The 72,089-nt window shown below is 37.3% G+C and overlaps 1 long non-coding RNA gene and 1 other non-coding gene across 2 annotated transcripts; both read right to left on the reverse strand.

Moving 5' to 3' along the window:
• Positions 1–2,215: 2,215 nt before the first annotated feature.
• On the reverse strand, positions 2,216–47,686 carry LOC112783717 (uncharacterized). The gene is made up of 2 exons (XR_003193548.3): positions 47,572–47,686; positions 2,216–2,665 (listed from the first exon to the last, which is right to left on the reverse strand). It is a non-coding gene; the product is annotated as an uncharacterized lncRNA (long non-coding RNA).
• Positions 47,687–58,716: 11,030 nt separating this feature from the next.
• Positions 58,717–58,824, reverse strand: LOC112787935 (small nucleolar RNA R71). Its single transcript, XR_003195321.1, has one exon. It is a non-coding gene; the product is annotated as a small nucleolar RNA R71 (small nucleolar RNA).
• Between the last annotated feature and the right edge of the window lie 13,265 nt (positions 58,825–72,089).

A 72,089-nucleotide genomic window follows, 5' to 3' on the forward strand; every position in this document is an offset into this window, starting at 1 on the left:
GTTGGATCTGACTTCTTTATTGAACCATCTATGAATTTTAATTTATTCTTTGATTTTAATGCTAACAGCATTGCTCTACTCCAGCTATGGTAATTATTTGTATTTAGAGTAATTGATATCAGAGGCGAACCAGGACTCTCACCAGGATGTATGAAGTAGGGACTTGCGGGATTTGAAATCGGAGTTTAACCAACTTTGGAGATTTGAGCTTGTAATGTGGACAATTGATTAAGAAAGCTTGCAATTTGATGCACATCCATGGATCCCAGTTGCGCTCTACTAGAGGATCGATTGAAACCCTTTGGATTTTCTTCAGCCATCAAGAAATCACTACTGTTGAATATCTCACTTGATTAGGAGAATTTCAAAGTAATTCCTCAACCTATTCAACTTAATGACTTTGTTTTATCACAAATTCAAATCTTTCTCTCATGAACTCGTCGATCGGAACACCACTACCTTTTCCACGCTCACCGCACCATGTTAAATGCGTGCGAGAAGGACAGTAGCTCTCATCGAACTCTGTGGAATGAGTTCTTGAGAGGAGAAGAATGTGAAAGTAGGATGAAAATAGAGAGGTTGGAGATTCAGAGAAGATGAAGAAGAGAGAGAGAAAAAATAAAGGGAAATAGTTTTGTAAAGTGAAACAGAAAGCTTGGAGTTTTCTATTAGTCATGAGGCTAATATTTATACATCAGGGAATGAATTCATCTGTAACAAACTTGTCAAGTGACCAAAAATATCTACAACTAATTACCACTTCGTTAGCTATCCCTAACTGCTTTGATTTACAAATTAATTATCTCTAACAAACTATTATTAACTTATTGGACTGAACCAATCAAGTCACAAACACTTTTATATAAAATGACATTTTTCTGCGATTAATTTTTTTTATATAAAAAATATTGGTATTTTTGTTAAAAATAAGATTATTTAGTGCAATTACAAGTGGGTGGATTTTGTAGGTAGAGAGTTAACATGCAGGATGTGTATTGCAACATGCAGGATGCGTGTTGAACATGTGTCATCATCCTCGCAACATGCAGAATTCGTGTTGGACACATGTCAATATCCAAGCAACACGTAGAGTTTATGTTAAATATTTTTTTATACATCCACAATACTGTATTACATTTCAAATATCAATATTCAAATAAAACACTATCTTCATCTCTATATTAAAAATAATTTCTGTTTTTCTGCTTCTATATAAAATGGAGGGCATGGCTGCTACTTGCTTGTTGCTTCACCATCAAGTACGTAGATGGTTGAGTCAGTGTCATGTTATCAAGACTCAAGTGGGCAGTGGCCAAGTGGGGGTATAAGTGCGTCAGACTAGAGCAGGTTTTCTTTTATATTTTTTTTTAAAATTGCATCTAGCAATGAGAATGTATATAAGTCTGAATGAGGTGCACCTCGTGCAAATTATTAGACGCACGAGACATGCTGGACACAAGATAAAAATGTTTAACGAGCGTTGTGTCTAAAATGGTCCCTGCAATCTAGCCAACAAGGTAACAACTGTTAACCCTTTCCCCTTCTATTCATCAACTACTCAACTAGATTCAATCCTTATCCACTAGTGATATCCTTGACAATGATTGTAACAATTCCGACAATAAAATTATGAATTTTGCTAAATTATATTTTAAGAGTATATGTTAAATATATCATAAAAAAATATTTTCTAAAAATTATTGTAATTTTTTTTATGTTTTCAATGTATTGAATATGAAAATATAAAAAAATTTCTATTATTATATTTTTAAAATGTATTATTAAAACACAAATTAGTTAAATCCTAAAATTATTATGTTGATTTCCAAACAAAAAATTAAGAAATTTAAATTACCAATGTATGTTATTCTTCAAGGAACTATTGACCGGTGTTTTCTAAAGCAGTAAACACCGTTTACACTTTACAGATTTGCTTTTGAAAGCAAGCTATTCACTGCTATATTGCTGTACATATAGAATGCAAGACTAATTATCTTTCTTAACTTTAAAAGGTTCAAAGATTTTAACATTAATGTGGTCTTAACACACTCAATTTTAACTTAAATTTCTTGATTAGTCATAATAGACAAGCTTTCTATATTACGATTTATAAAAAATTTTTTTTTATGTTCTTATATTTCGTACATCGTAATAATGCTAACATAATTTAATGATAGAAACAAAATTCGACCTTAACAAGTGCTCAAATGAAATCTTTAGTGAGAGAACAAGCTTGACTATACCTGATAATTTTCATCTAGTGATGATGAAAAAAGAGAAACAAGTTACAACTGAAGAACCAAAAGACATAATAACTTCATTTTGATTCATTGATATTTTTATATAATGATATACTTCTATATACCCGGTCACACAGGTAAAGTTTGTCACTAAAGGGTGTGTTTGGTGAACCAGTCAAAATAAGAAAAACTCACCCTTATTTGTTACCCCCCATCATAGTCTAGTATCTTTCAGTGAGTTGTGGGGCAAACAGAACCTCCATCATGTATGGCTTTTACTTTCTTCCAACATAAGATCCCAACTTAGACAAATCTGGGACCCAAAATGATAGCTCAGAAGATCCGGTTGCGAACATGAGACTTCCTGGTGCCCATTTTATCACCGGTGGTCCAGTATCAGCAGTTGCACTCCTCCAGCTACCAACCTATATGGTGCACGAAATTACAATCACACTTTTGTAATTCTGCACAACTAACCAACAAGTGCACTGGGTCGTCCAAGTAATCCCTTACGTGAGTAAGGGTCGATCCCACGGAGATTGTCGGCTTGAAGCAAGCTATGGTTATTTTGTAACTCTTCGTCAGGATATCAATAATAATTCTCAGTTTTAATTGGAATGAGTTAAAGAACAGGGATTAAATAATACTTTTATAAATAATGCTTTCCTACTGTCTTCTTCTTCATGCACGCAAGGCTCCTTCCATGGTAAGCTGTATGTTGGTGGATCACCGTTGTCAATGGCTACTATCCGTCCTCTCAGTGAAAATGGTCCAGCTACGGGTTTCGTAGGGCTAATCATCTGTCGGTTCTCACTAGTGTTGGAATAAGATCCATTGATCCTTTTGCACACTATCACTGCGCCCAACATTTGTGAGTTTGAAGCTCGTCACAGTCATCCCTTCCTGGATCCTACTCGGAATACCACAGACAAGGTTTAGACTTTTCAGATCTCAAGAATGCTGCCAATTGATTCTAGCTTATACCACGAAGACTCTGATCTCACAAATTTGAATGCTCTGTTGTCAGGAGAGGTAATCAAACTCGTGAACCAGGAACCAAAGAGATACACACTCAATCTAAGGTAGAACGAAAGTGGTTGTCAGGCACGCTGAAAGAACTGAAGATTGATGGTTTAGAAGTTATAGTAAACTTTCGTTGTAAGTATAGTTACTAAACCAAGCAATCAACCTTTCTTACAAAAGTTTTGGTTGTCACAAGTAACAAACCCCTTTAAAATTGATAACCGAGTATTTAAACCTCGGGTCGTCTTTTCAAGGAATTGCAGGGAGGTATGTTCTTATTATTGGTTATGAGTCTTGTAAATTGGGGGTTTTGAAAGTAAGGAAGCAGTATGTTGAATGATAATAAGAATAAAATAAATAACTATAAAATAGACTCTTGGCAAGGTATGAAAACTGGAAGTCCTATCCTGGTTATCCTTATCAATTGTAATGAGAATTGGATTTTTCTCCCACTTTGTTAACCTCTAACTATGAAGGTAAGTTAAGTGGATGAATTCATTCTGATTCCTCAAGTCCTAGTCTTTCCTTGGGAAAAGTTAGAGTTATTGGAACCCGAATTAATTCTGGAAGAATTCCAATTTTCAATCAACCATGAGTTTGATAACTTAAGTGTCTCCAATGACTCAACCAAAGCCAAAAGGGAAAAATTCAAATTATTTATATCATAAATAAAAGAGAGCAATCATAAATCTGAAATACCTCAAGTTGCACTAATAAAGATGTCAAATATAACATGGAAGAGTTCATAAATTAAATTGGGAAAATAAATAAAAGGAAAATTGAACCTGATAAAAAGAAACAATCCTGAAAGCAAAGAAATCCTAAATCCTAATCCTAAGAGAGAGGAGAGAACCTCTCTCTCTAAAAACTACATCTAATCCTAAAATTGTAAATTTGAAAGCTTGTTGATGAATGGATGTATTCCCTCACTTTATAGCCTCTAATCTGTGTTTCTGGACCGAGAACTGGGTTAGAAACAACCCAGAATTCGCTGGTTTTGAAATCTGCCACGCTGGTTTTTCGTCACTGCGACGCATTCGCATGGAGCACGCGTTCACGTCACCTATCGTCAGGGAAACTATGGCATATTATATATCAAATTGAAGCCGCGGACGTTAGCTTTCCAACGCAACTGGAACCGCATCATTTGGACCTCTGTAGATAAAGTTATAGCCGTTTGAGTGCGAAGAGGTCAGGTTGGACAACTTAGCAATTTCTCCAACTTCTTGTATTCCTTCCACTTTTGCATGCTTCCTTTCCATCCTCTGAGCCATTCCTGCCCTGTAATCTCTGAAATCACTTAACACACATATCAAGGCATCTATTGGTAATAAGAGAGGATTAAACATAGGGAACTTAAGGCCAAAGAAGCATGTTTTCAATCAAAGCACATAATTAGGAAGGTAAATGTGAAACCATGCAAATAGTATGAATAAGTGGGTAAAGAGTTGATAAAAACCACTCAATTGAGCATAAGATAAACCATAAAATAGTGGTTTATCAACCTCCCCACACTTAAACATTAGCATGTCCTCATGCTAAGTTCAAGAGAAGCTATAAAGATGAAGAGGAATGGTAGAATGTATGAAATGCAACCTATGAATGCAATTACATGCTAAATGCTTTTACTTACTTGGTTAAGAGTAAATAAGTTCTCCAAGAATAAACATGAACTGGATTTCACTAATTCAAATCATAAAAATGAAGTACAAATAGACTTGTAGAAGAAAATTGCTCATGAAAGCCGGGAACAAAGAATCGAGCATCGAACCCTCACTGGAAGTGTATGCACTCTAATCACTTAAGTGTTTTAGGTTCGATTCTCTCAATTCTTCACTAACCTTGCTTTCTAAGGCTTGCTCTTCATCTAACAATCAATATAAATTTAATACACAGATACACATATCAAGAGGTCTTTTAAGGGTTGTAATGGGGTTAGGGTCAAGGTAGGATTGTATTTGGCCAAGTGGACTAAAATCTGAATCCTTAATTAACTTAAACTTTCCACCTAACTTTAGACAATCCATGTAATCATAATACCACATCTAACTATCCATTAACCATGTTTTCCACATATTCATGCATTCTAATTTCAAGTACAGTACATATGCATTGCTTTCACCACTTACTTTGGGGCATTTTGTCCCCTTTTTGCTTAATTGCTCTTTTTTTTTCTTTTCTTTTTCTCACTTTTTTTATATATTTTTTTTCTTTTCTTTTCATTTTTTCAATGCATATGATTAAATTATTGGATGCATGAATCATGTCCTAAACATTTTTTTTCACATTTTCAGAAATTTCTAACATACTCAATTCTCAAACCAAATGTTTCCAAATTCAACTTTTCCCATACTTAATTCATGAGCACTCTCACTAGTCTAAGCTAACCAAGGATTCAAATTAAGGACATTATTGTTTTTCGTTTAGAGTTAATGATGTGCTAAAGTAAAGAACAAAGGGGTATAATAGGCTCAACATTGGTTTGCAAAGAATAATGAAAGGGTAAGGCCATATGGGTATGTAAGCTCAGTGAAACAAAGGCCTCAATCATGTAAGTGTATGCATACATCAAACCATGGAAATATAGAATTAAGCAAGACAAAGATCACAATTTTAGAGAGAAAAACACACACTAAAAATAAAATATTGGTTGGTAAAATACAACCAATTCAAATAGGCTCAAAAATCTCACAGGTTTTGTGTGTTCGAGCTCTAAACCATGTTCCAGTATAATATTTCTTCAAACAAGTGTAACATTAAATTTTATTCAAATTAGTGAAATGCTCTTAAAAGGTTTCTTGAAAAAGAAAATATTACTTCAACCAAGTGGTAAAATATGCACAAAATCAAATAATCATGCAATCAAACATGCAAATGCAATAACTAACAAGGAAAATAAAACAATGGTGTTGGAAAGAAGAAAATAGCTAACCCATGGAGATCGGTATCGACCTCCCCACACTTAAAGATTGCACCGTCCTCAGTGCATGCTGAGATGTGCAGGTGGACGGGTTGTTCCAACTGATGCTTTTCTTCAAGAATTGTGTAGATGGACTTGTTTGTCTCCCTTTTTAGAAGTTTTTCCCTTTTTCCGTCTTTGGTGGCCAGCCTGAAAGAAGAGAAAAAGAAGAACAGTAACCCAGAGATAAAGATAAGAAAATAAATGAAGTATGGGTGGGTTAATGCCAACTGATAAGGGTCTCATTTACATGGAAGCTTCAACATGTACGTGAGAAAACAATAGAAGCACATGGCATACCAGTGGTGCAAAATTTGCAACAAAGGGGAGGAGTGTGGGTAATGAAAATATCAATATAAGTTCATGTCAATGCAAATGAAGTGCAAATATCATAAAATATTGACATTGGCAGATAATTAATATCATTCCACAGTGTAAAACAAGTCAATAAAAATAGTTCAAGAAAAGATGCAACAGTTGAATAAGAACATTTAACACCAATGGTAAAATAATAAATTTAGAAAAGAAAAATAAAAATATACACAAAATTAAAATGCAATGAATGAAATATACAAATAAATTGAGTAAAATAGAATGAAGGTGAAAAGGAATGAGAAGTGAAAGAAATAAAGTGAGAAAGAAAGAAGAAAAGATAGAAGAAATTAGGATTAGAAAAGAAAAGAGAAGATAATTGGCGCTGATTTGGATGAGTTGTGCGGCACAGGCGACGCAGACGCGTAGGTGACGCGGTCGCGTGGTGCGCGATAAGGTCAGGTGACGCGGACACGTGGGTCACGCGATCGCGTGGCCTGATTTGTGCGATTGGCGCGAGTGCAGCCTCGCGTTCGCACAACTCTCTGTTCGAAACTCTTTTCGCCAAATTTTTGGGTGTCGCGGTCGTGTGGTGGACGCAATCGCGTGAATGGCCTTATTTTCAATATGACGCGGACGCGTGGGTGACGCGTTCGCGTGGGAGGACTTGGGCTTCTAGCACAAGTCCAGCCCTACTCTAGTACAACTTTCGGCCATGCACCCCTTTGACGTCGATCTGTTGGAGCACGCGTTCGCGTGGGCGACGCGGACGCGTGGGAGGCTATTTTCCAAATGACGCGGCCGCGTCGGTGATGCGATCGCGTGGATCAATTTGTGCCAAAGGCACGCCTCCATCCACGCTCTCGTGTGACTCTCTGTCCACTTTTCTTTTCTTCCTAATGCACTTGTGACGCGGACGCGTCAGCGACGCTGCCGCGTCGCGTGCGTGTTTTTTTTTATGCAATATGCAGATGCAAAATGCAATGATAATATGGATGCTATGAATAATTCCAGGTTCAATGAAAACAGAATAAAATAAAACTCAAAATCAAACAAAATGAAATAAAATCAAAATTGAAGAAAGGAACGATTATACCATGGTGGGTTGTCTCCCACCTAGCACTTTTAGTTAAAGTCCTTAAGTTGGACATTTGGGGATTCCTTTGTTATGGTGGCTTGTGCTTGAACTCATTCAGGAATCTCCACCAATGTTTGTGATTCCAATGGCCTCCGGGATCCCAAATCTTGTTTCTACACCCATCTTCAAGTTGATTATTATGATTCCATCCAGGTGGTTCATCTTTAGAATTCTCAGTGAAGCGTCCAAACAACTTCCTAGACCCATTCAATTGAGCTCTACACCAACCTTTGCGTTTAAACTTAAAGCTTCCAACCATAATGAACCTTGCAGGATAATTCTTACCACTGACCATCTTCCTCTTACTCTTAATGCCACAAAGAGCTCTAAGTTGACCATCCATCTCCAGTAGCCCATATTCAAGTGGAATTAGAAAGCTAAGGGATATGAATTTTTCCCACTTGAATGTTGTGAAGGATGATGGCAACTTAGGTGGAGGTATTTCTAACAAATTTGTAGGCTCCACTTCCTTGTGCTCTTCTCTGACAACTTCCACCTCTTTGCAATTTTCTTCAATATCAACACTTTCCTCTTGGTAGCTTTCTTCCCGTTCAATCTCTTCTTCATTGCTCACCAAGGGCATGAGAGGTTGTGCTTCTTTTTCTTGAATCTCCATCTCTTGATCGACCTCTTCCAAGTCCTTAACCATGACATGCCTTGGGGGTTGTACACCCTCCTCAACATCAAATGCAACCGTCTTGGAAGGAGGCTCTATGTCTTGACTTTTCCATGGAGGTACAGCATCTCTTAAGTCTGCAACCACTTCTTCCTTTTTAATAATTGCTGCTTTGTCCAGTTGTTTAAGTATAAAATCGTACTCATCCTCGATGATTTTCTTTCCATGACAACTCCTTTCAACTACTCTTTCATCTTTAAGGGTCTCTCCTACCTTTACCCATAGGGCCTCCTCTAGCTCCTTATGAAGTATGGATTCGCAAAGATGATTCCTTCTTTCCTGTTCCATATCAATAGCATAATTGGGATCATCTTGCTCTTGGATTGATGGATGTGGGTGCTCTTCCATGGAGGGTGGTGATGGGATGAAAAGATCATTATGTGGTTGAAAAGAAAGTGCACTATAGCTTGAGCGTTGAATATTAGAGGTAGAGGGTTGGTTCATGCAGGATATAAGATTTTGAAGTGTAGAGGTGAGACCAATGATGTTAGAGATGAGTGTATTGTTATCCAATGGAGGTTGGGGTGGATCTATGTATGGTTCATTCGGTTCATAGGGTGGTTGGTATGGTGGATGTGTGTTAGGGTCATATGGAGGTAAATGGTGTAAAGGGGCTTGTGAGTTTGGTGGTTCAAAGGTATGTTGGGAAGGTGGTTCATAAGCACAGGGTGGGACTTGTTGGTAATTACAAGGGGGTCCACCATATTTATCATCTTGGTATGCATTGTAGAGTGGTCCTTGCCCATGATATCTTGGAGGGTGTTGTTGCCTAAAGGGTTGATCAGATCCTCTTAGCTCCATCCATCCTTGATTGCTTAGACCTTGATGCATATTCCTGTTATAGCTTCCACTCCTTTCAACAGATTTAGAACCAAACTCAAAGCGAGAGGGGTGAGAATTCATGGTAGCTAATAAAAATTAAAAACGAAAATAAAAACAAATTTTAAATTAAAAGGTTATTAAAATTTTGAATTTTTAATTTTTGAAATTTGAATTTTGAAATTTGAAATTTAAATATTGAAATTTGATTTTTGAAAAAGATATGATTTTTTTGAAAAAGATTTAAATTTTGAAATTTGAATTTTGAAAATTGAAATTTGAAATTTGAAATTTGAGTTTTAACTTTTGAATTTTTGAATTTAATGAGGAAAGGGAAAAACAATAAAATGACACCAAACTGAAAATTTTTAGATCAAAACGAAGAAAACAACTAAGAACAACTTGAAGGTCAAGATGAACACGAAAAACAAATTTTTGAAAAATTTTTAATAACTAAATAAAAACCAATAACCTCTTAATTTATGAAAAAGAAAAAATAAAAACAAATAAACAAGCAAAAAGCAAATATTTACAATAACCAATAATAAGGCACACATTTGCAATTCCCTGGCAACGACGCCATTTTGAAAGAACTGAAGATTGATGGTTTAGAAGTTATAGTAAACTCTCATTGTAAGTATAGTTACTAAACCAAGCAATCAACCTTTCTTACAAAAGTTTTGGTTGTCACAAGTAACAAACCCCTTTAAAATTGATAACCGAGTATTTAAACATCGGGTCGTCTTCTCAAGGAATTGTAGGGAAGTATGTTCTTATTATTGGTTATGAGTCTTGTAAATTGGGGGTTTTGAAAGTAAGGAAGCAGTATGTTGAATGATAATAAGAATAAAATAAATAACTATAAAATAGACTCTTGGCAAGGTATGAAAACTGGAAGTCCTATCCTGGTTATCCTTATCAATTGTAATGAGAATTGGATTTTTCTCCCACTTTGTTAACCTCTAACTATGAAGGTAAGTTAAGTGGATGAATTAATTCTGATTCCTCAAGTCCTAGTCTTTCCTTGGGAAAAGTTAGAGTTATTGGAACCCGAATTAATTCTGGAAGAATTCCAATTTTCAATCAACCATGAGTTTGATAACTCAAGTGTCTCCAATGACTCAACCAAAGCCAAAAGGGAAAAATTCAAATTATTTATATCATAAATAAAAGAGAGCAATCATAAATCTGAAATACCTCAAGTTGCACTAATAAAGATATCAAATGTAACATGAAAGAGTTCATAAATTAAATTGGAAAAATAAATAAAAGGAAAATTGAACCTGATAAAAAGAAACAATCCTGAAAGCAAAGAAATCCTAAATCCTAATCCTAAGAGAGAGGAGAGAACCTCTCTCTATAAAAACTACATCTAATCCTAAAATTGTGAATTTGAAAGCTTGTTGATGAATGGATGTATTCCCCCACTTTATAGCCTCTAATCTGTGTTTTCTGGGCCGAGAACTGGGTCAGAAACAACCCAGAATTTGCTGGTTTCGAAATCTGCCACGCTGGTTTTTCGTCACTGCGACGCGTCCGCGTGGAGCACGCGTTCGTGTCGCCTATCCTCAGGGCAAATATGGCATATTATATATCAAATCGAATCCCCGGACGTTAGCTTTCCAACGCAACTGGAACCGCATCATTTGGATCTCTTTAGCTAAAGTTATAGCCGTTTGAGTGCGAAGAGGTCAGGCTGGACAGCTTAGCAATTTCTCCAACTTCTTGTATTCCTTCCACTTTTGCATGCTTCCTTTCCATCCTCTGAGCCATTCCTGCCCTGTAATCTCTGAAATCACTTAACACACATATCAAGGCATCTATTGGTAATAAGAGAGGATTAAACATAGGGAACTTAAGGCCAAAGAAGCATGTTTTCAATCAAAGCACATAATTAGGAAGGTAAATGTGAAACCATGCAAATAGTATGAATAAGTGGGTAAAGAGTTGATAAAAACCACTCAATTGAGCACAAGATAAACCATAAAATAGTGGTTTATCACATGCATTCATAGGTTGAGAATGGTGATGAGTGTCACAGATCATCACATTCATCATGTTGAAGTGCGAATGAATATCTTAGAATAGAAACAAGCGTGATTGAATGGAAAACAGTAGTAATTGCATTAATCCATCGAGACACAGCAGAGCTCCTCACCCCCAACCATGGAGTTTAGAGACTCATGCCATAAAAGATACAAAATTTAGATGTAAAAGTGTCATGAGGTACAAAATGAATCTCTAAAAGGGGTTTTTATAATCAACTAGTAACCAAGGTTTACAGAAAATGAGTAAGCTAAGATAGATAGTGCAGAAATCCACTTCTGGGGCCCACTTGGTGTGTGTTTGGACTGAGCATTGAAGATTTCACGTGCATAGGCTATTCCTGGCATTGAACTCCAGCTTTTGTGCCAGTTTGGGCGTTTAACTCCAACTTTTATGCCAGTTCTGGCGTTTAACGCCAGAAAAGAGTAAGGAACTGGCGTTTAAACGCCAGTTCGTGCTACCAAATCTCGGGCCAAGTATGGACTATTATATATTTCTGGAAAGCCCAAGATGTCTACTTTCTAAAGCAGTTGAGAGAGCATCAATTGGACTTCTATAGCTCTAGAAAATCCATTTCAAGTGCAGAGAGGTCAGAATCCAATAGCATCTGCAGTCCTTTCTCAGCCTCTGAATCAGATTTTTGCTCAGGTCCCTCAATTTCAGCCAGAAAATACCTGAAATTACAGAAAAACACACAAACTCATAGTAAAGTCCAGAAATGTGATTTTTGCATAAAAACTAATAAAAATATAATAAAAAGTAACTAAAACATACTAAAAACTACATGAAAATATCACCAAAAAGCGTATAAAATATCTGCTCATCACAACACCAAACTTAAACTGTTGCTTGTCCTCAAGCAACTAGACAAATAAAATAGGATAAAAAAGGGATCAAGTTGCAATAGAATCCCAGTGTTTTAAGTGTAGCTCAAATTCTAATAAGATGAGCGGGGCTAGTAGCTTTTTGCTTCTGAACAGTTTTGGCATCTCACTTTATCCCTTGAAGTTCAGAATGATTGGCATCTATAGGAACTCAAAATTCAGATAGTGTTATTGATTCTCCTAGTTTAATATGTTGATTCTTGAACACAGCTACTTTATGAGTCTTGGTTGTGACCCTAAGCATCTTGTTTTCCAGTCATACTACAGGATACATAAATGCCACAGACACATAACTGGGTGAACCTTTTCAGATTGTGACTCAGCTTTGCTAAAGTCTCCAGTTAGAGGTGTCCAGAGTTCTTAAGCACACTCTTTTGCTTTGGATCACGACTTTAAACACTCAGTCTCAAGCTTTTCACTTGGACCTGCATGCCACAAGCACATGGTTAGGGACAGCTTGATTCAGCTGCTTAGGCCAGAATTTTATGCCTTTAGGTCCTCCTATCCATTAATGCTCAAAGCCTTGGATCCTTTTTACCCTTGCCTTTTGGTTTAAAGGGCTATTGACTTTTTATGCTTGCTTTTTCTTTTTCTTTTAATTTTTTTGCCATTTTTTTCGTAAGCTTTGTTCTTCACTGCTTTTTCTTGCTTCAAGAATCAATTTCATGATTTTTCAGATTATCAATAACATTTCTCTTTTTTTATTATTCTTTCAAGAGCCAATAATTTTAACAGTCATAAACTTCACTATAAAAAATATGCACTGTTCAAGCATTCATTCAGGAAACAAAAAGTATTGCCACCACAATTAAATAATTTTGAATTCTACTCTTAAAAACTCGAAATAATTGCATCTTTACTCAAAGGATCTACTATTTTATTCATGTTTAATGATGAAGAGAAAAATAAATTATAGCTTACTTGGAGATAAAAATAAAATTAAAAATAAAGACCCTAATTACTAATATTCATATAATTCTTAAGATAGGTTTCTAATAATAAAAATTATCACAGAGTTAAGATTAGGACTCAACAACCTTTATTTTGGGAGATGGATGTTCCTTCAATCTGTGGGGTGTCTGGTCCCTCAAGGGAGAGCCTCTGGCGCTTTAGCTCCTGTAGCTCACGCCCTTGCTTTTCTTGCTCCTTAAGTAGTTTGCAGAGCATGCTATTTTGATTTTGCTGTTCTTTTTTAAGTTGATCCATAGCTTCTTTCAGCTTGGTGACAGATGCTTCTAGGCGGGTCCAGTAGTTAATCTGAGGAATTTCTGGGAGAAACTCTTGTGACCTCCTTTTGATGGAGTTATCTTGCACTTGTTGTCCTTCCATTGACTTCTTGGTGATTGGGTGCTCGAATGGGATGAACTCATCTACCCCCATCTTCACCCCAGCATCTTTACATAGCAGAGAGATTAAGCTTGGGTAAGCCAATTTGGATTCAGTGGAGTTCTTATTTGCAATTGTGTAGATCTCACAAGAAATCAGATGATGAATCTCCACTTCGTTTTCCAGCATAATGCAATGAATCATCACCACTCTTTTGACAGTAACCTCAGAGCGGTTGCTAGTGGGCAGTATAGAATGCCCAATGAAGTCCAACCAGCCCCTAGCAACTGGTTTGAGATCTCCTCTCTTGAGTTGGTTTGGGACACCTTTTGAGTTGGTTATTGGTGCACGAAATTACAATCACACTTTTGCAACTCCGCACAACTAACCAGCAAGTGCACTGGGTCGTCCAAGTAATACCTTACGTGAGTAAGGGTCGATCCCACGGAGATTGTCGGCTTGAAGCAAGCTATGGTTATCTTGTAACTCTTAGTCAGGATATCAATAATTCTCAGATTTAATTGTAAAAAGTAAAATAACATGAAATAAATACTTGTTATGCAGTAATGAAGAACAGGTTGAGGCTTTGGAGATGCTTTGTCTTCTGAATCTCTGCTTTCCTACTATCTTCTTCTTCATGCACGCAAGGCTCCTTCCATGGCAAGCTTTATGTTGGGCATCACCGTTGTTAATGGCTACTTCCCGTCCTCTCAGTGAAAATGTTCCAAATGCGCTGTCACCGCACAGCTAATCATCCGTCGGTTCTCGATCATGTCGGAATAGGATCCATTGATCCTTTTGCGTCTGTCACTACGCCCAACACTCGCGAGTTTGAAGCTCGTCACAGTCATCCCTTCCCAGATCCTACTCAGAATACCACAGACAAGGTTTAGACGTTCCGGATCTCAGGAATGGCCGCCAATAATTCTAGCTTATACCACGAAGATTCTGATCTGAATCATGAGGCTAAGAGATATGCATTCAATCTAAGGTAGAACGGAGGTGGTTGTCAGGCACGTGTTCATAGGTGAGAATGATGATGAGTGTCACGGATCATCACATTCATCAGGTTGAAGTGCGAATGAATATCTTAGAATAGAAGCAAGCGTGATAGAATGGAAAACAGTAGTAATTGCATTAATTCATGAAGAACAGCAGAGCTCGTCACCCCCAACAATGGGGTTCAGAGACTCATGCCGTAGAGAATACAATATGAAACGTGTAAAGTGTCATGAGGTACAAGATGAATCACTAAAAGTAGTTTTTTATAGTAAACTGGTGACCTAGGGTTACAAAAAATGAGTAAGCTAGGGTGTTTAGTGTAAAATCCACTTCCGGGGCCCACTTGGTGTGTGCTTGGGCTGAGCATTGAAGCTTTCATATGTAGAGACTTTTCTTGGAGTTAAACGCCAGCTTTTGTGCCAGTTTGGGCGTTTAACTCCAGCTTTTGTGCCAGTTCTGGAGTTAAACGCCAGAATTCTTGAGCTGACTTGGAACGCCTATTTGGGCTATCAAATCTCGGGAAAAGTATGGTATATTATATATTGCTGGAAAGCCCAGGATGTCTACTTTCCAAGGCACTTAAGAGCGTGCCAATTGGGCTTCTGTAGCTCCAGAAAATCCACTTCGAGTGTAGGGAGGTCAGAATCCAACAGCATCTGCAGTCCTTTTTCAGCCTCTGAATCAGATTTTTGCTCAGGTCCCTCAATTTCAGCCAGAAAATACCTGAAATCACAGAAAAACATACAAACTCATTGTAAAGTCCAGAAAATTAATTTTTATTTAAAAACTAATAAAAACATAATAAAAACTGACTAAAATATACTAAAAATATACTAAAAACAATGCCAAAAAGCGTATAAATTATCCGCTCATCACAACACCAAACTTAAATTGTTGCTTGTCCCCAAGCAACTAAAAATCAAATAGGATAAAAAGAAGAGAATATACAATGAATTCCAAAAACATCTATGAAGATCAGTATTAATTAGATGAGCGGGGCTTTTAGCTTTTTGCCTCTGAATAGTTTTGGCATCTCACTTTATCCTTTGAAGTTCAGAATGATTGGCTTCTATAGGAACTCAGAATCCAGATAGTGTTATTGATTCTCCTAGTTAAGTATGTTGATTCTTGAACACAGCTACTTTATGAGTCTTGGCCTTGACCCTAAGCATTTTGTTTTCCAGTATTACCACCGGATACATAAATGCCAGAGACACATAACTGGGTGAACCTTTTCAGATTGTGACTCAGCTTTGCTAGAGTCCCCAATTAGAGGTGTCCAGAGCTCTTAAGCACACTCTTTTTGCTTTTGGACCACGACTTTAACCGCTCAGTCTCAAGTTTTTTACTTGACACCTTCACGCCACAAGCACATGGTTAGGGACAGCTTGGTTCAGCCGCTTAGGCCAGGATTTTATTCCTGTAGGCCCTCCTATCCACTGATGTTCAAAGCCTTGGATCCTTTTTTATTTCACCATTGCCTTTTGGTTTAAAGGGCTATTAGCTTTTTCTTCTTGCTTTTTCTTTTTCTTTTTTTTTTCTCTTTCTCTTTTTTTTCTGCAAGCTTTTCACTGCTTTTTCTTGCTTAAAGAATCAATTTTATGATTTTTCAGATTATCAAATAACATTTCTCCTTTTCCATCATTCTTTTAAGAGCCAACAATTTTTACATTCATGAATCAACAAATTCGAAAATATACATTGTTCAAGCATTCATTCAGAAAAACAAAAGTATTGCCACCACATCAAAATAATTAATCTGTTTTAAAATTCGAAATTCATGCACTTCTTTTTATTTTTCAGTTAAAAACATTTTTCATTTAAGAGAGGTGATGGATTCATTTTCATAGCTTTAAGGCATAGACACTAAGACACTAGTGATCATGTAATAAAGACACAAACATAGATAAACATAAAGCATAAAAATTCGAAAAACAGAAGATAAAGAACAAGGAGATTAAAGAACAGGTCCACCTTAATGATGGCGGCTAGTTCTTCCTCTTGAAGATGTTATGGAGTGCTTGAGCTCCTCAATGTCTCTTCCTTGCCTTTGTTGCTCCTCTCTCATGACTCTTTGATCTTGTCTAATTTCATGAAGGAGGATGGAATGCTCTTGGTGCTCCACCTTTAGTTGTCCCCTATTGGAACTTAATTCTCCTAGGGAGGTGTTAATTTGCTCCCAATAGTTTTGTGGAGGAAAATGCATCCCTTGAGGCATCTCAGGAATTTCATGATGATGATTTTCCTCATGCTCTTGTTGAGGTCCATGAGTGGGCTCTCTTGTTTGCTCCATCCTTTTCTTAGTGATGGGCTTGTCCTCTTCAATGAGGAGTCTTGGCCACAACTTCATAGAAGTGGTCTTGATGGACCTTTGAGATGAATCTCTCCATCTCTCATGACTCGAAGGTGGAAGCAATTGCCTTTCCATTCTTCTTTCTAGAGGTTTCTCTGGCCTTAGGTGCCATAAATAGTTATGGAAAAACAGAAAAAGCTGAGCTTTTCCACACCAAACTTAAAAGGTTTGCTCGTCTTCGAGCAAAAGAATAAAGAAAGGAGGAGAAGAAGAAGAGATGGATGAAATAGAGGTGTGTGAGTTATTCGGCCAAGGGGGGTTTTAGGTGGTTATGATGTGGAAAAGGAAGGAGTGATGGTTTGAATTTGAGTGGGTGGGTGTAGGTGGTTTGTATGATGGTCTTGGAGGAGTAATGGAGGTGGTTGGTGGAGGTTATTTGGGGAAGAGTATTATGAAAAGGTGTGAAGAAGTAAGAGAATGAGTTGAGATTGGTGGGGATCCTGTGGGGTCCACAGATCCTGAGGTGTCAAGGATTTCCCATCCCTGCACCAATTAGGCTTGCAAAATGCCCTTTGCTGCCAATCCTGGCGTTAAACGCCAGGTTGCTGCCCATTTCTGCCGTTTAACGCCAGCTTCTTGCCCTTTTCTGGCGTTAAACGCTAGTCTGGTGCCCATTTATGGTGTTAAACGCCCAGAATGGTGCCAGACTGGGCGTTTAACGCCCATTCTGCTGCCTTTACTGGCGTTTAAACGCTAGTAGGCTTCTCCTCTAGGGTGTGCTATTTTTCATTCTGTTTTTCAGTTTGTTTTTGCTTTTTCAATTGTTTTTGTGATTTCACATGATCATCAACCTACAGAAAACATAAAATAACAATGGAAAATAGAAATTAACATAGATAAGTAAAATTGGGTTGCCTCACAACAAGCGCTTCTTTAATGTCAATAGCTTGACAGTGGGCTCTCATGGAGCCTCATAGATACTCAGAGCATGATGATGGCCTCTTAACACCAAACTTAGAGTTTGGTTGTGGCCTTCCAACACCAAACTTAGAGTTTGAATGTGGGGGGTTTTATTTGACTCTGTATTGAGAAAAGCCTTTCATGCTTCTTCCTTTTCCTGTCTGCAAACCATGGTGCTTTCTAAATGGCGAAGAGTTGCTCATCCAAAAAGGTTTCAGAGATCTCAGTAGGAGGGTGGGACGCCCCTGCTACTGGTTCTATCCGGGACAGGTGATCAGCTACCTGGTTCTCTGTCCCTTTTCTGTCTCTTATTTCTATATCAAACTCTTGCAGAAGCAACACCCATCTTATGAGCTTGGGTTTTGAATCCTGCTTTGTGAGTAGGTATTTAAGAGAAGCATGGTCAGTATACACAATCAATTTTGAACCTACTAAATAGGATCTAAACTTGTCAATGGCATAAACCACTGCAAGTAACTCTTTTTCTGTGGTTGTGTAATTCTTCTGTGCATTATTTAAAACACGGCTAGCATAGTAAATGACGTGCAGAAGCTTGTTATGCCTCTGTCCCAACACTGCACCAATGGCATGGTCACTGGCATCACACATTAGTTCGAATGGTAATGTCCAGTCAGGTGCAGAGATGACTGGTGCTGTGACCAGCTTGGCTTTCAGGGTTTCAAACGCCTGCAGACACTCTGTGTCAAACACAAATGGCGTGTCAGCAGCTAGCAGGTTGCTTAGAGGTTTTGCAATTTTTGAAAAATCCTTCATGAACCTCCTATAGAATCTTGCATGTCCTAGAAAGCTTCTGATTACCTTTACATTGGCAGGTGGTGGTAATTTTTCAATTACTTCCACTTTAGCTTGATCCACCTCTATTCCCTTGTTTAAAATTTTATGCCCAAGGACAATTTCTTCAGTCACCATGAAGTGACATTTTTCCCAGTTTAAAACTAGGTTGGTCTCTTGGCATCTTTTCAGAACAAGTGCTAAATGGTCAAGACAGGAGCTGAATGAGTCTCCAAATACTGAAAAGTCATCCATGAAGACTTCCAGAAATTTTTCCACCATATCAGAGAAAATAGAGAGCATGCATCTCTGAAAGGTCGCAGGTGCATTGCACAGACCAAAAGGCATCCTTCTGTAGGCAAATACTCCAGAAGGACATGTGAATGCTATTTTCTCTTGGTCCTGAGGATCCACTGTAATTTGGTTGTAACCTGAATAGCCATCCAAAAAGCAGTAATATTCATGACCTGCTAGTCTCTCTAGCATTTGGTCTATGAATGGTAAAGGAAAGTGATCCTTTCGGGTGGCTGTATTGAGCCTTCTGTAGTCAATACACATACGCCACCCTATAACTGTTCTTGTAGGAACCAGTTCATTCTTTTCATTATGAACCACTGTTATGCCTCCCTTTTTGGGGACAACGTGGACAGGGCTCACCCAGGGGCTATCAGAAATAGGATAAATAATCCCAGCCTCTAGTAACTTAGTGACCTCTTTCTACACCACTTCCTTCATGGCTGGATTTAGCCGCCTCTGTGGTTGAACCACTGGCTTAGCATCATCCTCCAATAGGATTTTGTGCATGCATCTCGCTGGGATAATGCCCTTAAGGTCACTTATGGACCACCCAAGAGCTGTCTTGTGTGTCCTTAGCACTTGAATTAGTGCTTTCTCTTCCTGTGGATTTAAAGCAGAGCTTATGATCACTGGAAAAGTGTCACCCTCTCCCAGAAATGCATATTTCAGGGATGGTGGTAGTGGTTTGAGCTCGGGTTTAGGAGGTTTCTCCTCTTCTTGAGGGATTTTCAGAGGTTCTTTTATTTCCTCTGATTCCTCCAGATCAGGCTGAACATCTTTAAAGATGTCCTCTAGCTCTGATTCAAGACTTTCAATCATATTGACCTCTTCCACCAGGGAGTCAATAATATCAACGCTCATGCAGTCATTTGACGTGTCTGGATGTTGCCTAGCTTTGACAACATTTAACTTGAACTCATCCTCATTGACTCTCAGGGTCACTTTCCCTTTTTGGACATCAATGAGAGTTCGTCCAGTTGCTAGGAAAGGCCTTCCTAGAATCAGAGTTGCACTCTTGTGCTCCTCTATTTCCAGCACTACAAAGTCAGTGGGAAAGGCAAATGGCCCAACCTTGACAATCATGTCTTCAATTATGCCTGATGGGTATTTAATGGAGCCATCAGCAAGTTGAAGACATATCCGGGTTGGTTTGACCTCTTCAGTCAAGCCAAGCTTTCTGATGGTGGATGCAGGTATTAGATTGATACTTACTCCAAGGTCATGTAGAGCTATCTTAGTACAAGCACCCTCTATTGTGCATGGTATCATAAAGCTCCCTGGATCTTGAAGCTTCTCTGGTAAGCTTTTCAGAATGACTGCACTGCATTCTTCAGTGAGAAACACTTTTTCAGTTTCTCTCCAATCCTTCTTATGACTTAAAATCTCTTTCATGAACTTAGCATAAGAGGGTATTTGCTCAAGTGCCTCTGCAAATGGGATCTTTATCTCAAGAGTCCTGAGATAGTCTGCAAAGCGGGAAAATTATTTATCCTATTTCGCTTGGCGGAGTTTCTGAGGATAAGGCATCTTGGCTTTATATTCTTCAACCTTAGTTGCTGCAGGTTTATTCCTTACAGAGGTGGTTGGAGAAGCCTTCTTAGAGGGGTTACTATCAGCACTTGCAGGTGTCTGATCCCTCATTGGCGTTTGAACGCCATGATTGGGTGCTGGATGGGCGTTTAACGCCAGCTTCCCACCCTTTTCTGGCGTTTGAACGCCAGAACTGGGCAGGGAATGGGCGTTTAACGCCAACTTTTCTCCCTTTTCTGGCATTTGAACACCAGAAGTGGGCATCCACTGGGCGTTTAACGCCAATCTTTCACCCTTTTCTGGCGTTTGAAAGCCAGAATTATTCCTCTCTGGGCTCTTGCTGTCCTTAGAGGGATTTTGGGTAGTGGTTTGGTCATCCTCTGTCAGTTGTTCCTTTCTTGGCTTTCTGCTACTTTGAGCTGATTTATTCAATGTCTTCCCGCTCCTTAATTGGACAGCTTGGCATTCTTCTGTTATCTGTTTAGATAGTTGCTGTCTTGTCTGATTCAATTGTGCTTCCATATTCTTGTTAGCATTTTTAGTGTCTTGGAGCATCTCTTTAAATTCTGCTAATTGTTTTGTCACAAGGAGTAATTGCTGATTAAGTTCAACAATCTGTTCTTGAGGATTAGGATCAGTAGTTACTACCCTAGCCTCTTCTTTTATAAAGGATTCACTGCTTGAGTACAGATGCTGATTTCTAGCAACCGTAACTATGAGTTCTTGAGCTTCTTCAATCGTCTTCCTCATGTGTATAGATCCATGGTGCACAAAATTGTAATGTCAATATTCACATTACTCTCTTACAACTTCGCACAACTAACCAGCAAGTGCACTGGGTCATCCAAGTAATACCTTACGTGAGTAAGGGTCGATCCCACGGAGATTGTTGGCTTGAAGCAAGCTATGGTTATCTCGTAACTCTTAGTCAGGATATAATATCAATAATAATTTTTAATTTGAATTGTAAAAAGTAAAAAGGGCAGAACAGAAATTATACTTGTATGCAGTAATGGAGAATATGTTGGAGTTTTGGAGATGCTTTGTCTTCTGAAATTCTACTTTCCTCTGTTTTCTGATTCACGCACGCACGTTCTCCTATGGCAAGCTGTGTGTTGGTGGATCACCGTTGTCAATGGCTACCATCCATCCTTCCAGTGAAAAGGGTCCAGGTGCGCTGTCACCGCACGGCTAATCATCTGCAGGTTCTCAATCGTACCGGAATAGGATTTACTATCATTTTGCGTCTGTCACTACACCCAGCACTCGCGAGTTTGAAGCTCGTCACAGTCATTCAATCCCTGAATCCTACTCAGAATACCACAGACAAGGTTTAGACTTTCCGGATTCTCTTGAATGCTACCATCAATCTAGCTTATACCACGAAGATTCTGATTTAGAGATCCAAGAGATATTCATTCATTCTACGGTAGAACGGAAGTGGTTATCAGGCACGCGTTCGTGGGGGAATGATGATGATTGTCACGTTCATCACATTCATGTTGAAGTGCGAATGGATATCTTAGATAGGAACACGCATGTTTGAATGGAAAACAGAAATACTTGCATTAATTCATCGAGACACAGCAGAGCTCCTCACCCCCAACAATGGAGTTTAGAGACTCATGCCGTCAAAGAGTACAAAATTCAGATCTAAAATGTCATGAGATACAAAATAAATCTCTAAAAGTTGTTTAAATACTAAACTAGTAACCTAGGTTTACAGAAAATGAGTAAACTATGATAGAGAGTGCAGAAATCCACTTCTAGGGCCCACTTGGTGTGTGCTGGGGCTGAGACTAAAGCTTCTCACGTGCCTGGGCTGTTTTGGGCGTTCAACGCCAGGCTGTAACCTGTTTCTGGCGTTGAACTCCAACTTATAACGTGTTTCTGGCGCTGGACGCCAGACTGCAACATGGAACTGGCGTTGAACGCCAGTTTACGTCATCTATCCTTGAGCAAAGTATGGACTATTATATATTGCTGAAAAGCCCTGGATGTCTACTTTCCAACGCAATTGGAAGCGCATCAATTGGACTCCTGTAGCTCCAGAAATTTCTTTTCGTGTGCAGAGAGATCAGGATCCAACAGCATCAGCAGTCCTTTTTCAGCCTGAATCAGATTTTTGCTTAGCTCCCTCAATTTCAGCCAGAAAATACCTGAAATTATAGAAAAACACACAAACTCATAGTAAAGTCCAGAAATATAAATTTTTCCTAGAAACTAATGAAAATAAACTAAAAACTAACTGAAACATACTAAAAACTATATGAAATTAACCCCAAAAAGCGTATAAAATATCCGCTCATCACAACACCAAACTTAAACTGTTGCTTGTCCTCAAGCAACTAGATAAATAAAATCTAATATACATGATTCAAGAAACAATAATATCTCAGAGTTTTTGAGTGAAGCTTAGATTCTAATTAAATGAGCAGGGCTAGTAGCTTTTTGCTTCCGAACAGTTTTGGCATCTCACTTTATCCATTGAAGCTCAGAATGATTGGCATCTATAGGAACTTAAAATTCAGATAGTGTTATTGATTCTCCTAGTTCAGTATGTTGATTCTTGAACACAACTACTTTTATGAGTCTTGGCCGTGGCCCTAAGCACTTTGTTTTCCAGTATTACCACCGGATACATAAATGCCACAGACACATAATTGGGTGAACCTTTTCAGATTGTGACTCAGCTTTGCTAAAGCCCCCAATTAGAGGTGTCCAGGGTTCTTAAGCACACTCTTCTCTTTGCTTTGGACCTTGACTTTAACCGCTCAGTCTCAAGTTTTCACTTGACACCTTTACGCCACAAGCACATGGTTAGGGACAGATTGGTTTAGCCGCTTAGACCAGGATTTGATTTCCTTAGGTCCTCCTATCCACTGATGCTCAAAGCCTTGGATCCTTTTTATTACCCTTGCCTTTTGGTTTTAAGGGTTATTGGCTTTTTCTGCTTGCTTTCTCTTTTTTTTTTTTTTTTGCAAGCTTTGTATTCACTGCTTTTTCTTGCTTCAAGAATTATTTTTATGATTTTTCAGATTACCAATAACATGTCTCATATTTATCATTCTTTCAAGAGCCAACATATTTAACATTCAAGAACATCAAATTCCAAAGACATATGCACTGTTCAAGCATTCATTCAGAAGGCAGAAAGCATTGCCACCACATGTAAACAATTAGAATTTGTTTTATTAAAAACTCGAAAAATATTGCCTCCTTATTCTAAAGAAAATCTTCTATTTTATTCATGTTTAATGATGATGAGAAAAATAAATTATAGCTTAATTGGGGATAAAATCAAAATATAAATACTAATTACCACTATATGACTCCTAAGGTAAAACTCAAATAATAATAATAAAAAAAAGTTATCATAGGGTTAAGGTTAAGATTAGAACTCAACAACCTTGACTTTGGGAAGCGGATGCCTCTTTAGTCTGTGGGGTGCTTGGCCCTTCAAGAGATAGTTTCTGATGCTTTAGTTCTCTTAATTCACGGCCTTGCACCTCTTGTTCTCTGAGCAGTTTGCAAAGCATGCTGTTTTGATTTTGCTGTTCTTCCTTCAATTGGTTCATGGTTTCTTGCAACTTAGTGACAGATGCCTCAAGATGCTCCCAGTATTCAAATTGAGGGAGTTCTGGTAGGAATTCTTGCGCCCTCCTCTTGATGGGGTCATCCTGCATTTGTTGTTTTTCCATTGTGATTTTAGTGATTGGTTGCTCCACTGAGATATACTCTGTTATTCCCATCTTTACTCCAGCGTCTTTGCAGAGCATAGAGATTAGGCTTGGATAAGCCAACCTGGCATCCTTGGAGTTCATGTTGGCAAGTATGTAGAATTCAGATGGGATTAGTTGATGAACTTCTACTTCTTTTCCCAACATAATGCAATGGATCATCACTGCTCTTCTAATATTGACTTCAGAACGGTTGCTGGTGGGCAATATAGAACGCCCAATGAAGTCCAGCCATCCTCTGGCGACTGGTTTGAGATCTTCTCTCTTGAGTTGATTTGGGGCACCCCTCGTGCTGGTGGTCCACCTGGCTCCAGGGACGCATATATCCTCTAGAATATTATCCAGGCCCTTGTTTGTTCTCATCATTCTCCTATTGAAGGAGTCTGGGTCATCTTTCAGCTGAGGTAGCTTAAAGATCTCCCTGATTTTGTCAGGGTAGATGTGAACAATCTTTCCTCTGACCACAGTCCTATAGTCATAGAGGGCAGCTCCAGATATTCTCTGCCTGTCTGTTTGCCACAGATTAGCGTAGAATTCCTGAACCATATTCCTTCCCACTTTCGTTTCAGGATTAGCTAGGACTTCCCAGTTCCTGTTTCGAATCTACTCTTGGATCTCCGGATATTCATCTTCTTTCAGATCGAACTTGACTTCCGGGATCACAGATCTTAGACCCATTATTTTGTAGTAATGGTCTGAATGTTCTTTGGTTAAGAACCTCCCTTGATTCCAAAGTGGTTTTGGAACACTCTCTTTCTTGCCTCTTGGAGTAGGTTGTTTTCCTTTAGGAGCCATGATCTTAGTGGGTATGGTTTAGTGATCACGAATAAACACACCAAACTTAGAGGATTGCTTGTCCTCAAGCAAAAGAAAAGAAAGGAGAGGGATAGAAGGAGAGTTAGTGTTGAATGGTGGATAAGAGGAAGGAGGCCGAATGTGTTTTTAAAAGGGAGGGGGGTGGGTTTTCGAAAATAGGGAGAAAGATAAGATAGAAGATATAATTTAAAAAGAGATAAGTATGATAAGAAAAGATATAATTTAAAATTGAAAAGATATGAAAGATATTTGAAAAAGATAAATTTGGATTTTTGAAAAAGATAATATGGATATTTGAAAAAGATATTGATTAGTTGAAAAGATTTTTGAATGAAAAGAGATAGATTTGTTTTGAAAATTTTGAAAAAGAGTTGAATTGGATAAAAAAAAAAGATTTGTGCTTATGGATTAAGATACATTTGATATTTTTAAATTAGGGTTTTTAGAAATTAGGGATTTTAGAAATTAGGGTTTGTAACATGTTTATGCAAGAAGTCATGAATTGAAACATGAAAATTAAAATTAAAATGAAAAATATGAAGTGAAAATGAAATTACCTCCTCCCCACCATCCTGGCGTTTGAACGCCCAAACCCTGCATGTTTTGGGCATTCAACGCCCAACTGCTGCTTCTCCTGGGCGTTCAACGCCCAGCTGTTGCTTCTTTCTGGCGTTGAACGCCAGGAACTCCTTTGTCACTGGGCATTTTTCTGAACGCCCAGGATGCTGTAAATCTGGCGTTAAACGCCCAGAAGGAGCTTCTTTCTGGCGTTTAACGCCCAGATGGCTATCCTTACTGGCGTTCAACGCCCAGTGGATGCTTCTTTTGGGCGTTGAACGCCCAAAACAAACTTTTACTGGCATTTTCTTGCCAGTGAGCTCTTTTTCTCTGTTTTGTGTGCAGAATCCTTTTGTAACCCTGTAAACTTATACAATTGACTTTTTACCTTAGTGTCAATGAACTTTATATAAACAAATAAAATCAAGAATAGGGCAAAATGCTTAGAGGAAGTGATGCCCCATGGCTGGGTTGCCTCCCAGCAAGCGCTTCTTTATTGTCTTTAGCTGGACCTTGCTGAGTTTTTAATCTAGCCTCAGCCTTGAGCATTCTTGCTCAACATTGCCTTCAAGATAGTGCTTGATTCTTTGTCCATTAACAATGAACTTCTTATCAGAATCAATATCTTGAAGCTCCACATAACCATATGGTGATACACTTGTAATCACATATGGTCCCCTCCACCGGGACTTCAGTTTCCTGGGAAATAGCCTGAGCCTAGAGTTAAACAACAGAACCTTTTGTCCTGGTTCAAAGATTCTAGACGACAACTTTCTGTCATGCCACCTTTTTTATTTCTCTTTGTAAAGCTTGGCATTTTCGAAAGTAGTAAATCTGAATTCCTCAAGCTCATTCAGCTGGAGCAATCTTTTCTCTCCAGCTAATTTGGCATCAAAGTTAAGGAATATGGTTGCCCAGTAGGCCTTATGTTCCAGTTCCACGGGCAGGTGACAAGCCTTACCATACACAAGTTGGTAAGGAGAGGTCCCTATGGGGGTCTTGAATGCTGTTCTGTAAGCCCACAGAGCATCATCCAAGCTTCGTGCCCAATCCTTTCTATGGGTACTTACAGTCCGTTCCAGAATTCTTTTTAGTTCTCTGTTAGAGACTTCAGCTTGCCCATTTGTCTATGGATGATATGGAGTCGCCACCTTATGGCGAATCCCATACCGGACCATGGCAGAGTAAAGCTGTTTGTTGCAGAAGTGAGTGCCCACATCACTGATTAGTACCCTAGGGACACCAAACCTGCTGAATATATGTTTCTGGAGGAACTTCAGTACTGTTTTAGTATCATTGGTAGGTGTGGCAATGGCCTCTACCCACTTTGATACATAGTCAACCGCCACCAGAATATAAGTGTTTGAGTATGATGGTGGGAAAGGCCCCATGAAATCAATTCCCCATACATCAAACAACTCAATCTCCAAGATTCCTTGTTGAGGCATGGCGTAACTGAGAGGTAAATTACCAGCTCTCTGGCAACTGTCACAATTACGTACAAACTCTCGGGAATCTCTGTAAAGTGTAGGCCAGTAGAAACCACATTAGAGGACCTTGGTGGCTGTTTGCTCACCTCCGAAATGACCTCCATATTGTGACCCATGGCAATGCCATAAGATCCTTTGTGCTTCTTCCTTAGGCACACACCTACGGATTATGCCGTCTGCACATCTCTTAAAGAGATAGGGTTCATCCCACAAGTAGTACTTTGCATCAGTAATTAATTTTTTCTTTTGTTGCCTGCTGTACTCTTTGGGAATGAACTTTGCAGCTTTGTAGTTTGCAATGTCTGCAAACCATGGTAATTCCTGAATGGCGAACAAATGCTCATCCGGAAAGGTTTCAGAGATCTCAATAGAGGGGGAGGACGCCCCTTCCACTGGTTCTATCCGGGACAGATGGTCAGCCACTTGGTTCTCTGTCCCTTTTCTGTCTCTTATTTCTATATCAAACTCTTGCAGAAGCAACACCCATCTTATGAGTCTGGGTTTTGAATCCTGCTTTGTGAGTAGATATTTAAGAGCAGCATGATCTGTGTACACAATCACTTTTGATCCTACTAAGTATGATCTAAACTTGTCAATGGCATAAACCACTGCAAGCAATTCTTTTTCTGTGGTTGTGTAATTTTTCTGGGCATCATTCAAAACACGGCTAGCATAATAAATGACATGCAGAAGCTTGTCATACCTCTGCCCCAGTACTGCACCAATGGCGTGATCACTGGCATCACACATTAATTAGAATGGTAATGTCCAGTCTGGTGCAGAGATAACTGGTGCTGTGACCAGTTTAGCTTTCAGAGTTTTAAACGCTTGCAGGCACTCTGTGTCAAACACAAATGGCGTGTCAGCAGCTAGCAGATTGCTTAGAGGTTTTGCAATTTTTAAAAAATCCTTTATAAACCTTCTATAGAATCCTGCATGCCCCAGAAAGCTTCTGATTGCCTTAACATTGGCAGGTGGTGGTAATTTTTCAATTACCTCTATTTTAGCTTGATCTACCTCTATTCCCTTGTTTGAAATTTTATGCCCAAGGACAATCCCTTCAGTCACCATAAAGTGACATTTTTCCCAGTTTAAAACCAGGTTGGTCTCTTGGCATCTTTTCAAAACCAGTGTCAGGTGATCAAGACAGGAGCTGAATGAGTCTCCATATACTGAGAAGTCATCCATGAAGACTTCCAGAAATTTTTCCACCATATCAGAGAAAATAGAGAGCATGCATCTCTGAAAGGTTGCAAGCGCATTACACAGCCCAAAAGGCATCCTTCTGTAAGCAAATACTCCAGATGGACATGTGATTGCTATTTTCTCTTGATCCTGGGGATCTACTGTAATTTGGTTGTAGCCTGAATAGCCATCCAAAAAGCAGTAATAATTATGACCTGCTAGTCTTTCTAGCATCTGGTCTATGAATGGTAAAGGAAAATGATCCTTTCTGGTGGCTGTATTGAGCCTTCTGTAATCAATACACATGCGCCACCCTGTAACTGTTCTTGTAGGAACCGGTTCATTTTTTTCATTATGAACCACTGTCATGCCTCCCTTTTTGGGGACAACTTGGACAGGGCTCACCCAGGGGCTATCAGAAATAGGATAAATAATCACAGCCTCCAGTAATTTGGTGACCTCTTTCTGTACCACTTCCTTCATGGCTGGATTTAGCCGCCTCTGTGGTTGAACCACTGGCTTAGCATTGTCCTCCAATAAGATCTTGTGCATGCATCTAGCTGGGCTTATGCCCTTAAGGTCACTTATGGACCACCCAAGAGCTGTCTTGTGTGTCCTTAGCACTTGAATTAGTGCTTCCTCTTCCTGTGGATTTAAAGCAGAGCTTATGATCACTGGAAAAGTATCACCTTCTCCCATAAGTGCATATTTCAGGGATGGTGGTAATGGTTTGAGCTCGGGTTTAGGAGGTTTTTCCTCTCCCTGAGGAAATTTCAGAGGCTCTTTCAATTCCTCTGAATCCTCTAGGTCAGGCGGAACATCTTTAAAGATGTTTTCCAGCTCTGATTCGAGACTCTCAGCCATGTTGATCTCCTCCACCAGAGAGTCAATGAGATCAACTTTCATGCAGTCTTTTGGTGTGTCTGGATGCTGCATGGAATTGACAGCATTCAACTTAAACTCATCCTCATTGACTCTCAGGGTTATTTCCCCCTGTTGGACATCAATGAGAGTTCGTCCAGTTGCTAGGAAAGGTCTTCCTAGAATGAGAGTAGCACTCTTGTGCTCCTCCATCTCCAGCACTACAAAGTCAGTGGGAAAGGCGAATGGCCCAACCCTGACAATCATGTCCTCAATCACGCCTGATGGGTATTTAATGGAGCCATCAGCAAGTTGGAGACATATCCGGGTTGGTTTAACTTCTTCAGTTAAACCAAGCTTTCTGATAGTGGATGCAGGTATTAGGTTGATGCTTTCCCCAAGATCGCATAAAGCTGTCTTGGTGCAATTTCCCTCTAATGTGCATAGTATCAGAAAGCTTCCGGGATCTTTAAGCTTTTCAGGAAAGCTTTTCAGAATGACTGCACTGCATTCTTCAATGAGGAGAACTCTTTCAGTTTCTCTCCAATCCTTCTTATGACTCAAGATCTCTTTCATGAACTTGGCGTAAGAAGTTATTTGCTCAAGTGCTTCTGCAAACGGAATCTTTATTTCAAGAGTCCTGAGATAATCTGCAAAGCGAGCAAGTTGCTTATCCTGCTCCTCTTGGCGGAGTTTTTGAGGATAAGGTATCTTGGCTTTATATTCCTCAACCTTGGTTGCTGTAGGTTTATTTCCTACAGAAGTGGTTGAAGAAGCCTTTTTAGAGGGGTTGTCATCAGTACTTGTGTGTGTCTGATCCCTCACTGGCATTTGATTGCCAGGGTTGGAAGCTGGAGTGACGTTAGATGCAAACTCCTCAGCTGTTCCTGGCGTATGAACGCCAGAATTGTGCTTCCTTTGGGCGTTCAACGCCAGTTCCTTGCTTGTTTTTGGCGTTGAACGCCAGTCCTGAGCATGGTCTGGGCGTTCAGCGCCAACCTTCCATCCAATCTCTGGCGTTTTAGCACCAGAATTATTTCTCTCTGGAGTCTTACTGTCCTCAGATGGATTTTGGGTAGTTTGCTCATTTCTTGGCTTCCTGCTACCTTGAGGTGGGGTATTTAATGTCTTCCCACTTCTTAATTGAACTGCTTGGCATTCTTCTATTATTTGTTTTGACAGCTGCTGCTTTGTTTGCTTTAATTGTACTTCCATATTTATATTAGCCATCCTTGTCTCTTGTAGTCTATCCTTGAATTCGGCTAACTGCTTTGTTAGAAAATCCAATTGCTGATTGAATTCAGTAGCTTGTTCAGCAGGACTGGGTTCAGTAGTTACTGTTTTAGCCTCTTCTTTCATGAAAGATTCGCTGCTTAGGTACATATGCTGATTTTTGGCAACTGTATCAATGAGCTCTTGAGCTTCTTCAATTGTCTTTCTCATGTGGATAGATCCACCAGCTGAGTAATCTAGAGACATCTGAGCTCTTTCTGCAAGTCCATAATAGAAGATGTCTAACTGAACCCACTCTAAAAACATTTCAGAGGGGCATTTTATTAGCATCTCTCTGTATCTCTCCCAGGCATCATAAAGATATTCATTATCTCCTTGTTTAAAGCCTTAGATGTCAAGCCTTAGCTGTGTCATCCGTTTTGGAGGAAAGTATTGATTCAGGAATTTCTCTGTCAGCTGTTTCCATGTCTTTATGCTAGCCTTAGGTTGGTTATTTAACCACCTCTTGGCTTGGTCTTTTACAGCAAATGGAAACAGTAATAATCTGTAAACATCCTGATCTACTTCCTTATCATGTACTGTGTCAGCAATTTGTAAAAACTGTGCTAGAAACTCTGTAGGTTCTTCTTGTGGAAGACCGGAATACTGGCAGCTTTGCTGCACCATGATAATGAGCTGAGGATTCAACTCAAAGCTACTGACTCCAATGGAGGGTATGCAGATACTACTCCCATATGAAGCAGTAGAGGGGTTAGCATATGACCCCAGAGTCCTTCTGGACTGTTCATTTCCACTTAGATCCATGATGGAGAAAGGGAGATGATGTAATATAAAAAATTATTTTTATTTATTTATTTATTTATTTATTTATTTCGAAAATAAAATAAATTAAAATAAAATAAATAAAAATGGGTGAAGATTTTCGAAAAAATAAGGAGAGAGAAAGTGGTTAGGAAGTTTTGAAAAGGATATGATGATTTTTGAAAAAGGTTTTAAATTTTGAAATAAAAATCTGAATTTTAAAGGTAAATTTTGAAAATTTGCTTTAAAATAGAGAGAAAAGATATTTTTGAATTTAAAGAGGAGAGAGAAAAACAATAAGATAGCACAAGATTTAAAATTTTTAGATCTAATGCTCCTTGTTTTCGAAAATTTTGGAGGGAAAACACCGAGGAACACCAAACTTAAAAATTTTAAGATAAAGACACAAGGAAAACTCAAGAACACTTTGAAGATTCACAAGAACACAAAAACATGAAGAAAGAACACCAAACTTAAAATTTTTAGAAAACCAAAATAAGATTTTCGAAAACCAAAGAAAAATCAACAAGAAAACACCAAACTTAAAGTTTGGCACAAGATTTAATGTAAAAATTATTTTTGAAAAAGAATTTTAAAAAGAAGGTACCCAATTACCAAGAACACAGACCAACGCTCTAGCCAAATGGGCAGTAAATGTAACACTTGTTTTAAAAAAAATATTTTTAATAACTAAGAAAAAATATTATTTTTATTTTTTTAAAAATAATATAAAAGACTTTGACCCAAAAGACAAAATTTTCCTAATCTAAGCAACAGGATTCACCGTCAGTTGTTCAAACTCAAACAATCCCCGGCAATGGCGCCAAAAACTTGGTGCACAAAATTATAATGTCAATGTTCACATTACTCTCTTACAACTTCACACAAGTAACCAGCAAGTGCACTGGGTCGTCCAAGTAATACCTTACGTGAGTAAGGGTCGATCCCACGGAGATTGTTGGCTTGAAGCAAGCTATGGTTATCTCGTAACTCTTAGTCAGGATATAATATTAATAATAATTTTTAATTTGAACCGTAAAAAGTAAAAAGGGCAGAACACAAATTATACTTGTATGCAATAATGGAGAATAAGTTGGAGTTTGGGAGATGCTTTGTCTTCTGAAATTCTGCTTTCCTCTGTTTTCTGATTCACGCACGCACGTCCTCCTATGGCAAGCTATGTGTTGGTGGATCACCATTGTCAATGGCTACCATCCATCCTTCCAGTGAAAAGGGTCCAGGTGCACTGTCACCGCACGGCTAATCATCTGCAGGTTCTCAATCGTACCGGAATAGGATTTACTATCCTTTTGCGTCTGTCACTACGCCCAGCACTCGCGAGTTTGAAGCTCGTCACAGTCATTCAATCCCTGAATCCTACTCAGAATACCACAGACAAGGTTTAGACTTTCCGGATTCTCTTGAATGCTGCCATCAATCTAGCTTATACCACGAAGATTCTGATTTAGAGATCCAAGAGATATTCATTCATTCTATGGTGGAATGGAAGTGGTTGTCAGGCACGCGTTCGTGGGGGAATGATGATGATTGTCACGTTCATCACATTCATGTTGAAGTGCGAATGGATATCTTAGATAGGAACACGCATGTTTGAATGGAAAACAGAAATACTTGCATTAATTCATCGAGACACAGCAGAGCTCCTCACCCCCCAAAAATGGAGTTTAGAGACTCATGCCGTCAAAGAGTACAAAATTCAGATCTAAAATGTCATGAAATACAAAATAAATCTCTAAAAGTTGTTTAAATACTAAACTAGTAACCTAGGTTTACAGAAAATGAGTAAACTATGATAGAGAGTGCAGAAATCCACTTCTGGGGCCCACATGGTGTGTGCTGGGGCTGAGACTAAAGCTTCTCACGTACCTGGGCTGTTTTGGGCGTTCAATGCCAGGCTGTAACTTGTTTCTGGCGTTGAACTCCAACTTGTAACGTGTTTCTGGCGCCGGACGCCAGACTGCAACATGGAATTGGCGTTGAACGCCAGTTTACGTCATCTATCCTTGAGCAAAGTATGGAATATTATATATTTCTAGAAAGCCCTGGATGTCTACTTTCCAACGCAATTAGAAGCGCATCAATTGGACTCCTGTAGCTCCAGAAATTCTATTCCGAGTGCAGAGAGGTCAGGATCCAACAGCATCAGCAGTCCTTTTTCAGCCTGAATCAGATTTTTGCTCAGCTCCCTCAATTTCAGCCAGAAAATACCTGAAATTACAGAAAAACACACAAACTCATAGTAAAGTCCAGAAATATGAATTTTTCCTAGAAACTAATGAAAATAAACTAAAAACTAACTGAAACATACTAAAAACTATATGAAATTAACCCCAAAAAGCGTATAAAATATCCGCTCATCAATGCACCAACTGAGTGATCTAGAGACATCTGAGCTTTTTCTGTAAACCCATAGTAGAAGATGTCTAACTGTACCCACTCTGAAAACATTTCAGAGGGGCATTTTCTCAGCATCCCTCTGTACCTCTCCCAGACATTATAAAGGGATTCATTATCCTCTTGTCTAAAGCCTTGGATGTCCAGCCTTAGCTGTGTCATCCTTTTTGGAGGGTAAAATTGATTCAGGAATTTGTCTGTTAATTGTCTCCATGTTTTTATGCTTGCTGTGGGTTGGTTATTTAACCACCTCTTAGCTTGATCTTTTACAGCAAATGGAAACAGTAATAATCTGTAGACATCCTGATCTACTTCTTTATCACGTACTGTGTCAACAACTTGTGAGAACTGTGCCAGAAACTCAGTAGGTTCTTCCTGTGAAAGACCGAAATACTGGCAATTTTGCTGCACCATGATAATGAGCTGAGGATTTAGCTCAAAGCTGCTTGCTTTGATGGGAGGTATACAGATGCTACTCCCATATGCAGCTGTAATGGGGTTAGCATATGACCCCAGAGTCCTTCTGGACTGTTCACTTCCACTTATGTCCATGATGGAGAAAAAGAAAATTGATATGAATTATTTTTTTTATTTAAAAGTAACCGAAAATAATAAGTAAAATAAATGGAAAATAAAATAAAATTTTGAAAATAAAAAGAAAAGAAAATAAAATAAAAGAAAATTGAAAACTAAATTAATTAATTAATTAAAAGATTTTGAAATTAGCAATTAAAAAGATATGATTGAAAATTATTTTGAAAAAGATATGATTTAGAAGATATGATTGCAAATTAAAAAAAAAAGATATGATTGAGAATTATTTTGAAAAAGATATGATTGAGAAGATATGATTGCAAATTAAAAAAAAAGATATGATTGAAAAGATATGATTGAAGAAATTAAAAAGATTTGATTTTTGAAAAAGATTTGAAAAGATCAATTTTTTTAAATTAGAATATTGACATGACAAAAAAAAGATATGATTTTGAAAATCTTTGACTAAATTAATGCAAAATTTCGAAATTTATGAGTAAAATAAGAAAAGGATTTTTTTTTATTTTTGAATTTTAATGCGGAAAGAGAAAATAACAAAATGACACTAAACCTAGAAATTTTAGATCAAAACATAGAGAACAAACAAGAAAACTTTGAATGTCAAGATGAACACCAAGAATACTTTGAAGATCAAGATGAGCACTAAGAACAAATTTTTGAAAAATTTTTAAGTAAATAAAAGCACAAAAACACACCAAACTTAAAATTTTTAGAGAATCAAACAAAAATTTTCGAAAAATTAAAGGAAAACACAAAGAAGACACCAAACTTAGAATTTTTAAAAATCAAGAAAGAACTGAGGACATGCAATTTCGAAAAATTAAAAGAAAATAAAAGCATGCAATTGACACCAAACTTAAAATATAAAACTAAACTCAAATAAAAGACTCTAAACCAACAAAAATAATTTATTCCTAATCTAAGCAACAAGATAAACCGTCAGTTGTCCAAACTCGAACAATCCCCGACAACGGCGCCAAAAACTTGGTGCATGAAATTACAATCACACTTTTGCAACTCCGCACAACTAACCAGCAAGTGCACTGGGTCGTCCAAGTAATACCTTACGTGAGTAAGGGTCGATCCCACGGAGATTGTCGACTTGAAGCAAGCTATGATTATCTTGTAACTCTTAGTCAGGATATCAATAATTCTCATATTTAATTGTAAAAAGTAAAAGAACATGAAATAAATACTTGTTATGCAGTAATGAAGAACAGGTTGAGGCTTTGGAGATGCTTTGTCTTCTGAATCTCTGCTTTCCTACTATCTTCTTCTTCATGCACGCAAGGCTCCTTCCATGGCAAGCTTTATGTTGGGCATCACCGTTGTCAATGGCTACTTCCCGTCCTCTCAGTGAAAATGTTCCAAATGCGCTGTCACCGCACGGCTAATCATCTGTCGGTTCTCGATCATGTCGGAATAGGATCCATTGATCCTTTTGCGTCTGTCACTACGTCCAACACTCACGAGTTTGAAGCTCGTCACAGTTATCCCATCCCAGATCCTACTCAGAATACCACAGACAAGGTTTAGACGTTCCGGATCTCAGGAATGGCCGCCAATAATTCTAGCTTATACCACGAAGACTCTGATCTGAATCATGAGGCTAAGAGATATGCATTCAATCTAAGGTAGAACGGAGGTAGTTGTCAGGCACGCGTTCATAGGTAAGAATGATGATGAGTGTCACGGATCATCACATTCATCAGGTTGAAGTGCGAATGAATATCTTAGAATAGAAGCAAGCGTGATAGAATGGAAAACAGTAGTAATTGTATTAATTCATGAAGAACAGCAGAGCTCCTCACCCCCAACAATGGAGTTTAGAGACTCATGCCGTAGAAAATACAATATGAAACGTGTAAAGTGTCATGAGGTACAAGATGAATCACTAAAAGTAGTTTTTTATAGTAAACTGGTGACCTAGGGTTACAAAAAATGAGTAAGCTAGGGTGTTTAGTGTAAAAATCTACTTCCGGGGCCCACTTGGTATGTTCTTGGGCTGAGCATTGAAGCTTTCATGTGTAGAGACTTTTCTTGGAGTTAAACACCAGATTTTGTGCCAGTTTGGGCGTTTAACTCCAGCTTTTGTGCCAGTTCTGGAGTTAAACGCCAGAATTCTTGAGCTGACTTGGAACGCCTGTTTGGGCCATCAAATCTCAGAAAAAGTATGGACTATTGTATATTGATGGAAAGCCCAGGTTGTCTACTTTTCAACGCACTTAAGAGCGCACCAATTGGACTTTTGTAGCTCCAGAAAATCCATTTCGAGTGTAGAGAGGTCAGAATCCAACAGCATCTGCAGTCCTTTTTCAGTCTCTGAATCAGATTTTTGTTCAGGTCCCTCAATTTCAGCCAGAAAATACCTGAAATCATAGAAAAATACACAAACTCATAGTAAAGTCCAGAAAATTGATTTTTATTTAAAAACTAATAAAAACATAATAAAAACTGACTAAAATATACTAAAAACATACTAAAAACAATGCCAAAAAGCGTATAAATTATCCGCTCATCAGTTATCCTCTTAGTTCCAGGGAGGCATATGTCCTCTAGAACTTGGTCCAACCGCTTATCTACTCTCACCATTCTCCTATTAAAGGATTCTAGATCATCTTACAGTTGAGCTAGCATGAAGACCTCTCTTATTTTGTCAAGGTGGAAGTAAATAATCCTCCCTCTGACCATAGTTCGAAAGGTATGGAAGGCAGTTCCAGTCATTCTCTACTTATCTATCAGCCACAGATTTGAGTGGAATTCCTAAACCATATTTCTTCCCACCTTTGTCTCAGGATTAGCTAGAATTTCCCAGCCTCTGTTTCGAATCTGCTCTTGGATCTCCGGATATTCGTCTTTTTTCAGATCAAATTTAACTTCCGAGATCACTGACCTCAGACCCATTATTTTGTGGTAATGGTCTGCATGTTCCTTGGTTAAGAACCTCTCTTGATTCCAAAGTGGCTTTGGAGTATTCTCTTTCTTGCCTCTTGAAGTGGTTTATTTTCCCTTAGGAGCCATGATCTTAATGAGTCTTAGCTCGGTGATCACGGAAAAACACACCAAACTTAGAGGTTTGCTTGTCCTCAAGCAAAAGAAAGGAAAGGAGAGGAATAGGAGGAGAGTCAAATTCGAGTTGTGGAGGAGAGGGATGGCCGAACATGTATTTAAAAGTGGAGGGGTGGGGTTTCGAAAATTTTGAAAAAGATATGATAGAAAGATATGACTGGTAAAAAAAATAAATCATGATATGAAAAAGATGAGATTTTAAAATTCAAAAGATATGAAAAAAGAAAAGAAGTTAAATCTGAAAATTTGTTGATGCATTTAAGAATTAAGAGAATACATGATGAGTTGGAAAAGATTTGGAAAGGAATTGAAAAGATAAATGAGTTTTTGAAAAAGATTTGGATAGGATTTGAAAGAAATTGAAAAGGGATTTACAAGATTATTAAATTTTTGAAAATTGAGTGTGAGTGATGAAAATTTGTAACATGTTTATGCAGAAAATTATGAATTAAAACATGAAAGTTTGAAAAAAATTTGAAGTGGAAACAAAATCTCCTCCCCCTACCTTTTCTGGCGTTAAACGCCCAGAATGGTATCCATTCTAGCGTTTAACGCCCATATGTTGGACAATGTGGGCGTTTAACGCCCAGCCAGGTACCCTGGCTGGCGTTAAACGCCAGAAATCCTTTGTCACTGGGCATTTTTCTGAACACCCAGGATGCTGCAATTCTGGCGTTAAACGCCCAGAATGGTACCCATTCTGGCGTTTAAACGCCCAGAATACCCCTTACTGGCGTTTTCGTGCCAGTGAGCTCCTTTTCTCCACTTTATGCTCTGAATCCTTCAGTAACTCCGTGAACTCTTGCAATTGATAATTAACCTTGAAGATGATTTGTATCAAAATCCTATAATTATTATTTAAATAACAAATAAACTTTGCTAATGGCTGGGTTGCCTCCCAGCAAGCGCTTCTTTATTGTCTTTAGCTGGACTTTACTGAGCTTTAATCTAGTCTCAGTTTTGAGCATTCTTGCTCAACATTGCTTTCAAGATAATACTTTACTCTCTGTCCATTAACAATGAACTTTTTGTTAGAGTCAATATCCTGAAGCTCTACATATCCATATGGTGACACACTTGTAATCACATATGGTCCCCTCCACCGGGATTTTAATTTCCCAGGGAATAATCTGAGCCTAGAGTTAAACAGCAGAACCTTCTGTCCTGGCTCAAAGACTCTGGATGACAGTTCCTTGTCATGCCATCTTTTTGCTTTCTCCTTGTAAATTTTTGCATTTTCAAAAGCATTGAGTCTGAATTCCTCTAGCTCATTCAATTGGAGCAATCTTTTCTCTCCAGCTAACTTGGCATCAAGGTTTAGGAATCTGGTTGCCCAGTAGGCCTTGTATTCTAGTTCCACTGGCAGGTGACAAGCTTTTCCATACACAAGCTGGTATGGAGAGGTCCCTATAGGAGTTTTGAATGCAGTTTTGTATGCCCATAGAGCATCATCCAGACTCCTTGCCCAATCCTTTCTACGGGTACTTACAGTCCATTCCAGGATTCATTTTAGTTCTCTATTTGAGACTTCAGCCTGCCCATTTGTCTGTCGATGATATGGAGTTGCCACTTTGTGGTTAATTCCATATCGGATCAGAGCAGAGTCAAGCTGTTCATTGCAGAAATGAGTCCCTCCATCACTGATTAGTATTCTAGGGACACCAAATTTGCTGAAGATATGCTTCTGAAGGAACTTCAGCACTGTCTTAGTATTTTTAGTGGGTGTGGCAATTGCCTCTACCCATTTAGATACATAGTCTACTGCCACCAGAATGTAAGTGTTTGAGTATGATGGTGGGAAAGGCCCCATGAAGTCAATACCCCATACATCAAACAACTCAATCTCTAAGATCCCTTGCTGAGGCATGGCGTAACCATGAGGCAGATTACCAGCTCTCTGGCAACTGTCACAGTTACGTACAAACTCTCGGGAGTCTCTATAGAGGGTAGGCCAGTAGAAGCCACATTGGAGAACTTTTGTGGCTGTTCGCTCACCTCCGAAATGTCCTCCATATTGTGATCCATGACAATGCCATAGGATCTTCTGTGCCTCTTCTCTAGGCACGCATCTGCGGATCATTCCGTCTGCACATCTCTTAAAGAGATATGGTTCATCCCACAAGTAGTACCTTGCATCAGAAATTAATTTTTTTGTTTGCTGTCTACTGTACTCTTTGGGTATAAATCTCACAGCCTTATAGTTTACAATGTCTACAAACCATGGTATTTCCTGAATGGCAAAGAGTTGCTCATCCGAAAAGGTTTCAGAGATCTCAGTTAGGGGAAGAGGTGCCCCTGCTACTGGTTCTATCCGGGACAGGTGATCAGCTACTTGGTTCTCTATTCCTTTTCTGTCTCTTATTTCTATATCAAACTCTTGTTGAAGCAACACCCATCTTATGAGCCTGGGTTTTAAATCCTGCTTTGTGAGTAGATATTTGAGAGCAGCATGGTCAGTGTACACAATCACTTTTGATCCTACTAGATAGGATCTAAACTTGTCAATGGCATAAACCACTATAAGCAGCTCTTTTTCTGTGGTTGTGTAATTCTTCTGTGCGTCATTTAGAACACGGCTGGCATAGTAAATGGCGTGCAGGAGCTTGTTATGCCTTTGTCCCAATACTGCACCAATATCATGGTCACTGGCATCACACATTAGTTCGAATGGTAATGTCCAGTCTGGTGTAGAAATAACTGGTGCTGTGACCAGCTTAGCTTTCAGAGTTTTAAACGCCTACAGACACTCCGTGTCAAAGACAAATGGCGTGTCAGCAGCTAACAGATTGCTTAGAGGTTTTGTGATTTTTGAAAAATCCTTTATAAACCTCCTATAGAATCCTGCATGCCCCAGAAAGCTTCTGATTGCTTTAACATTGGCAGGTGGTGGTAATTTTTCAATTACCTCTACCTTAGCTTGATCCACCTCTATTCCCTTCTTTGAAATTTTGTGCCCAAGGACAATTCCTTCAGTCACCATGAAGTGACATTTTTCCCAGTTTAAAACCAGGATAGTCTCTTGGCACCTTTTCAGAACAAGTGCTAGATGATCAAGACAGGAGCTGAATGAGTCTCCAAATATTGAGAAGTCATCCATGAAGACTTCCAGAAATTTTTCCACCATATCAGAGAAAATAGAGAGCATGCATCTCTGAAAGGTTGCAGGTGCATTGCACAGACCAAAAGGCATCCTTCTGTAGGCAAATACTCCATATGGACATGTGAATGCTGTTTTCTCTTGATCCTGAGGATCTACTACAATTTGGTTATAACCTGAATAGCCATCCAAAAAGCAGTAATAGTCATGACCTGCTAGTCTTTCTAGCATCTGGTCTATGAATGGTAGAGGAAAATGATCCTTTCTGGTGGCTGTATTGAGCCTTCTGTAGTCAATACACATACGCCACCCTGTAACTATTCTTGTAGGAACCAGTTCATTTTTTTCATTATGAATCACTGTCATACCTCCCTTCTTTGGGACGACTTGGACAAGGCTCACCCAGGGGCTATCAGAAATAAGATAAATAATCTCAGCCTCTAGTAATTTAGTAACCTCTTTCTGCACCACTTCCTTCATGGCCGGATTTAACCGCCTCTGTGGTTGAACCACTGGTTTAGCATCATCCTCCAATAGGATCTTGTGCATGCATCTGGTGGGGCTAATGCCCTTAAGGTCACTTATGGACCACCCAAGAGCTGTCTTGTGTGTCTTTAGCACCTGAATTAGTGCTCTCTCTTCCTGTGGATTTAAGGCAGAGCTTATGATCACTGGAAAAGTGTCACCTTCTCCCAGAAATGCATATTTCAGGGATGGTGGTAGTGGTTTGAGCTCGGGTTTAGGAGGCTTATCCTCTTCCTGAGGAGTTTTCAGAGGTTCTTTTGTTCTCTCTGGTTCCTCCAGATCAGGCTGAACATCTTTAAAAATGTCCTCTAGCTCTGATTCGAGACTCTCAGTCATATTGACCTCTTCCACTAAGGAGTCAATAACATCTATGCTCAGGCAGTCTTTTGGTGTGTCTGGATGCTGCATAGCTTTGATAGCATTCAACTTAAACTCATCCTCATTGACTCTCAGAGTTATCTCTCCTCTTTGGACATCAATGGGGGTTCGTCCAGTTGCTAGAAAAGGTCTTCCTAGAATGAGAGTTGCACTCTTGTGCTCCTCCATTTCCAGCACTACAAAGTCAGTGGGGAAGAAAAATGGCCCAACCTTGACAATCATGTCCTCAATTATTCCTGATGGATATTTAATGGAGCCATCAGCATGTTGGAGGTATATTCGGGTTAGTTTGACTTCTTCAGTCAAGCCAAGTTTTCGGATAATGGATGCAGGTATTAGGTTGATACTTGCTCCGAGATCACATAGAGCTGTCTTGGTCCAAGTACCCTCTAATGTGCATGGTATCATAAAGCTTCCGGGATCTTTAAGCTTCTCTGGTAAACTTTTCAGAATGACTGCACTGCATTCTTCAGTGAGGAAAACTTTTTCAGTTTCTCTCCAATCCTTCTTATGACTTAAGATCTCTTTCATGAACTTAGCATAAGAGGGTATTTGCTTAAGTGCCTCTGCAAATGGGATCTTTATTTCAAGAGTCCTGAGATAGTCTGCAAAGCGGACAAATTATTTATCCTATTCCGCTTGGCAGAGTTTCTGAGGATAAGGCATCTTGGCTTTGTATTCCTCAACCTTAGTTGCTGCAGGTTTATTTCCTACAGAGGTGGTTAGAGAAGCTTTCTTAGGAGGGTTACAATCAGCACTTGCAGGTGTCTGATCCCTCATTGGCGTTTGAACGCCAGGATTAGGGGTTGGATGGGCGTTTAACACCAAAATTTCACCCTTTTCTGGCGTTTGAACGCTAGAAGTGGGCATCCATTGGGCGTTTAACGCCAATTTTTCACCTTTTTCTGGCGTTTGAACGCCAGAATTATTTCTCTCTGGGCTCTTACTATCCTCAGAGGGATTTTGGGTAGTAGTTTGGTCATCCTCTGTCAGTTGTTCCTTTCTTGGCTTTCTGCTACCTTAAGTTGAATTATTCAATGTCTTCCCACTCCTTAGTTGAACAGCTTTGCACTCTTCTGTTATCTGTTTAGATAACTGCTGTCTTGTCTGATTCAATTGTGCTTCCATATTCTTGTTAGTATATTTAGTGTCTTGGAGCATCTCTTTAAATTCTGCTAACTATTTTGTCATAAAAAGTAATTGCTGATTAAGTTCAGCAGCTTGTTCTTGAGGACTAGGATCAGTAGATACTGCCCTAGCCTCTTCTTTCATGGAGGACTCACTGTTTGAGTACAGATGTTGATTTCTATCAACTGTATCAATGAGCTCTTAAACCTCTTCAATTGTCTTTCTCATCTGTATAGATCCACCAGCTGAGTGGTCTAGAGACATCTGGGCTTTTTCTGTAAGCCCGTAGTAAAAGATGTCTAATTACACCCATTCTGAGAACATTTCAGAGGGGCATTTCCTTAGCATTCCCCTGTACCTTTCCCAGGCGTTATAAAGGGATTCATCATCCTCTTGTTTAAAGCCTTGGATGTCCAGCCTTAGTTGTGTCATCCTTTTTGGAGGGAAATATTGATTCAGAAATTTGTCGGATAACTGTTTCTAAGTTTTTATGCTTGCTGTGGGTTGGTTATTTAACCACCTCTTAGCTTAATCTTTTACAGCGAATGGAAACAGTAATAATCTGTAGACATCCTGATCTACTTCCTTGTCACGTACTGTGTCAGTAATTTGCAAGAACTGTGCCAGAAACTCAGTAGGTTCTTCCTGTGGAAGACTGGAATACTGGCAATTTTGCTGCACCATGACGATGAGCTGAGGATTTAGCTCAAAACTGCTTGCTTTGATGGGAGGTATACAGATGCTACTCCCATATGCAGCCATAATGGGGTTAGCATATGACCCCAGAGTCCTTCTGGACTGTTCATTTCCACTTAGGTCCATGATGAAAAAAAAGGGAATTGATGTGAATTGCAGATAAAATATATTTTTATTTTTATTTTATTTAATTAAAAACAAACCGAATTAAAAAAGAAATAAGATAAAATAAAATAATTAGAAATTAAAATATAAATTTCAAAAACTAAAAGAAAAAGGAAAAATAAATTCTAAAACTAGAATAATTACTTAACTAAGAAGATTTGAAAAACTTTGGATATGATTTTTGAAAGGGATTTTGAATTTAATGAGGAAAGAGAAAAACAATAAAATGACACCAAACTTAGAATTTTTAGATCAAAACAAAGAAAACAAACAGGAAAACTTTGAATATCAAGATGAACACCAAAAGCAACTTTTGAAAATTTTTTAAGAAAACTAAAACAATAAAAGGACACCAAACTTAAAAATTTTTATACTTTGAACACTAATAATTCGAAAAAAATTGAAAGAAAAATAAACTTATGCAATTGACACCAAACTTAAAATATAAAACTAAACTCAAACGGAAGACTCTAAACCAAAAAGAAAATTTTTTTCCTAATCTAAGCAACAAAATAAACCGTCAGTTGTCCAAACTCGAACAATCTCCGGCAACGGCGCCAAAAACTTGGTGCACAAAATTACAATCACACTTTTGTAATTCCACACAACTAACCAGCAAGTGCACTGGGTCGTCCAAGTAATACCTTACGTGAGTAAGGGTTGATCCCACGGAGATTGTCGGCTTGAAGCAAGCTATGGTTAGTTTGTAACTCTTAGTCAGGATATCAATAATAATTCTCAGTTTTAATTGGAATGAGTAAAAGAACAGGGATTAAATAATACTTGTTATACAGTAATGGAGAACAGGTTGAGGTTTTGGAGATACTCTGTCTTCTGAATCTCTGCTTTCCTACTGTCTTCTTCTTCACGCACGCAAGGCTCCTTCCATGGTAAGCTGTATGTTGGTGGATCACCGTTGTCAATGGCTACCATCCGTCTTCTTAGTGAAAATGGCCCAGCTACGGGTTTCGTAGGGCTAATCATCTGTCGATTCTCACTAGTGTTGGAATAAGATCCATTGATCCTTTTGCACACTATCACTGCGCCTAACATTTGTGAGTTTGAAGCTCGTCACAGTCATCCCTTCCCGGATCCTACTCAGAATATCACAGACAAGGTTTAGACTTTTCGGATCTCAAGAATGCTTCCAATTGATTCTAGCTTATACCACGAAGACTCTGATCTCACAGATTTGAATGCTCTGTTGTCAGGAGAGGCAATCAAACTCGTGAACCAGGAACTAAAGAGATACACACTCAATCTAAGGTAGAACGGAAGTGATTTTCAGGCACGCGTTCATAGGTTGAGAATAGTGATGAGTGTCACGGATCATCACATTCATCATGTTGAAGTGTGAATGAATATCTTAGAATAGAAACAAGCGTGATTGAAGGGAAAACAGTAGTAATTGCATTAATCCATCGAGACACAGCAGAGCTCCTCACCCCCAACCATGGAGTTTAGAGACTCATGCTGTAAAAGATACAAAATTTAGATGTAAAAGTGTCATGAGGTACAAAATGAATCTCTAAAAGGGGTTTTTATAATCAACTAGTAACCTAGGTTTACAGAAAATGAGTAAGCTAAGATAGATAGTGCAGAAATCCACTTCCGGGGCCCACTTGGTGTGTGTTTGGGCTGAGCATTGAAGATTTCACGTGCATAGGCTATTCCTGGCATTGAACTCCAGCTTTTGTGCCAGTTTGGGCGTTTAACTCCAACTTTTATGCCAGTTCGCACTACCAAATCTCGGGCCAAGTATGGACTATTATATATTTCTAGAAAGCCCAAGATGTCTACTTTCCAAAGCAGTTAAGAGAGCGTCGATTGGACTTCTGTAACTCCAGAAAATCCATTTCAAGTGCAGGGAGGTCAGAATCCAACAGCATCTGCAATCCTTTCTCAGCCTCTGAATCAGATTTTTGCTCAGGTCCCTCAATTTCAGCCAGAAAATACCTGAAATTACAGAAAAACACACAAACTCATAGTAAAGTCCAGAAATGTGATTTTTGCATAAAAACTAATAAAAATATAATAAAAAGTAACTAAAACATACTAAAAACTACATGAAAATATCACCAAAAAGCGTATAAAATATCCGCTCATCACAACACCAAACTTAAACTGTTGCTTGTCCTTAAGCAAATAGACAAATAAAATAGGATAAAAAAGGGATCAAGTTGCAATAGAATCCCAGTGTTTTAAGTGAAGCTCAAATTCTAATCAGATGAGCGGGGCTAGTAGCTTTTTGCTTCTGAACAGTTTTGGCATCTCACTTTATCCCTTGAAGTTCAGAATGATTGGCATCTATAGGAACTCAAAATTCAGATAGTGTTATTGATTCTCCTAGTTTAATATGATGATTCTTGAACACAACTACTTTATGAGTCTTGGCTGTGACCCTAAGCATCTTGTTTTCCAGTAATACTACAGGATACATAAATGCCACAGACACAACTGGGTGAACCTTTTCAGATTGTGACTCAGCTTTGCTAAAGTCCCCAGTTAGAGGTGTCCAGAGTTCTTAAGCACACTCTTTTGCTTTGGATCACGACTTTAACCACTCAGTCTCAAGCTTTTCACTTGGACCTGCATACCACAAGCACATGGTTAGGGACAACTTGATTCAGCCACTTAGGCCAGGATTTTATGCCTTTATGTCCTCCTATCCATTAATGCCCAAAGCCTTGGATCCTTTTTACCCTTGCCTTTTGGTTTAAAGGGCTATTGGCTTTTTCTGCTTGCTTTTTCTTTTTCTTTTATTTTTTTCACCATTTTTTTTCGCAAGCTTTGTTCTTCACTGCTTTTTCTTGCTTCAAAAATCAATTTCATGATTTTTCAGATTATCAATAATATTTCTCTTTTTTCATCATTCTTTCAAGAGCCAACAATTTTAACAGTCATAAACTTCACTATAAAAAATATGCACTGTTCAAGCATTCATTCAGGAAACAAAAAGTATTGCCACTACAATTAAATAATTTTGAATTCTACTCTTAAAAACTCAAAATAATTGAATCTTTACTCAAAGGATCTACTATTTTATTCATGTTTAATGATGAAGAGAAAAATAAATTATAGCTTACTTGGAGATAAAAATAAAATTAAAAATAAAGACCCTAATTACTAATATTCATATAATTCTTAAGATAGGTTTCTAATAATAAAAGTTATCACAGAGTTAAGATTAGGACTCAACAACCTTTATTTTAGGAGATGGATGTTCCTTCAATCTGTGGGGTGTCTGGTCCCTCAAGGGAGAGCCTCTGGCGCTTTAGCTCCTGTAGCTCACGCCCTTGCTTTTCTTGCTCCTTAAGCAATTTGCAGAGCATGCTATTTTGAGTCCATTTCGAGTGCAGGGAGGTCAGAATCCAACAGCATCTGCAGTCCTTTCTCAGCCTCTGAATCAGATTTTTGCTCAGGTCCCTCAATTTCAGCCAGAAAATACCTGAAATTACAGAAAAACACACAAACTCATAGTAAAGTCCAGAAATGTGATTTTTGCATAAAAACTAATAAAAATATAATAAAATGTAACTAAAACATACTAAAAACTACATGAAAATATCACCAAAAAGCGTATAAAATATCCGCTCATTACTATACAAGCAGGGTATAACTATAAACGTTGAAGTTCGGTTGGAATTACATATAGCATTGGAGAGATTTACATTTAACTGTCATTCAATAAGATTCTGATGCCAAACACTATTTTAGGTGTGAGTTTGTATATAAGTGATTGATTTGACTGCAAATATTACATTTTAGTTTTTGTAATGAAAAAAATATTTAAATTAAATTTTATATGTGATTTCAATATTTGGTGTTTTCTAGGAAATAAATCGAAGGAGAAAAAGATGACAAAGAGCAATTATTAGTTAATTAATTTAAGAGAGCTATCTTCCACTTAAATATTTGTTGCGGCTATCATAGCACATTCCATAAGGTTCTTAGCAAAAAAGAAAAGGAAAGAGAAAACTAAAAGTATGGCTGGACACGGATCGAATAGGATATCGAGTAAATCCGCGTAATTAAAAAAAAATCGTTTTAAGGCCCTGTTTGGCTTTTTCACAAAAAATGTCCAGAAAATCCATTTTTTCACCTGTTTAAGCCTATTTACTCCTAAATATTATCAATAAAAATTCTCTTGAATAGCAAAAAAAATAATAATAACACAAGATCTAAGTTTAATTATTCTAAGTTGAAGTACGACATAAAAAATAAAAAAACAATATATCATAAACTATGCTATTTATATGAGACATGCGGATATGCGGATCGGATCTGCGAATATCACTGCCGAATTCGCAATCCGATCCTACCATAGTGCAAATAGGATCCGATCCGATCCGATACGATTGCTCTGCGGATCGGATAATATCCACAAATTTGGATCGGATGCGGATAATTACCGCTGATATGCTGATATTATCCGATCCATGTGCAGCCCTAACTGAAAGAACATGCTTTATCATGTAAAGTTGAACATATATGACGCAATTAAGCATATGATTTTAGATTAACTATCTGTACACTAGTTAAATCCTGTAGCTAATCTTTACCTCTTTACCACTTCGAACACTTCATGCATAAATGCTGCCATCCCTAGAACCTGTAAAGGTCCAGTAGAATGTAAATTTAGCATAATAACCATCATTCAGCATAAGCAGTAAGCAGAGAATAACTAGATCCCATACCAAGCTAAGAGGATTGAAAAAGTTGGTTGAAAATAAATGGCAGGATGCAAGACATTTTAAAGTTATATTGCTTCTAAATTTTCTAGTCTCTTCAAAACACAATTTAAAGCAAGAAAGAAACAAGTAAATAAAACTTCAGAATTCCTTCAATCTGATTAAGGTTAGCAGAGCTTAAACCACTTTGTGCAAGAATTAATGCACGAACAGGTGAATAATGAACTGACAATTTTCCATTGATGCAAAAAGTGCTTACCTGATATTACAAACATTCCCTCTAAACTGAAAGAAGCTTCTAACGTGGAGTTGCACGAGACAGGTGTGACATTATACGTTGATAACTATATACATATGACAGAAGAATAGTCACACAGAAACCCTATCAAGGCATATATAAATAAAACATAAGTAGAAATGAACTGAGTTTAAGTAACAAAGATACTAACAAGTGTGCCACGAAATGAATCAAGAACATGAATATGCCCATCTGCAGTTGTTAAAAGCATAAGTCTCCCATCGTTACTAAATTTTACTGTATTTGCATCAGAAATATCTCCCCCAACAAAAAAGATCTCAAAGGAACCCTGTAGAGTATATCACAATTAATACTCCAAATTATAAAACCAATGTAAGAACCAAATTTTATACATATTCTTGTACACCTTCTCTTCTCTGTTTTCCTGTTGTATCCCTGCGAATGTAAAACATTTTCAACAGTGAAGAGACGAGCAAGCAAAGTAGAAACAAAAGTTGTTACATTTGAAACCTACAAATTAAAACCACAGCATGTTCGACATACCGCCCATTTTTTTGGAGCGAAGAAACATTGGGTTTCTGAGAAGGATTAGAAGGAACCTTTATCCAACCACGACAACTGGTGATGTCTTCGATTTGTCGGGAAAACGCAAACAAAATCACCGGACTCAGAGGCAGAGCTCAACGGATTGTGAAATTACCGCCATAACCTTTGTTGGGTCAAATTTCAGGGCCCAATTTGGATTCCAATATCGGCTTCTTCAAGCCCTAGTATTGGATCCTCAAAATTCGATAAGTTGTTCTTCAAGCCCTGGTATTGTATTCCAATATTGGCTTCTTCATGACCAAAAAAAACAAAGAAAGCCTGGTATCAAGGTTGCGGGAACCAGACCGGTCAATGAACCGGTCAATCTACTGTACAGATCAATCTATATATGTATTACCTATATAGTTAAAGGTCAATCTACTGTACAGATCAATTTCCATACAGATATACAGATATTCTCTCTACTTACATCTCCTTCCCACACGTGTTGCTTAATTTTGTAGAATGGAGCAGGCTCTGAGCAGAATATGGGAGCTCATGGGAAGGGTTCCCTGAGCCGAGTCGATGGGTTGAACAAGGAACGGGATTTCATTATAGTGGGTTCCGTGAGTCCAGCTTCATGGGTTGTGCCTTATTGGTGGTTGGGAGTAGTTTCAGAAAATAAAAATGATTAAAATAGGTTGGATTGGGTCTTCAATTCTCTCTCCTCCTCTCACCATGCCCAGTTCTTTCTGGATATGTATTACATTTTGGATATGTATTATATTTTGGAAGTTAGGTTTTTTATGTTTTAAAATTTAAAATATGTATAGTATGTGAACTTATTACTTAATCTATATAATTTTTTACTATATAATATGAATAGTTTCTATAAATGAATATAAAGTATTTGACTATCTTTTTTCATCTCTTGTATTAACAATTAAATTAGTATGGTTATTTTTTTTAAAACAAAAATATTAATATTAGATATGAGAGTTTCTCTAAAATATATTGAGTATATTGAATAATTTCATTTTTTAAAATGTTAACAAAGCTTTAATCCCGTACTTTTGCACGGGTCTTCACGCTAGTTAATACATACATAGTATTACCTCGTTATGTATTAATATCTAAGTGTCTATTACCTATGTATTAATTAATACATACATAGCTAATTATGTAATAATACTTAATTATGTATTACTTATATATTAATTAGTATTACTTATGTTATATATGTATTAATACATATGTAATACATAATTACTATGTGTGTATTAATGTATAAATACATTATTCATAATTAATTATGTATTACGTATGAATTAATTAATATATACTTAAGTATTACATAATACATATGAAATACGTAATTATTCATAAATACAAAATTATTTATTAATACATAGCTTCAACTTGAATCTTGGATCAAAACTTATAAATCCCACAATAACTCCAATAAGACAAATTATTGACCAGATAACTGGATGCCACAACACCTATTTTTGTGATGTTGATTATAATGCAATTTCATTTAACTGATTATTATTCTCTGGTCCTGCTCAATAGGTACTAATGGTAGATTAAAATATGTACATACTCCTCTTTGCTAAATGATTATGTAATTTATGTGATGTATTTTTACCATGCTTTGTTAGACATGAATTAACTTTAGCAATAAAATCGAATATAGGGAGAGAGAGCTCTTCCCCCGAATTTTGTTTCAACTTATGAAGAAGAATTAGAGTCAACCATCTATGTCATTGATGAGCTCGATAATTTCTTGGTGCTACAGCTGAAACGAAACAATGATCAGCTGCTTATAACTAACAGCTCCTTTGAACAAATTAGAGTTTTCTATTTTGTCAATAGAAGGGCAACTATTCAATTCAGATATGTTGGTTTTGGAATCTTTTTTATTTCACTATGGAAAATCATGAACCAACCGATTCAGATTCCCCCTAATCATAACTCTTATGTGACTAACCGTATGGACTAAGAAACACTTAATAACATATATAAAGTGTTCAACATAAAATATAACAAGAATTATGAGCCTTTATCATCTGATGTGATGGTGTTGTCTGAGTCTGAACTATTTGATGATGAGTTCTCATCAAACGGTGATGAAAATGATGATGAAGGTGACACACTGGAAGGGGATGATCCTCATAATCCCATAGATTTATCTCGTGCAACGAATTCATCAACGAAGGTCAACAAAGAAAGTAATGAAACAACAGAATTGTCAAATAACGGGTGAGGCTAAATGCAACTTTTTTTCTTATGTTTTGCATTTTAATATCGTGGTACATATAAATATCTTTAAATGTGGTGACTAACATGTTTAAATATTCCGAATAAGATACAATCCAGATGCTTATTATCAGAAGACCATCACAAATTCGGATTTGAGTCAATTTAGGCTGACAAGTTGATTTTAAACGAGTTATTTCTTTTTTTTCCAAACTTAAAATATTGGTTCTGTATCTATTATTCATTATATAGAAAATTACTCTCTTTACCCTAACTATGAATCATTCATTGCATTATCTGCCTTAAAAATTTGCTGCATATCTTAAACTCTCAAGTGATGGTTCGGTTTGGAAGATCATTGGTCCACCTTCTAGTGTAGGAAAGAATATTTTCTTTTTTCACCTACTGAAAAGTGTATGAAGAGATGGAGAATGGAAGTTTGTGGTTGAATGGAAAGAATGTTGTAAAATATACAATTTAAAAGGAGGGGACAAGATTACCTTAAAGCTGGACTCCCTGCCTAACCGATAGATAGAGTTGTTGATTCAAAGATCTTAAAGCTTATAAAAAAATGCCTCATATGTATTACTTTGTGTGACACATATATTGAACAATATGTTGAACTGTGTTGGACATAGTTTGTTTTCTTATTATTGGCAAAGTAATTATTTAGGTAGTTTAAAACTTTCTGGATATGTATTACATTTTGGATATGTATTACATTTTGGAAGCTAGGTTTTTTGTGTTCTAAAATTTAAAATATGTATAGTATGTGAACTTGTTACTTAATCTATGTAATTTTTTTCTATATGATATGAATAGTTGCTGTAAATGATTATAACGTATTTGACTATCTTTTTTCTTCTTTTGTATTAACAATTAAATTAGTATGATTATTTTTTTAAAACTATAATACTAATATTAGATATGAGAGTTTTCTCTAAAATATATTGACTATATTTAATAATTTCATTTTTCAAAAAATTAACAAAACTTTAATCCGTGCATTTGCACGGGACTTCATGCTAGTTAATACATACATAGTATTACCTCGTTATATATTAATATCTAAGTGTCTATTACCTATGTATTAATTAATACATACATAATTAATTATGTAATAATATTTAATTATGTATTACCTATTTATGTATTAATACATAATTATGTATTACTTATATATTAATTAGTATTACCTATGTTATATATGTATTAATACATATGTAATACATAATTACTTTGTGTGTATTAATGTATAAATACATTATTAATAATTAATTATGTATTACGTATGTATTATTTAATATATACTTAAGTATTACATAATACATATGTAATACATAATTATTTATTAATACATATCTTCAACTTGAATTTTGGATCAAAACTTATAAATTTCACAATAACTCCAATAAGACAAATCATCGACCAGATAACTAGATGCCGCAACACCTATTTGTGTGATGTTGATTATAATGCCATTTCATTTAGCTGATTATTGTTCTTTGGTCCTGCTCAATAGGTACTAATGGTAGATTTAAATGTGTACATACTCCTCTTTCCTAAATGATTATGTAATATTATGTGATGCATTTTTACCATGCTTTGTTAGACATGAAATAACTTTAGCAATAAAATCGAATATAGGATTAGAGAACTCTTCATCTAAGTTTTGTTTCAACTTATGGAGAAGAATTAAGGTCTACCTTCTATGTGATTGATGAGCTCGATAATTGCCTGGTGCTACAGCTGAAAACAAAATAATGATCAGCTGGTTATAACTGACAGCTCCTTTGAACAAAATTAGAGTTTTCTATTTTCTCAATAGAGGGGACAACTGTGCAATTCAGATATGTTGGTTTCAAAATCTTTTTATTTCACGGAGGAATCACATGAACCAATCAATTCAGATTCACCTCGATCGCAACTCTTATGTAACTGACCGTATGGACCAAGAAACACTTAATAACATATATAGAGTATTCCACATAAAATACAACAAGAATAGTGAGTCTTCATCACCTGATGTGATAGTGTTGTCTGGGTCTGAACCATCTGATAATGAGTTCTCATCAGTCGGTGATGAAAATGAAGATGATGACACACTGAAGGGGGATGATCCTCATAATTCCATAAATGCAACGAATTCATCAACGGAGGTCAATGAAAAAAGTAAAGAAACAACAGAATTATCTGACAACGGGTAATGCTAAATGTAATTTTTTTCTTATGTTTTGCATTTTAGTATCGAGGTACATATAGATATCTTTTAATGTGGTGACTAACAAGTTTAAATATCTTGAATCCGATACACTCCAGATGCTTATTATTAGAAGATCATCACAAATTCGGATTTGAATCAATCTAGACTAGCAAGTTAATCTTAAAAGAGTTATTTCTTTTTTTTCAAACTTATTAAATATTGGTTCTGTATCTGTTATTCATTATACATAAAATTACTCTTTTTACCCTAATTATGAATCATTAATTGCAGTATCTGCCCTTGAAATTTGCTGCATATCTTAAACTCTCTAGTGATAATTCGGTTTGGAAGATTATTAGTCCACATTCCAACATAGGCAAGAATATATTCTTTTTTAACCTTCTGAAAAGTGAAGGAAGAGATGGAGAATGAAAGTTTGGGGTTGAATAGAAAGAATGTTGTAAAGTATACAATTTAAAGGAAGCGGACAAGATTACCTTGAAGTTGGACTCCCTAACTAACCAGTAGATAGAGTTTTTGATTCAAAGATCTTAAAGCTTATAAAAAGGCCTCCTATGTATTACTCTGTGTGACACATATTTTGAACAATATGTTGAACTGTGTTGGATATATTTTGTTTTCTTATTAATGGGAAAGTAATTATTTAGGTGGTTTGAATCTTTCTAGATATGTATGACATTTTGGATATGTATTACATTTTGGAACCTAGATTTTTTTTGTTCTAAAGTATAAAATATGTATAGTATGTGAACTTGTTACTTAATCTATGTAATTTTTTGCTGTATGGTATGAATAGTTGCTGTAAATGAATATGAAGTATTTGACTATCTTTTTTCTTCTCTTGTATTAACAATTAAATTAGTATGGTTATTTTTTTAAAATTATAACATTAATATTAGATATGAGAGTTTTCTCTAAAATATAATGAGTATATTGAATAATTTCATTTTTCAAAATTTTAACAAAACTTTAATCCTGTGCATTTGCACGGGTCTTCACGCTAGTTAATACATATATAGTATTACCTCATTATGTAATAATACTTAATTATATATTATCTATTTATGTATTAATACATAATTATTTAATACTTATATATTAATTAGTATTACCTATGTTATATATGTATTAATACATATATAATACATAATTACTATGTATGTATTAATATATAAATACATTATTCATAATTAATTATGTATTACATATGTATTAATTAATATATACTTAAGTATTACATAATATATATGTAATACATAATTATTTATTAAAACATAGCGTCAACTTGAATCTTGGATCAAAACTTATAAATCACACAATAGCTCCAACAAGACAAATCATTGACCAGTTAACTAGATGCCGCAACATCTAACTTTGAACCCATGTTTCGAACATGTTGGGTCTGTTGTGGTGATCGAGGGCTAAAGCGGCGTTATCACTTTTCATATTGCAAAGTTACGAAATTTCTGTTTTTCCTGGCTGAAGGAAAGGATGATTCACAAATTAGTCAAACTATAGAATCATTACCTCTCGATTCACACCCCTTCTCTCGCGCTTTCCCCCTCTGACAGTGATCCATGCATTCGTTTTCCAATTTGATGAGCGGATAATTTATACGCTTTTTGGCATTGTTTTTAGTATGTTTTTAGTAGGATCTAGTTACTTTTAGGGATGTTTTCATTAGTTTTTATGCTAAATTCACATTTCTGGACTTTACTATGAGTTTGTGTGTTTTTCTGTGATTTCAGGTATTTTCTGGCTGAAATTGAGGGACTTGAGCAAAAACCAGATTCAGAGGTTGAAAAAGGACTGCTGATGCTGTTGGATTCTGACCTCCCTGCACTCAAAGTGGATTTTCTGGAGCTACAGAACTCGAAATGGCGCGCTTCCAATTGCGTTGGAAAGTAGACATCCAGGGCTTTCCAACAATATATAATAGTCCATACTTTGGCCAAGAATAGACGACGTAAACTGGCGTTCAACGCCAGCTCTCTGCCCAAATCTGGCGTCCAGCGCCAGAAAAGGATCCAAAACCAGAGTTGAACGCCCAAACTGGCACAAAAACTGGCGTTCAACTCCACAAATGGCCTCTGCACGTGGAACACTCAGGCTCAGCCCAAACACACACCAAGTGGGCCCCGGAAGTGGATTTATTCATCAATTACTTACTCATGTAAACCCTAGTGACTAGTTTATTATAAATAGGATCTTTTACTAGTCTTTTTGACCATCTTTGATAAGTTGTATGCTATCTTAGATCACAATAGGGGGCTGGCCATCTCGGCCATGCCTGGACCTTCACTTATGTATTTTCAACGGTAGAGTTTCTACACTCCATAGATTAAGGTGTGGAGCTCTGCTGTTCCTCAAAGATTAATGCAAAGTACTACTGTTTTCTATTCAATTCTTCTTATTTCTCTTCTAAGATATCCATTCGCACCCAAGAACGTGATGAAGGTGATGATTATGTGTGACGCTCATCACCATCTCCCCTATGAACACGTGCCTGACAAACACTTCCGTTCTACATGAAATAAGCTAGAATGAATATCTCTTAGATCTCCTAACCGGAATCTTCGTGGCGTAAGCTAGAATGATGGCGGCATTCAAGAGAATCCGGAAGGTCTAAACCTTGTCTGTGGTATTCTAAGTAGGATTCAATGATTGAATGACTGTGACGAGCTTCAAATTCGCAAGTGCTGGGCGTTAGTGACAGACGCAAAAGGAGGGTGAATCCTATTCCAGCATGATCGAGAACCGACAGATGAATAGCCATGCCGTGACAGGGTGCGTGAGCATATTATTCACTGAGAGGAGGGGATGTAGCCACTGACAACGGTGATGCCCTTGCATAAAGCCAGCCATGGAAAGGAGTAAGACCGATTGGATGAAGATAGCAGGAAAGCAGAGGTTCAGAGGAACGAAAAGCATCTCCATTCGCTTATCTGAAATTCTCACCAATGAATTACATAAGTATCTCTATCCCTATTTTATTATATTAAATTCGAAAACACCATTATCACTTTATATCTGCCTGACTGAGATTTACAAGGTGACCATAGCTTGCTTCATACCAACAATCTCCGTGGGATTCGACCCTTACTCACGTAAGGTATTACTTGGACGACCCAGTGCACTTGCTGGTTAGTTGTATCGAAGTTGTGACAATTATGAATTAAGATCAAAGCACCAAGTTTTTGGCGCCGTTGCCGGGGATTGTTTGAGTCTTCGGCAAGCTTTTGGTCCGGTAACATCAGTGCCAGATTCCCTTTTGATCCGGCAACAGCACCAAGTTTTGGCGCCGTTGCCGGGGATTGTTTGAGTTTGGACAACTGACGGCTCATCTTGTTGCTCAGATTAGGTAATTTTCTTTTTATTTTAATTTCAAAAATTTTTCAAAAATATTTTCAAAATTTTCTCATCTGTTTTCGAAAAAAAAATGTTTTCAAAAATTTGATTCAAAATTTTAAGAATGAATTCTAGTGTTTCATAGAGCATGTAAAGCCTGGCTGGCTGTAAAGCCATGTCTAAATTCATTTGGACTGAGGCTTGCAATTTGTTATCAAGAGCAAATTAGTTGTTGCTCATCCACCCGCTGCTGATCCATGATCACCTGCTGAAGCTTGGCTGGCCATTGGCCATGTCTAGTGTTTTGGACTGGAGCTTTCTTTGAAAGCTTGGCTGGCTAGTGAGCCATGTCTAATTCCTGGACTGAAGCTTTAGACTAAGAATGCAAGATTCCTGGAATTCATATTAAAAATTTTGGAATCCTTATTTTTCTTTTTCATATAATTTTTGAAAAATATAAAATAAAAATCCAAAAAAATTAGAAAATCATAAAAATCAAAAATATTTTCTGTTTCTTGTTTGAGTCTTGAGTCACATTATAAGTTTGGTGTCACTTGCATATGCATCTTGCATTTTTTCGAAAATATCATGCATTCATAGTGTTCTTCATGATCTTCAAGTTGTTCTTGGTAAGTCTTCTTGTTTGATCTTGATGATTTTTTGTTTTGTGTCTTTTCATGTTTATCATATGCATTCTTGAATTCTTAGTGCCTAAGCATTAAAGAATTCTAAGTTTGGTGTCTTGCATGTTTTCTTTGCATTAAAAATTTTTCAAAAATATGTTCTTGATGTTCATCATGACATTCAAAGTGTTCTTGGTGTTCATCTTGACATTCATAGCATTCTTGCATGCATTCATTGTTTTGATCTAAAAATTTCATGCATTGCATAATTTTCATGTTTTCATAAAAATTTCAAAAATCAAAAAAATATCTTTCCCTTTTTCTCTCATCAAATTCGAAAATTGAGTTGACTTTTTTAAAAATTTTTAAAATCAAATTGTTTCTCATGAGTCAAATCAAATTTTCAATTTGAAAATCTTATCTTTTTCAAAATCTTTTTCAAAAATCAAATCTTTTTTCAAAATTCTTAGTTATTTTCGAAAATTCCAAAAATATTTTTCAAAAATCTTTTTTTTATTTCTATACCAAATTTTCGAAAATAACATAAACAATTAATGTTTTGATTCAAAAATTTGAAGTTTGTTACTTGCTTGTTAAGAAAGATTCAAACTTTAAGTTCTAGAATCATATCTTGTGATTTCTTATGAATCAAGTCATTAATTGAAATTTTAAAAATCAAATCTTTTTCAAAAAACTAACTTCAATCATATCTTTTCAAAAATATCTTCTTATCTTATCTTTTTCAAAAATATCTTTTCAAAATATCTTCTCTAACCTCCTAACTTCTTATCTTTTCAAAATTTGTTTCAACTAACTAACTAACTTTTTGTTTGTTTCTTAACTTTTTCAAAACCACCTAACTAACTCTCTCTCTCTAATTTTCGAAAATATCTTCCCTCTTTTTCAAAAATTTCTTTTTAATTAACTAATTATTTTTTATTTTTAATTTCAAAAAAAAAAATAAATAAAAAAATACTAACACTTTTTCAAAAACCATTTTTCAAAAATCACTAACTCTTTTTCAAAATAATTTTCGAAAATTATCCCTCCCCCATCTCATTCTATTTATTCATTCATATCCTAACATCTCATCTCACATCTCTTCCATTGGTACAGTTGTGTTTCTTCCCTTACATCACATCCTTTATCTCCCCCTCTTCTTCTACTTACAAAGGGATCCCTATACTGTGGTATAAAGGATCTCTATTATTATTATTATTTTTCTGTGCCTTCTTCTTTGTCATATGAGCAGGAGCAAGGATAAGAACATTCTTGTGGAAGCAGATCCAGAACCTGAAAGGACTCTGAAGAGAAAATTAAGAGAAGCTAAAATACAACAATCCAGAGATAACCTTTCAGAAATTTTCGAACAGGCAGAGGAGATGGCAGCCGAAAATAATAATAATGAAAGGAGGATGCTTGGTGATTTTACTGCACCTAATTCCAATTTACATGGAAGAAGCATCTCCATTCCTGCCATTGGAGCAAACAACTTTGAGCTGAAACCTCAATTAGTTTCTCTGATGCAGCAGAACTGCAAGTTTCATGGACTTCCATCTGAAGATCCTTTTCAGTTCTTAACTGAATTCTTGCAGATATGTGATACTGTTAAGACTAATGGAGTAGATCCTGAAGTCTACAGGCTCATGCTTTTCCCTTTTGCTGTAAGAGACAGAGCTAGATTATGGTTGGATTCTCAACCCAAAGACAGCCTGAACTCTTGGGATAAGCTGGTCACGGCTTTCTTAGCCAAGTACTTTCCTCCTCAAAAGCTGAGCAAGCTTAGAGCTGATGTTCAAACCTTCAGGCAGAAAGAAGGTGAATCCCTCTATGAAGCTTGGGAAAGATACAAACAGTTGACCAAAAAGTGTCCTTCTGACATGCTTTCAGAATGGACCATCCTGGATATATTCTATGATGGTTTATCTGAGCTATCAAAGATGTCACTGGACACTTCTGCAGGTGGATCCATTCACCTAAAGAAAACGCCTGCAGAAGCTCAAGAACTCATTGACATGGTTGCTAATAACCAGTTCATGTACACTTCTGAAAGGAATCCTATGAATAATGGGACGCCTATGAAGAAGGGAGTTCTTGAAGTTGATACTCTGAATGCCATATTGGCTCAGAATAAAATATTGACTTAGCAGGTCAATATGATCTCTCAGAGTTTGCATGGAATGCAAGCTGCTTCCAACAGTACTCAAGAGGCATCTTCTGAAGAAGAAGCCTATGATCCTGAGAACCCTGCAATAGCAGAGGTAAATTACTTAGGTGAACCTTATGGAAACACCTATAACTCAACATGGAGAAATCATCCAAATTTCTCATGGAAGGATCAGAAGCCTCAACAAGACTTTAATAATGGTGGAAGAAACAGGTTTAGCAATAGCAAACCTTTTCCATCATCAACTCAGCAACAGACAGAGAACTCTGAACAAAATGCTTCTAATTTAGCAAATCTAGTCTCTGATCTATCTAAGGCCACTGTAAGTTTCATGAATGAAACAAGGTCTTCCATTAGAAATCTGGAAGCACAAGTGGGCCAGCTGAGTAAAAGGATCACTGAAATCCCTCCTAGTACTCTCCCAAGCAATACAGAAGAGAATCCAAAAAGAGAGTGCAAGGCCATTGACATAAGCGCCATGGCCGAACCTGTGAGGAGAGGAGAGGACGTGAATCCCAAGGAGGAAGACCTCCTGGGACGTCCAGTGGTCAATAAAGAGCTTCCCTCTGAGGAACCAAAGGACTCTGGGACTCATCTAGAGACCATAGAGATCCCATTGAACCTCCTTATGCCCTTCATGAGCTCTGATGAGTATTCCTCTTCTGAAGAGAATGAGGATGTTACTGAAGAGCAAACTGCCAAGTTTCTTGGTGCAATCATGAAGCTGAATGCCAAATTGTTTGGCATTGATACTTGGGAAGTTGAACCTCCCTTGTTCATCAATGAACTAAGTGATCTGGATCAACTGACATTGCCTCAGAAGAGACAGGATCCTGGAAAGTTCATAATCCCTTGTACCATAGGCACCATGATCTTTAAGGCTCTGTGTGACCTTGGTTCAGGGATAAACCTCATGCCCCTCTCTGTAATAGAGAAACTGGGAATCTATGGGGTGCAAGCTGCTAAAATCTCATTAGAGATGGCAGACAGCTCAAGAAAACAGGCATATGGACAAGTAGAGGACGTTTTAGTAAAGGTTGAGGGCCTTTACATCCCTGCTGATTTCATAGTCCTGGATACTGGAAAGGAAGAGGATGAATCCATCATCCTAGGAAGACCTTTCCTGGCCACAGCAAGAGCTGTGATTAATGTTGACAGAGGTGAAATATTCCTTCAATGGAATGAGAACTCCCTTGTATTCAAAACTCAAGGATCTCCCTCTGCAACCATGGAGAGGAAGCAGGAAAAGCTTCTCTCCAAGCAGAGTCAACCAGAGCCCCCACAGTCAAACTCTAAGTTTGGTGTTGAACTCCCATATCCAAAATCTAAGTTTGGTGTTGGAGAGTCTCAACAAAGCTCTGCACATCTGTGAGGCTCCATGAGAGCCCACTGTCAAGCTATTGACATTAAAGAAGCGCTTGTTGGGAGGCAACCCAATGTTTATCTAATTCTTATTTTTATTGTTTTTCATGCTTTCTTAGGTTAATGATCATGTGGAGTCACAAAATAAATATAAAAATTGGAAACGGAATCAAAAACAGCAGAAGAAAAATCACACCCTGGAGGAGCATCTGTCTGGCGTTCAGCGCCAGAACAGAGCATGGTTCTGGCGCTGAACGCCCAAAATGGGCAGCTTCTGGGCGCTGAACGCCAGAACAGGCATGGTTCTGGCGTTCAACGCCAGAAATGGCACACAGATGGGCGTTGAACGCCCAAAATGGCCACCAACCTGGCGCTGAACGCCCAGAGTTGGGTACAAAGGCATTTTTACATGCCTAATGGGTGCAGGGATGTAATTCCTTGAACACCTCAGGATCTGTGGACCCCACAGGATCCCCACCTACCTCCACTCACTTCTTCTCACCACTCTCTTTCACACAACCCCACAAACACTCTTCCCTAAAAACCCATCACCAATCACCTCAATCTCTCTTCCCCACTAAACCTTCACCACTCACATCCATCTCCTCTTCCCCATAAACCTACCTCATAAACTCCACCTACCATCAAAATTCAAAACCAATTTCCCACCCAAACCCACCCATATGGCCAAACCTTTACCCCCCCTCCCTTCCCTATATAAAGACCTCCATTCTTCATCAAATTCACACAACACACCCCTCTACACTCTCCTTGACCGAAACCACATCTCCCTCTCCCTCTCCATATTTCTTCTTCTTCTTCCTCTATTCTTTTGTTTATTGCTCGAGGGCGAGCAATATTCTAAGTTTGGTGTGGTAAAAGCATAGCTTTTTTGTTTTTCCATTACCATTGATGGCATCTAAGACCGGAGAATCCTCTAGAAGAGGGAAAGGGAAGATAAAAGCTTCCACATCCGAGTCATGGGAGATGGAAAGGTTCATCTCCAAAGCCCATCAAGACCACTTCTATGATGTTGTGGCCAAGAAAAAGGTGATCCCTGAAGTCCCTTTTAAACTCAAAAGAAATGAGTATCCGGAGATCCGACATGAAATTCAAAGAAGAGGTTGGGAAGTTCTAACAAATCCCATCCAACAAGTCGGCATCTTAATGGTTCAAGAGTTCTATGCCAATGCATGGATCACCAAGAACCATGATCAAAGTAAGAACCCGGATCCAAAGAACTATGTTACAATGGTTCGGGGGAAATACTTAGATTTTAGTCCGGAAAATGTGAGGTTGGCGTTCAACTTGCCATACATGGAAGAGAACGCACGCCCCTACACAAGGAGAGTCAACTTTGATCAAAGGTTGGACCAAGTCCTTATGGACATATGTGTAGAAGGAGCTCAATGGAAGATTGACTCCAAAGGCAAGCCGGTTCAACTAAGAAGATTGGACCTCAAGCCTATAGCTAGAGGATGGTTGGAGTTTATTCAATGCTCAATCATTCCCACTAGCAACCGGTCTGAAGTTACTATAGATCGGGCCATCATGATCCATAGCATCATGATTGGAGAAGAGGTGGAAGTTCATGAGATTATACCTCAAGAACTCTACAAGGTAGCTGACAAGTCCTCCACCATGGCAAGGTTAGCCTTTCCTCACCTCATTTGCCACCTATGCAATTCAGCTGGGATTGTCATAGAGGGAGATATCCTCATTAAAGAGGACAAGCCCATCACTAAGAAAAAGATGGAGCAAGCAAGAGAGCCCAGTCATGGAGCTCAAGAGGCGCAAGAAGCTCATCACCATGGGATTCCGGAAATGCCTCAAATGCACTTTTCTCCACAAAACTATTGGGAGCACATCAACACCTCCCTAGAAGAATTGAGTTCCAATATGGGACAACTAAGGGTGGAACATCAAGAGCACTCCATCATGCTCCATGAAATAAGAGAAGATCAAAAAGCAATGAGGGAGGAGCAACAAAGACAAGGAAGAGACATAGAAGAGCTCAAGGACATCATTGGTTCCTCAAGAAGGAAACGCCACCATCACTAAGGTGGATTCATTCCTTGTTCTTGCTTTCTCTGTTTTTCGTTTTCTATGTTATGTGCTTATCTATGTTTGTGTCTTCATTACATGATCATTAGTAGTTAGTAACTTTGTCTTAAAGATATGAATGTCCTATGAATCCATCACCTCTCTTAAATGAAAAATGTTTTAATTCAAAAGAACAAGAAGTACATGAGTTTTGAATTTATCCTTGAACTTAGTTTAATTATATTGATGTGGTGACAATGCTTCTTGTTTTCTGAATGTATGCTTGAACAGTGCATATGTCTTTTGAAGTTGTTGTTTAAGAATGTTAAATATGTTGGCTCTTGAAAGAATGATGACTAGGAGACATGTTATTTGATAATCTGAAAAATCATAAAAATGATTCTTGAAGCAAAAAAAAAAGCAGCAAAGAACAAAGCTTGCAGAAAAAAAAAGGGCGAAAAAAAAAGAATAGAAAAAAAAATAGAAAGAAAAAGAAAAAGCAAGCAGAAAAAGCCAATAACCCTTAAAACCAAAAGGCAAGGGCAAATAAAAAGGATCCCAAGGCTTTGAGCATCAGTGGATAGGAGGGCCTAAAGGAATAAAATCCTGGTCTAAGCGGCTAAACCAAGCTGTCCCTAACCATGTGCTTGTGGCGTGTAGGTGTCAAGTGAAAACTTGAGACTGAGCGGTTAAAGTCAAGGTCCAAAGCAAAAGAAGAGTGTGCTTAAGAACCCTGGACACCTCTAATTGGGGATTTTAGCAAAGCTGAGTCACAATCTGAAAAGGTTCACCCAATTATGAGTCTGTGGCATTTATGTATCCGGTGGTATTACTGGAAAACAAAGTGCTTAGGGCCACGGCCAAGACTCATAAAGAAGCTGTGTTCAAGAATCATCATACTGAACTAGGAGAGTCAATAACACTATTCGAAATCTGAAGTTCCTATAGATGCCAATCATTCTGAACCTCAATGGATAAAGTGAGATGCCAAAACTATTCAAGAGGCAAAAAGCTATAAGTCCCGCTCATATGATTGAAGCTCTGTTTCATTGATAGTTTGGAATTTATAGTATATTCTCTTCTTTTTATCCTATTTTGATTTTCAGTTGCTTGGGGACAAGCAACAATTTAAGTTTGGTGTTGTGATGAGCGGATAATTTATACGCTTTTTGGCATTGTTTTTAGTATGTTTTTAGTAGGATCTAGTTACTTTTAGGGATGTTTTCATTAGTTTTTATGCTAAATTCACATTTCTGGAATTTACTATGAGTTTGTGTATTTTTCTGTGATTTTAGGTATTTTCTGGCTGAAATTGAGGGACTTGAGCAAAAACCAGATTCAGAGGTTGAAAAAGGACTGCTGATACTGTTGGATTCTGACCTCCCTGCACTCAAAGTGGATTTTCTGGAGCTACAGAACTCGAAATGGCGCGCTTCCAATTGCGTTGGAAAGTAGACATCCAGGGCTTTCCAGAAATATATAATAGTCCATACTTTGGCCAAGAATAGACGACATAAACTGGCGTTCAACACCAGCTCTCTGCCCAAATCTGGCGTCCAGCGCCAGAAAAGAATCCAAAACCAGAGTTGAACGCCGAAACTGGCACAAAAACTGGCGTTCAACTCCACAAATGGCCTCTGCACGTGGAACACTCAGGCTCAGCCCAAACACACACCAAGTGGGCCCCGGAAGTGGATTTATTCATCAATTACTTACTCATGTAAACCCTAGTGACTAGTTTATTATAAATAGGACCTTTTACTAGTCTTTTTGACCATCTTTGATCAGTTGTATGCTATCTTAGATCACAATAGGGGGCTGGCCATCTCGGCCATGCCTGGACCTTCACTTATGTATTTTCAACGGTAGAGTTTCTACACTCCATAGATTAAGGTGTGGAGCTCTGCTGTTCCTCAAAGATTAATGCAAAGTACTACTGTTTTCTATTCAATTCTTCTTATTTCTCTTCTAAGATATCCATTCACACCCAAGAACGTGATGAAGGTGATGATTATGTGTGACGCTCATCACCATCTCCCCTATGAACACGTGCCTGACAAACACTTCCGTTCTACATGAAATAAGCTAGAATGAATATCTCTTAGATCTCCTAACCGGAATCTTCGTGGCGTAAGCTAGAATGATGGCGGCATTCAAGAGAATCCGGAAGGTCTAAACCTTGTCTGTGGTATTCTGAGTAGGATTCAATGATTGAATGACTGTGACGAGCTTCAAACTCGCGAGTGCTGGGCGTTAGTGACAGACGCAAAAGGAGGGTGAATCCTATTCCAGCATGATCGAGAACCGACAGATGAATAGCCGTGCCGTGACAGGGTGCGTGAGCATATTATTCACTGAGAGGAGGGGATGTAGCCACTCACAACGGTGATGCCCTTGCATAAAGCCAGCCATGGAAAGGAGTAAGACCGATTGGATGAAGATAGCAGGAAAGCAGAGGTTCAAAGGAACGAAAAGCATCTCCATTCGCTTATCTGAAATTCTCACCAATGAATTACATAAGTATCTCTATCCCTATTTTATTATATTAAATTCGAAAACACCATTATCACTTTATATCTGCCTGACTGAGATTTACAAGGTGACCATAGCTTGCTTCATACCAACAATCTCCGTGGGATTCGACCCTTACTCACGTAAGGTATTACTTGGACGACCCAGTGCACTTGCTGGTTAGTTGTATCGAAGTTGTGACAATTATGAATTAAGATCAAAGCACCAAGCTTTGGAGCCATTACCAGGGATTGTTCGAGCCTGGACATCACAATTTCGTGCACCACAATTGTTAGCCACTGTTCTTCAACCCTTTCTATCGTTAATCCAGGTTTTATTTTTCTGAATTTCTAATTATTTCTTTTTATTTCTTGCTTGAATTAGATTATTTGTTCTTCTTGGTTCTGTTGAAATCTTCTATTAGAATTCAGTTGATTATCATACTCTGTTTTTCAGTAAAAGCCAAAATCTTCAGTTTGTTCTCCAATCTTTATACGAAGTCTAACAATCTGATAAGGCTGAATGACTTTGCATACAGACAGAGAAGATCCAAACAGGTAAGGTGCTGAACATTAGTAGAAAATTCGTCAGTTCCAACAATCTTAGCTGGGTCTCATATGTAACGATTTTACCCCCTTCTTACCCAAAGTTGTTGGAATTAATTAACATGCATATCCCTTTTCTGAATAACGAGAACAAAATGAGTGAATCTTTACTGAAGGAAATGATCATATTCACTTTGGTTTTGTCATCAAAAAATTGTTTTGGTTTTAAGTTAGATATTCTCTCTTTTTTTTTATAAAAAAAAAACAACGGCCATGAATGAGTTGAGAAAACAAAAGAAAGAAATGGTTCAAGAACAGGATCATTGAGTTTTCAATCTCTATCCTTTGAAAGCAATTTTTAAGTTACAACTATTTATATGTGTAAAAATAGTTTAGACTAAAATTTTGTTGTCATACAGTGAGCATTAAAACACCTCCTGGAATACAGGGTTAGCTTGATCTCTTCATTGTTTGGATTATGTTATTATGGTTAATATTTTCCTTTATTTTTAAAAATAAATTTCTGAAAACCATCAATCTTTGTAATTTTATTTATTAACTTGATACTTAGGTTTGTTTTCTTTGCTGCATTTTGCATTTCATTGAAATATGATCTACCTTTCTATTCAATGTATTTCACATTAAATTCTGAAAATTTTAATGTCTGTTGAATTTCCATGTTATGCCATCTATAATTTTCCTTAAATGTTTTGTTAGATATTTTTCATGCTCTAATTCAATTTTATTGCCTTTTCATTTATATCTAGGCCACATTTCATAAGTTTCCATAATCTCTAAAATGTGTTATATAGTAGTTTAGTGAAGTGGTTTCTTGGACTTTAGTTTGAGGAATCGAGCATTATTATAGAAAGGATAGGGTAATAAGTTGCATTCCCTGTGATATTTAATCCTGTTGATAGCTTCATGTTTGTTTGGATTTCAGAAGTAACTAATTAAAGAGTGGTGATGCTTTTTACTCATATTTGGTATTGTTAAAAATCAGTAGTCAATGAGGGATGAAGCTTTTGGTAACAATTTATAATGTTCATTAATTGGTTTCTTTTTTTTTATACTTAGTTACTTGGTTCGTTGCTTAAAAGTCTCAATTTTAACCTCTAATGATACGATTATGTGCTAATAGGAGGTTTGTAGTAACCCAAGAATATTGGCACAAAGGAAAAGAACGGATTTTCAGATTTCGTCTTTTCAATTGGTAGGTAATTAAATATATCATACAATGTTATATCATGCAAGTTAAGCCATTAAAGAGGTGGATTAAGTGTTTAACTTCAAATGCTTTGTTTTTAGTTTATACTCAGTTAGTGGCCTTTCTATTTTCCTCCTCTTGCTACTTTCTTTTGCGTGTTAGATAACTTTGATTAGCTAACTTTGAATACCTGATCTTTTTAATCTGAAACATGTGTAGACTACAACAACACTAATAGACTTGCGAAATGCTTATAAAAGATTAATTTTGATAAATTATCAATGTACATTCAAAATAAATAAATAAATATTTACTAATCCTATATATAATGATCATGACTCTAAAAATCATTACCTTTAAAATAATGATCATGTTAATTAAGGTTTACCTTCTATGTGATTGATGAGCTCGATAATTGCTTGGTGCTATAGCTGAAAAAAAAAACAATGATTAGCTGCTTATAACTGACAGCTAATTCGAACAAATTAGATTTTTCTATTTTGTCAATAGAAGAGCAACTGTGCAACTCAGATATGTTGGTTTTGAAATCTTTTTTATTTCACTATGAAATCATATGAACCAACCAATTCAAACTCATCCCGATTGTAACTCTTATGTGACTGACCGTATGAACCAAGAAACACTTAATAATATATATAGAGTGTTCCATATAAAATATAACAAGAAAATGAGCTTTCATCACCTGATGTGATGGTGTTGTCGGTGTCTGAACCATCTGATGATGAGTTTTCAAAAGACGGTTATAAAAATGATGATGAAGATGACACACTGGAAGGGGATGATCCTCATAATCCCATAGATTTGTCTCGTGTAACGAATTCATCAACGGAGGTCAACGAAAAAAGTAATGAAACAATAGAATTGTTTGACAATGGGTAATGCTAAATACAACTTTTTTTCTTATATTTTGCATTTTAATATCGTGTTATATATAGATATCTTTTAATGTGGTGTCTAACAAGTTTAAATATCCTGAATCAGACATACTCCAGATGCTTATTATCAGAAGACCATCAGAAATTTGGATTTGAGTCAATCTAAATAGGCAAGTTGATCTTAAAAGAGTTATTTCTTTTTTTTTCAAACTTATTAAATATTCATTCTATATCTGTTATTCATTATATAGAAAAATACTCTCTTTACCCTAACTATGAATCATTCATTGCAGTATCTGCCTTGGAAATTTGCTGCATATTTTAAACTCTCTGGAGATGGTTCGGTTTAAGAGATCACTGGTCCACCTTCCAGTGTAGGCAAGAATATATTCTTTTTTCACCTACTGAGAAGTGGAAGAAGAAATAGAAAATGGAAGTTTGGGGTTGGATAGAAAGAATGTTGTAAAGTATATAATTTAAAAGAAGGGACAAAATTACCTTGAAGTTGGACTCCCTACCTAACCAATAAATAGAATTGTTGATTCAAAGATCTTAAAGCTTATAAAAAAAGCCTCCTATGTATTACTCTGTGTGACACATATTTTGAACAATATATTGAACTGTGTTGGACATATTTTGTCTTCTTATTAATAGAAAAGTAATTATTTAAGTGGTTTGAAACTTTCTGGATATATATTACATTTTGGATATGTATTACATGTTGGAACCTAGTTTCTTTCTGTTCTAAAATTTAAAATATGTATAGTATGTGAACTTGTTACTTAATCTATGTAATTTTTTGCTATATGGTATGAATAGTTGCTGTAAATGAATATGAAGTATTTGACTATCTTTTTCTTTTCTTGTATTAACAATTAAATTAGTATGGTTATTTTGTTTAAAACTATAATATTAATATTAGATATAAGAGTTTTCTCTAAAATATATTGAGTATATTGAATATTTTCGTTTTTCAAATTCTTAACAAACTTTAATCCCGTGCATTTGCACACGGGTCTTCACGCTAGTTAATACATTCATAGTATTACCTTGTTATCTATTAATATTCAAGTGTCTATTACCTATGTATTAATTAATACATACATAGTAAATTATGTAATAATACTTAATTATTTATTACCTATGTTATATATGTATATGTATTAATATATATGTAATACATAATTACTATGTGCGTATTAATGTATAAATATATTATTAATAATTAATTATGTAGTACGTATATATTAATTAATATATTCTTAAGTATTACATAATACATATGTAATACATAATTATTTATTAATACGTAATTATTTATTAATACATAGCTTCAACTTGAATCTTGGATCAAAACTTATAAATCGTACAATAGTTCCAATAAGACAAATCATCGATCAGATAACTAGATACCGCAACATCTAACTTTGAACCCATGTTACGAACATGTTAGGTCTGTTGTGGTCATCGGGGGCTAAGGCGGCGTTATCAATTTTCATATTGCAAGGTTACGAAATGTCTATTTTTTCTGGCTGAAGGAAAGGAAGAACCACAAATTAGTCAAAATATAGGGTAAAAGATATTCAATTCAGTTATTCTAATTGAAAATGAAGTTACGCTAACAAAAAAATTTACATTGCTGATTGATTCTGATAAACCTTTTTTCCAATAACGTCATAATTAATACATACAAAGATATGTATCACCTATGTATGTAATAATTATGTATGTATGTATTACCTATGTATGTATTAATACATAACTAATACATATATAGTTAATTATGTATGAACGTATTACTTATGTATGAATTACCTATGTAGTTAATATATAATTATGAATTAATACATACATAGTTAAATTAACATCAACGTCTAACTTCTTCAAGCCAAACTCTAGAGACAACCAAAAAATTTTGTAAACGTAGTTGTTAGCCTTAGCATACCCTAACTCCTTATAATATCCCTTCACAAAAATAACATATATTGTATCTATTTCAATACTCATTAACACTTTTGTGTAATCTGATTCATAAGTCATTCTTCCACTTTTATCGGTTTTAAACTTTCCACCGTGGTAAAACATAAATGTCATTGGAGGTCCTTCTATCTACAAAAAATAAAGATAAAACTCAGCCTAAACCAAAAATGACAAACAACTCTGTAATGTACATTATCTTTTTACAAGAGTTTTGACAACATAAAAAAAGTTTAATTCATTAGTAATAGTATACAAGGAAAATTATCAATTATATTCTCTAAGAGGATTACTAAGTAATATCATACAAGTAAACTTATAGATGGAGACATTATACATTGTTGTTTCACATGAATGTGCCAAGAATTATTTTTCATGCTACTTAGAACGTAATCAATTTTTTATCTCCATATTTTATCTCATGACAATGCATGATCTTATTCGTGGGAAGCAGATCAATATAAGTAATTGAAAAAATTGATGTCTTTGTAACTGTTCATACCCTGGGTCGAGCTGTCCGACCCGGGATGATTAATGACAAGGCGACCGACCTCTTCAGGTCCGACTATCCGACCTCTTCTCAAAGAGATCGGCCAAATTGACAGGAAAGCCTAACAAAGGGCCCAAATAAAGGAACACGACCCACATCCAAAGGCAGTCCAAACCTATAGAGATAAAGGCGGTTCCCTTAAAGATAAGCTGACCTCACCCAAAGATAAGATAAGATAAGATAAGATAACTAACTTATCTTACCTAAAAAGGTCAGTCCACAACCATTATAAATACACTACAGCACCCAGGTATAACTCATACTCTGATTCCAATAAAAACCTGTTTAATACCCATGCTAACTTAAGCATCGGAGTCTCTTGCAGGTACCCCCCACCCTCCGGTGATGAAGGATCAGCAGTGCAGCCAGTCCCACAAGTCGAACATGACAGCTCTGGCCGCCGCCCACCAGCCGGACATGTCATCTCCGACCAGTACAGAAGATCTCGTCCGAGATCGACCTACAGTTTCAGGTAACCCTCGGAACATTGGCGCCGTTGCCGGGGACCTGGAAGTCATCCCATCACCATGGTGGACGACCATGACAACGACCACGATTCAGATCTAGAGGATAGAACACCGCACAAAAATGCGGACACTACACTGAAAGATACCCCGGAATCTAACAGGGACAAAAACTCATCAAATCCGGGAGGGATAGAAGCGCTTCAAGATCGTTTAAAGAAACTTGAAAAAGAAAGCCAACATCAACAAGAAGTCGGGAAGGATCTACAAAAAGAGGTAAGGCGACGCCGAGAATTAGAAGATAAACTTCTAAAACTCGAAGCCGATCTCAAAGTTAAAGCTACTCGGTCCACTCCTGAGGACAACTCTCGCAAGGATCAAGATCCATTCACTAGGGAGATCATGAAGACCAAAATCCCTAAGGACTTCAAACTTCCGGATATGGCTTTGTACGATGGCACTACAGATCCCAACCATCACCTCAGAAATTTCAGAAGTAGAATGTACCTCACCGACACCTCAGATGCAGTTCGCTGCAAAGCCTTTCCAACAACTCTTACAAAGACAGCAATTAGTTGGTTCGACAATCTACCTCCGAGGTCCATCTCAAGCTTTGACGACTTAGCCAAAAAGTTTCTGGCCAGATTCTCCATCCAAAAAGATAAGGCTAAGCACGCCCCCAGTCTATTAGGAATCAAGCAAGGAGATCGAAAAAGTTTTCGCAACTACATGGAAAGATTCAACAAAACATGCCTAGACATACAAAACCTACCAACAGAGGCGCCATCATGGGCCTCATCAATGGCCTACGAGAGGGACCTTTTAGCCAATCTATATCAAAGAAATACCCCACATCTCTGAACGAAGTGCAAGAAAGAGCGGAGAAATACATCAACATGGAAGAAAATTCTCGATTAGGAGAAACCTTGAAATCCGGATTCACCTACCCCCCCCTCCCGAGACAAGGATAAAGAGTCCAAAAAGAAGGAAGATCGACATGGGGAAAAAATTAAAAAATATCATAATTATACCCCTCTTTGGGTGTCCCTTGTGGATATCTATAAAGAAGTCTGCCACATAGAAAAATACCCCCAACTTGACCACTCAAAGGCAAAAAAGGAGGAGGAAACCGGAACGAATATTGTGAATACCATCGAGTCCGTGGGCATTCCACCAACGAATGTTTTGACTTAAAAAATGTCATAGAAAAATTAGTAAGAGAGGAAAAACTAGATCGGTATCTGGCCACCCGGGACGATGAGCAAAGAAAAAGGAGAAGGGACGAGGATGTTGGACGAACCGAGCGATCACCTTGTACACCAGAAAGACATGTCCATATGATACACGGAGGGTTCGCAGGAGGAGGAATCTCCAAATCATCTCGCAAAAGATATCTCAAAGAAGTATATCATGTCGAAGGAAAGGAGGA

This window comes from Arachis hypogaea, chromosome 20 (assembly GCF_003086295.3).
Source record: "Arachis hypogaea cultivar Tifrunner chromosome 20, arahy.Tifrunner.gnm2.J5K5, whole genome shotgun sequence".
Classification (NCBI taxonomy): Eukaryota; Viridiplantae; Streptophyta; class Magnoliopsida; order Fabales; family Fabaceae; genus Arachis; species Arachis hypogaea.